General features: G+C 64.7%; 2 protein-coding genes across 2 annotated transcripts; one reads left to right on the top strand and one right to left on the bottom strand.

The window, feature by feature from the left end:
- The first annotated feature begins 7,964 nt into the window (after nucleotides 1-7,964).
- On the top strand, nucleotides 7,965-23,537 carry TOLLIP (toll interacting protein). Its single transcript, XM_055415188.2, has 6 exons — nucleotides 7,965-8,124; nucleotides 15,722-15,871; nucleotides 17,541-17,723; nucleotides 18,458-18,610; nucleotides 19,199-19,289; nucleotides 21,521-23,537. Exons 1-6 carry the CDS (start codon nucleotides 8,092-8,094, stop codon nucleotides 21,730-21,732), a joined length of 822 nt encoding a protein of 273 aa, XP_055271163.1. The 5' UTR covers nucleotides 7,965-8,091; the 3' UTR covers nucleotides 21,733-23,537.
- Nucleotides 23,538-27,983: 4,446 nt separating this feature from the next.
- On the bottom strand, nucleotides 27,984-65,139 carry MUC5B (mucin 5B, oligomeric mucus/gel-forming). The gene is given in 59 exon segments (XM_088832038.1): nucleotides 27,984-28,294; nucleotides 28,428-28,516; nucleotides 28,519-28,543; nucleotides 28,628-28,783; nucleotides 28,830-28,880; nucleotides 29,435-29,526; nucleotides 30,119-30,226; nucleotides 30,342-30,428; nucleotides 30,784-30,900; nucleotides 31,253-31,290; nucleotides 31,370-31,474; nucleotides 31,838-32,018; nucleotides 32,269-32,300; nucleotides 32,578-32,678; nucleotides 32,906-32,975; nucleotides 33,046-33,227; nucleotides 33,316-33,544; nucleotides 33,761-33,947; nucleotides 34,300-34,547; nucleotides 35,303-35,474; nucleotides 35,740-35,921; nucleotides 36,037-41,652; nucleotides 42,199-42,424; nucleotides 42,848-43,086; nucleotides 43,702-43,933; nucleotides 44,132-44,275; nucleotides 44,393-46,066; nucleotides 46,358-46,660; nucleotides 46,736-46,915; nucleotides 46,991-47,287; nucleotides 47,363-47,509; nucleotides 47,585-49,164; nucleotides 49,392-49,589; nucleotides 49,665-49,708; nucleotides 49,964-50,111; nucleotides 50,301-50,429; nucleotides 50,722-50,878; nucleotides 51,756-51,995; nucleotides 52,392-52,571; nucleotides 53,396-53,509; nucleotides 53,587-53,725; nucleotides 54,078-54,229; nucleotides 54,350-54,450; nucleotides 54,558-54,610; nucleotides 55,006-55,261; nucleotides 55,468-55,594; nucleotides 56,398-56,492; nucleotides 56,821-56,985; nucleotides 57,310-57,447; nucleotides 57,769-57,838; nucleotides 57,936-58,046; nucleotides 58,253-58,327; nucleotides 60,089-60,198; nucleotides 60,416-60,506; nucleotides 60,596-60,710; nucleotides 60,799-61,060; nucleotides 61,458-61,508; nucleotides 61,948-62,001; nucleotides 65,070-65,139. Coding segments are annotated over 59 exon segments (16,824 nt in total). The 3' UTR covers nucleotides 27,984-28,005.
- Between the last annotated feature and the right edge of the window lie 2,068 nt (nucleotides 65,140-67,207).

Raw genomic sequence — 67,207 nt, 5'->3', positions numbered from 1 at the left:
TGCCTGCAGCATGCCCTCACGGGGGTTACAGGCAGGTGTGTGAGTGGCTTCTTTTGTGAAACCTCAGCCTGCAGATGCTGCGAGCTGGGTGGCTCGCCCCCTGAGCATCCATTCAGGACACGGCCCTCCAGGCACAGCCAGGGGCCTGAGGGCTTCCCTGAGGATGGCCACGCTGTGTCCTGTTCCTGACACGGCAGGGGTCATCCTTGTCCGTATAGAAGACGCAGGTGCTGGCACACAGCAGGGACACAGAGGCGAGCCTCTGACCATGAAGGAGGCGAGGGGCCCTCTCTGTGCGTCTACACCCTGGGGAGATCCCGACATTGGGAGCAGGACAAGACCCTGAAGAGTGGGGTCGTCCTCTCCACAGACCCCGCCCCGAGCAGCCTCGGCTGGGCTGCTAGACAGAGCTCGTGTGGAATTCCACGGGGCCGGAGCGAGGGGGCGACATGGGTGGTTAAACGGGAAATCCCACTAGAGGACTGTGAATAGAAACAATACGGGAGACCCCTCCAAGGTAATGATCGGCCAAGAAAACAGGTTTGCTTAACCACAAAACCAAACAGGTTTGCTTAACCACAAACCAAACAGGTTTGCTTAGCAAGAAAACCGTGCGACAGAAGCCCCCCAAACAATGGTGGCACGAGACTCACAGCTTGCTCAGCGAGCTCGCTAAGTCAATGATCCTGAGGACGTACTCTTGGCATGTTAAAAAAAACAGGCGTTTGTGGGTCTAGCTGGACCGTATGTTGTTGCTGTTCAGTAGCTCAGTCGTGTCTGACTCTTTGTGACTCCATGAATCGCAGCACGCCAGGCCTCCCTGTCCATCACCATCTCCCGGAGTTCACTCAAACTCATGTCCATCGAGTCGGTGATGCCATCCAGCCATCTCATCCTCTGTCGTCCCCTTCTCCTCCTGCCGTCAATCTTTCCCAGCATCAGGGTCTTCTCCAATGAGTTGGCTCTTCCCATCAGGTGGCCAGAGTGTTGGAGCTTCAGCTTCAGCATCAGTCCCGCCAGTGGCTATTCAGGGCTGATGTCCTTTAGGGCTGACTGGTTTCTCAGGCAGGTGATGCTGCCAGTGGTGCGGAGCCCAGGTCAGAACCCACCCACCTCCCTTTGCAGGGAAACGGCAGCCCTGGTGACCAGGGCCGACACCCACCGCAGAGCTTTGTGTCTCGGTCAGAGAGTACACTTTGCATGATATGAGTCACTCTAGACGAAGAATCGATGCTTTTGAACTGTGGTGCTGGAGAAGACTCTTGAGAGTCCCTTACACTGCAAGGAGATCCAACCAGTCCATTCTAAAGGAGAGCAATCCTGGATGTTCACTGGAGGGACTGATGCTAAAGCTGAAACTGCAATACTTTGGCCACCTCATGCGACGAGTTGACTCACTGGAAAAGACTCTGATGCTGGGAAAGGTTGGGGGCGGGAGGAGAAGAGGACGACGGAGAATGAGATGGCTGGATGGCATCACCGACTCGATGGACATGAGTTTGAGTGAACTCTGGGAGTTGGTGATGGACAGGGAGGCCTGGCGTGCTGTGATTCATGGGGTCGCGGAGAGTCGGACGCGACTGGGCGACTGAACTGAACTGAACTGAGACTGTTTTCTGGCCCAGAATGTGGTCTGTCTCCATAACTGTTCAGTGTGAAAGTGAAAGTGTTAGTCCCTCAGTCATGTCCAACTCTCTGCGACCCCATGGACTGGAGCCCACCAGGCTCCTCTGTCCATGGGATTCTCCAGGCAAGAGTACTGGAGTGGGTTGCCACGCCATCCTCCAGGGGATCTTCCCAACCCAGGGATGGACTCTGCAGGAGCCGCCAGGGAAGCCCCATTCAACGTACACTTATTGATAAAGGTGTGTATTCTGCTGTTCTTGGGTGGAGTTCTCTAGAGATGTCGGTCAGACCCAGCCGTCTGGATGCTGTCTCATCGCGCATCCCCTTCTCATCGCGCAGCCGTCTGGATGCTCTCATCGCAATCCCCTTCTCATCACGCATCCCCTTCTCATCGCGCAGCCCTCTGGACTCTGTCTCACCGCGCATCCCCTTACCAGGCTTCCCTCTGCCCCCTGGCTGTGGAGCGCAGGGTGTTGAAATCCCCTTCGGCGGGTGTGCGTGTCTCTGTCCCCACGGTTCTCTCTGGTTTTGCTTCAGGCATTCTGGAGCTCTACAGCTACGTACATAGTCTTTCAGGACTTTTGTCCTCTTGATAAGTGCGTCCCTTTACCGGCTGAAAACAACCCAGTGTGTCCCTGGCAATCTCAAGGCAGAACCTTTTGCGCACTCAGTGTTCTGCCGGTTATGTGACTTCTTACTCTGCCTTGCGGCAACAGGAACCGCGCCTGGCCCTGCGCGGTGAGCGGTACGATTTCTGTGCCGCTTTCAGGGGATGCGCTTTTCCTCCTTGGCAGTTCACCCCGTGCTTGCTCTGGTCTGAACTCAGCTGAAGGCTCCGGAGGAGCCTCTGTGGACAGCAGTCCCTTCTCTGCAGAAACTCTGCTCTGCAAATGCCAGCCTGCCCCACCTCCTTGGACCCTGGCCAAGTCCCCTCAACCCAGGGAGACCCTGCCCTGCCCCTTGGTCACCCTCGTGGTGTGGCAGCCTGCGTTGTCTCTCTGGGCAGTCAACAGAGCCATCCTAGGGTCCCCATCCCACACGGACCACTGACTAGGTTGCCTGATGTCCTGTGTCTTGAAAACTGCTGCTTAATTACTTCGTGTGGATTTGAAACGTTCCCACGAGCTGCTCTCCAGGCAGCCTGTCGTTTCTCCCCATCGTGCTGCACCCAGAGTGAGCGTGCATCGGATTCCCCCAAGGACGGGCAATTAGGCTGCCAGCTCTGCTGCACAAACAACTGCACAGCAAACAGCCTTGAGCGCGTCCCTTGTGGGTTAGCGTGAGAAGGTTCCAGAACACGAGCTCAGGAGAGCACTCCCGGGCGTGACTAGTTTGCTAAGCCCCAGAGCGCCTCTGCCAGGCTGACTCCTACCTGCTGCCCCAGCCCAGTTTTCACCTGCCCTTGGTCTCCCTCCCCACTAAAGGTCACTCTTCCGATGGATACAAGGTGGCGTCTCATTAGTGGTTTACTTCTCTCACTCACTGCGTGTCTGAGAGCCCTTTCCCACACCTGTCGAGGCTTTGGGCTTCCCCTCTTTGAATCCACAACATCTGTCTGTTTATCTTGTTGGTATTCAGTCGCTCAGTCGTGTCGGCCTCTTTGCGACCCCATGGACTACAGAGTGCCAGGCTTCCCTGTCCTTCACTATCTCCCGGAGCTTGCTCAAACTCACGTTCACTGTGTCAGGGATGTCATCCAACCATCTCGTCCTCTGTCACCCTTCTCCTCCCCTCAATCTTTCTCAGCTTCAGGGTCTTTTCGAATGACCAGCTCTTCGCATCAGGTGACCAAAGTATTGGAGCTTGGGCATCAGCAGCAGCCCTTCTAATGACTATTCTGGGTTGATCTCCTTCAGGATGGACTGGTTGCATCTCCTTGCAGTCCAAGGGACTCTCAAGAGTCTTCTCCAGCACCACAGTTTGCAGGCATCAATTCTTCCGTGCTCAGCTTGCTTTATGGTTCAGCTCTCACATCCATACATGACTACTGGAAAAACCATAGCTTTGACTAGATGGACCTTTGCTGGCAAAGTAATGTCTCTGCTTTGTAAAATGCTGTCTAGGTTGGTCATAACTTTTCTTCCAAGGAGCAAGTGTCTTTTCATTTCACGGCTGCAGTCACCATCCGCAGTGATTCTGGAGCCATCTATTTGCCATGAAGCGGTGGCACCAGTTTCCATACTGTGGATGTTAATTATCCGTTGGTGTTAGACAATGGCAAACATTTTCATCCTTCACTTGCCTGTTGCCCTTTGTCAGGCAGATAACAAACGCCTGTGCCCCGTGGGACTGGACAGTATTGTAGACGGAACAGGTAAAAGACGCTGAGCACTCAGATCAATACCTGGCGCCTATGAAGCAAGGCGTCATTTATCTTCAGTCTTACTCAAGAATCCACCCACAGATGCACAAAACACCACGTGGGGCTCTTGGTACAGCGGGACGCTCCGGGAATACTGGGGCCCGTGGGTGCCATTATGAGTTGGAACCTGGACACAGAAGGCCAAGGAGGGCTTACCTGCCATGGCAACGTGGATGGACTGGGCACAGTGAGGGTTCCACAGGCTGATGTCATCATCCAGGTGACATACAGGGTCTCGGCCCTGGATGTTAAGCATTGGGTCTGTGAGCAAATGTAGGCAGTGAGGTGGAGCAGCCGCTTAGCACTCCCTTCACAGTCGACACTTTCTGCAGAAATGCACTTGGCGGGACTCTGCCCCAGCTCTGCTCCCTCTTCAGTTCCTCTGCCAGAGACGACTTCTCTGCCCGGCTCTGCAGCCCGCAACCTCACTCTAAAGCACCATGATGACACCTTACTATTGATAACAGCCTGCTTTGGTTCTCACGCCCACTCCAGGGTGGAAACCCCATTTTCTGGCCCACCCCTCAGCTTTCCTGCCCATCAGCCCCTCTGCCGCTCTCAGGGGTGTGTGGTCAGCGCCCGGGGCCGGGTGCTGCCGGCCTGACCAACGTCCTTGTGTTTGTCTGACCGAGAGCCTCCTTCCGTCCTCTGTGCTCCTGCCCGACACCTCGGCTCCCGTTCAAACCCTCCCAGACCCGTCAGAGGCAAAGCTGCAGCCCTTCCCGAGTTTATCCTTTACAAACATGGCACAGGTACTGAATTCACCCAACATTCACTGCATCAATTCCATCAGAAATTGCTTTTTTGTTCAGCATAAGGTGGAGTTGAATGTCACGTTTTTCCAAGTACAGCCGACTGTTTTAGTACGTGTACTACAAGAACTGCTCAGCACGGCCAGCACCCTCGTTAATCAAGGTTTTGTGTTTTGTTCCATCGGTGAACTTGTCTACCCCATATCTATGTCATAGGCTCAATTACTATGGTTTTAGAATACATTCGCCATCTCCTGGAACAGTCTCCTCCTGCCTCCAGCTTCTCCTCTCCCTTCTTCTAGAATGTTCTGGCTAACATCCAGCCTTTGTTCTTCTATACAGATTCTAGAATCAGCTTGCTAAATATTCTTAAAACAAAACAACCCTGTAGAGATTTTAATGACAATTTCTTTTGTAGGGCAATCTGGGGGACAATTGACATATTTCTGACATTGAGCCTTGCTATCCACGGATGTGGTATATAGCCTCCCAACTTATTCAGGTCTTAATGTGCTTTGATAAAGTTTTATTGTTTTTCATTAACACTCACATAGTTTCGTCGCATCTGTTGTTGCTCTTTTTTATGATGTTCACAAAACTGTGTCCCCTGGTTATTGAGGATATTTATTTTTAATTGAAGGATAATTACAATACTGTGTTGGCATACCTGTTTTCCCTCCTTGAGCCTCCCTCCCACCTCCCACCCCGCTCGGTGGTCACCGATCCCCAGTTGGAGTTCCTCAATTTGAGTCACACATCAAATTTCCACTGGCTGTCTATTTTGCATATGTTAGTCTATATTTTTCCAAGCTACTCTCTCCATTCCTCCCACTTTATCCTTCTCACCCACTATTGAGGATATTTAGACACACGTGATTTCCCATCACTTCATGGGAAATAGATGGGGAAACAGTGGAAACGGTGTCAGACTTTATTTTTTGGGGCTCCAAAATCACTGCGGATGCTGATTGCAGCCAGGAAATTAAAAGACGCTTACTCCTTGGAAGGAAAGTTATGACCAACCTAGATAGTATATTAAAAAGCAGAGACATTACTTTGCCAACAAAGGTCCGGCTAGTCAAGGCTATGGTTTTTCCCGTGGTCATGTATGGATGTGAGAATTGGACTGTGAAGAAGGCTGAGCACCGAAGAATTGATGCTTTTGAACTGTGGTGCTGGAGAAGACTCTTGAGAGCTCCTTGGACTGCAAGGAGATCCAACCAGTCCATTCTAAAGGAGATCAATCCTGGGTGTTCACTGGAAGGACTGATGCTAAAGCTGAAACTCCAGTACTTTGGCCATCTCACGTGACGAGTTGACTCACTGGAAAAGACTCTGATCCTGGGAAGGATTGGAGGGCGGGAGAGGGGGATGACAGAGAATGAGATGGCTGGGTGGCATCACCGACTCGATGGACATGAGTTTGAGTGAACTCCGGGAGTTGGTGATGGACAGGGAGGCCTGGCGTGCTGTGATTCATGGGGTCGCAAGAGCCGGACACGACTGAGCGACTGAACTGAACTGAACAGAAGTGAACTGAGACACACGTATAGATTAGTCCCTGTCTGGCCTCCCAGATCCTCTCCACCTTTGTCTATCTCTCTTTGCCTCTTTGTCTACAGAATGGATATCCTGGTTAGCTTGATGGCAGACACTGTACAGATCAGAGATGGGAGGACAGAGGTCAGGGGTTCGTGTCCCCAGGCCCCTCCCACAACCCTGTGGCTGGCAGTGACTTCACTGTCTGCTAAGGAAGCCTCTTTCCCTGACCTCTGCTCCCTCCCTCTCTGTCCTTTCCAGGCCAGGAGTAGTGGCAGCCCCCTGAGACTAAAAGTCCCTCATGCTTTGCTTTTTCACTTCACTCTGCCCTTTCTTGGTAAACAGGACATTTTCTGAAATCTCTCCAGTGATCTTCCTGAGAACACTGATTGTTTCTTGCTGGGACCCTGACTGATACTATAATTGCCACCAGAAGCGACCCCAGAAAACAGGCTCTAAATGGGATGCTGGCCTTGAGGTGCACGTCTATTTGATGAGTGTGTGGATAAAATACTTGCTCAGGGAAATCGAGTACCAGGGGCCTGTGTCATCCAGGGACACTCCAATTCCTAAAATTATCACCAGCAGTGGCATGGGACGCCGTGCGAGAGGGCATCTAGTCGCTTGGCAAATGCGGGGTTGCAAAGACCATGCAGTGGGCTGACTACTTCTGAAGGTTCTGGGAGGGTACACAGCAGGGAAAGGACGGTTCAAGTCTCGGGTGTGACAGTGCCCTCCAGGCAGGCCATCGGGAACACCTGCAACTCGACAAGCTGGGATTCTTTCTGGTTTGTAGGCCAGTAAGACCACACACCCTGGGGACGCACAGGTGGACCCCATATAGCGTTGGAGCTTTTGTAGGTGATTCCGGGTAAGGTTTAAGGACGCGGGGTCTCGCTGTGGATTGGGTGCCACCTGGAAGCTTCTTAATACTTCCCATCTGGAAGCAGAGGCGACCGGCGGGCGGCTGAGGCTGTGACGCGGGGGAGCAGCGGCGTTCCAGCTCGGGTGGGAGCGGGTGGCCACTGGCGGGGGGAGTCCACGCGACTGACTGCAGTGGCCGGCGGCTGCTTCATGCTGCTGCCTGGAAACCGCCTGTGTCGACAGCAGAGCAGCAGGCGCGGGGAAGCCGCCTGGGATGGAAAAGCGCAAAGCTGCGTGGAGACTGCAGAGCCTGCCCGCCCAGCAGCGTCGGGCAGACCGTGCCGAGGGCCCGGCGGGCAGCAGGGGCGTCGCGCGCGCTCACCGCCGGCACACGCGGAAGGCCGCGGCCGAACCGGGTCCCGCCGGACCCTGGCGGGGCGCAGCCGGGCCACGAGCCAGCCGCAGGCTCGGCGGCGCCCTTCACACCCCGCCCCCGCCGGCTGCGCCCCGGCGCGCACGCGCACCCCGCCGGCCCGGGAGCCATTTCGCGGGGCCGCGGCGCGGCGGGGTGTAACTGCGCAGGCGCCCGGCGGGAGCGCGCGCGCCCGCGCGAGGACCCGGACGCGGCGGCACGCACTGCGCCTGCGCGAGGAGCCGGACGCTGCGGGTCGCACTGCACCCGCGCGAGGAGCCGGACGCGGCAGGACGCACTGCGCCCGCGCGAGGAGCCGGACGCGGCGGGACGCACTGCGCCTGCGTCCGGGCCGGCGGGGCGGGACGCACTGCGCCTGCGCGAGGAGCCGGACGCGGCGGGACGCACTGCGCCTGCGTCCGGGCCGGCGGGGCGGGGCCGCCGTCAGCTGACTCAGGCGGCTGCGGGCTCGCGGGGCCGCCGTCCGTCGCGTCTCCGTCAGCCGTCGGCGGTCTGGGCGCGGGGCCGGCCGGACCATGGCGACCACCGTCAGCACGCAGCGCGGCCCGGTAGGCTCCGGCGGGGGCGGGCTCCGCGGCCCTTGGGCGCAGGGAGGGCCCGACGCCGGGCTCCGTGCGAGCGGAAGGGAGTCCCGGAGGGAGAGGCCGCGCACCGTGCGGGTCCCGGGAGGAGGCGGCCTCGCGCCCACCGGTCCCTGAGGCGGCGGCTGGTCGGCGCCGCTGGTTCCCCGGGAGGAGGAGGGTCGCCCCCGAGTGGGGGACGCTCGGCCCCCGCAGGGTCCCCGGCAGGAGGCGGCGCTCTGTGCCGAGGGCGTCCGTCTGGAGAGGAGCCCCCGGACTGCGCTGGATGAAGGAGGGTCCAGGCCCGGCGGCGTCCTTCGGTTTCTCCCGTAACACAGGGGTCCTGAGCTGGGAGTCCCCTTCCGCCCCCGGCCCTGGAGCCCCGTCTCCCCTGTGGCTACTGTGTCCTTGTCCAAGAGCAAGGCTCGGGCTCCTGGGAAGTCGCCTCCAGCCCGCGTTCAGACTGGGTTGCGGTGCCTGACTGTGAGCAGTGAGGTTTGTTTGTTTTAATCACAGTCAGGGCCTTGAGTTGGGACAAGGTTCTGGTTGATGCTTTGATGTGGGTTCACCAGGAAAGTCCCCGCAGCCCCGGGCTCCTCACCCTCCCGTCAGGGTGGACGGATCCTGCCTGTGTCTCTCCCAGCCGGAGAAGAATCCACCCACACGACGTCTTTCTGAGTTTGAGGAAGCCAGGTCTTGTTGGAAGCCTTTTGGGCACAGGTGGTGTTCCTGAGCGTTTGAATGGGCATAACAGGACTTCATGACAGACGTGGGACTTCATGACAGACGTGGGTGTGGAAAGGCCCCAGCGTCCGTAGGGTGGTTTCTGGCCCCTGACTTCACGTCTCCATCTTCGCTGCACACGGTGACTTGAAGCAGGCTGAGCGTCGGCACCTCCTCCGTTCTACACAAGTGGCTCACCGGAGAAGCTTGGGGAGCAGATCGTTCGCTCCCCTGGGGCGGGGGCGGGTGTCCGTCCTGTCCTGGGTCAGAACTGCTGGGAGCTCCGTGCCTTTGTCAGGCCGGATCCACAGGCAGACATCCACGGGCCTGCTCGGACCCAGGCGAGGGGAGCACGTGGTGAAGGCGGGCCTTCCTCTCCTCCAGAGGGATGTTGGCCCTGCGCTGAGGTAGGGCTGTGACAGGGCCCAGGCAGCAGAGGGTGTCCGGATGTGAGGTTTGTGCCATTGAGGTCCCAGTGACCCAGACGACTGGCACGTTCTCTTGTCAGGGGGTCATGGGCCCCACATGTGGACTGGCAGGTGTTTGAGGGGTGCTTCTCAGGAGCCAAGCTCATGCAGTGAGGTTCGGTCTGGGCCAGAGCGGCTGGGGGCTCAGGCCCTTGGGTGCGCTGGCCTCGGTACAGGGGCTCTGGTGTCCTGTGCAGCAAGGCTCGCTGATGCCACCATCAGGCTCACAGAGGAGCCAGGCCTGGGCCTGGAGGTCTGAACTGGGATTGTGGTGAGCAGTGGCCTCCCTGGGCCGGGGCGTGGGGTGAGTAAGGGTGTGGAGGAAGCACGCCTGACCAAGACTTGAGGGAGGGGGAGTGAGGAGAGCAGAGCTGGAGAGGGTGGGGAGAGCCACTGCTTCAAGGCCGGAGGGTCCTGATGGGGGGTGCCTGTGCCAGGGGGCAGGGGGTCACTAGAGTGTGCCTTCTGCTTTTGGAGAGCTTTTGCCAGGTACATATCCTCTTGTTCCACGTCTCCCCACCAGCCCACCTGCTGTGGGTGAACTGCACTTGCAGAGGCTTTCTTTCCAGTTATCCGCGTCGGGGAGCCCTTCCTTTTGCGGTTACTAGAATCTGGCAGAGACCTCTTCCCTTGCCAGGATGCATGGACTTGGCGTTGCCTGTGCCCCACCTGCTGTCCTGTGTGTGCCTGGTGCAGTGGAGGCCCGCGGATGGCGCAGCTTGTGGCAGAACTGCGAGACCAGCTGAGGCCTCCAGCAGGGGCTTCCTGTGCCGGGTCCTGGCCAGGTGGCACGCCCAAGGGTCAGCCCTCTGCCAGGAGTCCCAGCCTGGCCCACACAGGACAGGCAGCGTTCAGCTTCAGCCCAGGGTCACTGAACAGGGGACCTGGGCTAACTCTGAAGCCTGACTGTCTTCTCCCGCACGTGGTGAAGGACGGATGGGCAGGCTCCCCAGGCACGTGAAGGCAGAAGTGGGCCCGCCCACTTGGGGAGATTCCCTCTGTCCCTGAGTAGGGAGCCTGAGGGGCTGGGAATTGACTTAACTTCCCAGACGTGGTATTTGTCTTCAGAATAGTTTTCCCTGAGTGGCCACTGAGGGCGGCCCGCCCTGTGCTGTCTGACCACTTCCAGCAGTGCTGGCAGTTCCCTTCTGACTACTCTCTCCACCTTGTGCTTCTGTCTGGTCCACAGAGGACTAAAGAGCATGGATGGGCCCCCACGGGAGCAACTGTGTGGGGGTTGGAGGAGGTTTGTGGCACGTGTCGCTGCAGATCCCCGTGCTGCTGGCCAGCTCGGCAGGCCGTGATCAGGCTTGGTCAGAGGCTGAGCTGTGCTGTGTGCCCACAGACTCCAGGCTGATGGGAGCAATGAGGGCCACTTGTCCAGCTTTTGGAGATGCTGGCTGGTCAGCACAGCCCCTTTCTGTCTTTCCCCTCATGGGGCCTGAGGGAGAGCTGTTGGGTGATGCCATGTGGCCTGTGATGGCCAGGTTCTCGTCAGCCTTGCACGAACTGATCACTGTTGCTGAACCTGTGACCCACCAGAGGTGGCAGAGAGTTGTGTTTGAGTTTTATCGCTTGGTTTTGGGGAGTCTGTTGGTATAGGTGAGTGCGGCCTAGTTGTCCTTAAGTACAGTCTGTACGGAAGGCAAGACACAGGCTCAGGTCTTGCTCTGCCATTTGCAGGATTTAAAGGAAGGAATGGTGGTTCTCTTCGGGCTGGTGTGTGACTTTCTCTCTCTCTCGGTTGGAGTCTGGCCTGAGCTCCCTTTTTGCCCAGATGGCCCGCTCTTGCTGGGTGAATCCGTCCCTCTGGCCCAAGTCCTGGGCGACGGGTGGCTTCTCCATCCAGCTGGCCCGTGGCCTGACTCCCCAGGCCCCGTGAGCTCTGCTCTGGATTCTCTGCAGCTGAGTTAGGAGCGCTTCCGGCCCCGTCTTCCTGTGAGTCAGACCTTGTTGCGTGTGGTGACCCTGCTGGCCGTGTACAGGCCTTTCTTGTTTGGTTTGTTGCGATGAGGGGACGCCGGCTTTCTTTCAGGGAGTGTCTGCCTGATGGGTTTTCGTTCTGGGACTCACTCTTGGGAGTGCGTGTGTCAGGTGGGCCTGCCGCCAGCAGCGCGCCTTGACTGTCAGGTCTGCGCCCTTTGGCGGGAACGTGTCGGGTTTTCATGCAGTGACACACACGCTGTCTGTCCCCAGCGCTGCCTTCTGTTGGTGTCATTGAACCCAGGGAAGGTCCATTTTCGTTCTCTGCTGGTTTGGAAAACACATCGTCCTTCTCTTTTGTTGCAGCCCTCCTGGGAACGGCACCGTGCGGCCCTGGGGGCTCTCAGGTCCATCACTGTGATGGCTCTCCTCCTGGGCAGCAGGCGGCCTCAGTGACCTCTGCTTTCCTCCCAGGAGCAGTGTTATTTTGATGAGCTGGTGCTTGTTCAGATGAACTCGTTCATCCTGCTTTCTCTCATTCCTGAAGGGTCTGTGTGGTGTCTGGGACTCTGAGCTCATGGTCCACTTCTCTCCTGATGTGACGGTGCCCATGTGGCCCCGGCAGCAGAGCCCCCTGCTTGGACGCCTCTGCCCACGTCTGTGCGTCCTTCCTTCCGCCCCCGGCCCGCAGGAGGTGTAGTCACAGCCCTGGAGGCTGCCGGCCCTGCATGCCTGCCTCCAAGTCCACATGTCCCCGGCCCTGCCCCCGCCAATGGTGCTGTCTTAGCCGGACAGGAACCAGGGTGGGGTGGCAGTGGGGCACAGGAGGGGCTGCTGCCTGTTGACAGTGGGAAGGCCCTGGGAGCAGAACCCGCCTGCATTCTGTGGGGCGCGGGAGTGAGCAGGTGGGGAGGGGGACTCAGGTGGTGACTTGTCTGGGGTTTGTGCTGGGGCCTCAGCACAAACAAAATGGCTGCAGCTGTGGACACAGGTGTGACGTCCCTCCCTGCTGGGGGTCTCCATCTTCATGGGGATTTCCTTCCCTGGGACCCTCCCTGGTGTTCCCGTCGCCTCGGGCAGCAGCCCCAGCCCCGTTGGGGCTCCCACCGGAACCTCGCACACACCCACAGGCTCTCATGCAACTCTGCCTTCCCAGCAGACACAGAGTCAGTACCTTCTCAGCCTGGGTACCTCCACACCCACCTCCCCTGCCCAGTGGGTCCCCGCTGTCACCCCTGGGGCCAGGCCCCAGGCAGAGCCCACTGTGCGTGCAGCTCCTCCCCTGCTCCCCTCCGCCCCCTCCTCGTCTCCGAGTCAGAGCCTGGTTCTCCTGGTGCCCTTCCGCCCTCCACGCTCCTGCCCTCCCTGGCTTGCCCAGCTCTGGCCACCTCCCCGCCGCCCTGGAGCTGCCCCCTGGGCTCCCGGCCAGGCCTGTGCCCCGATCCTTCCCAGAGCCTGCGTGCCACCCCTTCCTGCCTTCAGGTCCCTGCGGAGGGGGCGTCTTCTCCCAAGGCTGCCTCAGCCAGCCACGCCGTCTCCCCTCGGGCAGCAGTGGGACCTTGTGCGGTTGCCTGTCTTCTGTTGTGACAGGAGCCCCACGGGCGCTGCGATTGCCCAGCATCTGGCTGTGAAGATGCACACGTGCAGTGGAGCTAAGACCTTGCAGTGCCGCGCCCGTCCGCCCCGGCCCTGCCACCCCACAGCCTGCAGCGGCCGGTGTGCTGCAGTGTGGACGGGGTGCTTCGCGTCAGTTGCGCCAGGTCCTGAGCGGCACGAGAGGCGCTGGGGCTCCTGGCCGAGCCCCGGGAGCCGCTCACCGTCTGTCGGCGGCGAGGCCTGGTTCTCGTTCGGCCGGTGCTGTCGTCTCTCGCTCGCCCTCTGGCCTCCTTGTGCTCAGCTGATGCCGCCTCTCGGCCCCGCTGGGGCTCTGGTGGACTGTCCGCAGGGCCAGGACAACCAGACGCTCGGGCTTCAATGGCCTGCCCGGGTCTGGGCTGTTCAGGAAGTTGGGGCGGCCTGCAGGATAGGAGTGGGAGGAGAGCTGGCATCTGGAAGCACAGAGCTGTTCACAGTGACAGCCGGCAGAGGACAGGGCTGGGGGCTCCATGGAGCCCTTTGGGAGCCGCCCCCTCCTCGGCTGGGTTCGGAGGCGCTGGTGGTACCCGCCTTCCCTCTGCTGGCTTCCAGGTTTTTCCTTCTCTTTCCTTGAGGCAGGAGGAGGGTGGGGTGGGCAGGGAGGGTGAGCAGCGTGGAGACCCACCCCATGGCTGCAGGGATCTGGGTGGTGATGGTGGGAGTCGCAGGCCTCAGCAGGAACATCCTGTGACCTCCTGGGGGTGGGGTGTGTGTGGCTTGCTCCTCCCCACGGGCCACTGAGGCTGCTGTCTGGCTGGTGGGGCCGCCGTCAACCACCCCGGGGCAGGGAGCCCCCAGGACCTGCCCTGGCCTGCCGCTGACTCAGGCCTCTGCCCCCCGCAGCAGCTGGCCGGCGAGCCGAGGGCAGGTGTGCCCCAGCGCCTGCAGGCGGGCAGCTGCCTGGATCGGGAGTTTCTGGGCTCCGCGCTGCTCCACCAGCTCTCAGCTGTGACGACCGCCTGCCTCCCACCCGGGCCTGAGCCTGGCCCGCTGTCCAGTGGCTCCCGTGTGGGCCCTGCTGACCCAGAACCAGCGTGAGGACGGTGAAGGGGGTGCACAGCCCCAGGAGTTGGCTCACGGCAGGACACACAGGGACTGTGCAGGGACTGTGCAGGAGCGGCGCAGCCGTTCCTGGCCGTCATTCTGTCCCCGCGCAGCCTGTTCCCCACGGGGTCCCCAGGGCTGGGTGGGCGGCCGCTCCGAAGGACGGCAGGCGGGGATGGGATGTGCTCGACCCCGGGGCGTGGTCACCGGGAGTCAGGGCTGAAGACAAGGCGCTGGGCAGGCCGGGGTGGGGCTGTGGGCACGTGGCAGCAAGCGGCCCGAGGGCTCTGGGTGGATACGTTGCAGGCACACAGGGTCTGGTCTTGGCGCCGCCACGGAACTGGGGACTGGCATGTCCAGGGTGCCTCAGCCCTTCCCAAGGGGAGCGATCTGCCTCCCGAGGCCCATGCTGGGGCCTGCTCTGCTGCGCCACCACCCAGGAGACGCACCCCACAGCACCTTGGGGAGTGAAGGAAGGTACTGAGCTTCTCCTGGCAACACGGGCTCCGGGGCGCCTGGGCCCGCCCGTGCTGCACTGGGCCTCGAGGCAATGGAGCTGGGGGACGTGAAGTGGAGCCCGGTGTCCCCAGGGAACAGGCCGCGGGGGACAGTGGCGAGAGGGCCCGGCAGAAAGGCCTCTGTCCTTCCACGGTTCCCGTCTGTCCCGCCATTGGCGTCAGACTCCAGGGGCCCCCTCCAGATCGTACTGGTGCTGGTTCTGGGGTGAGAGCCAGCACACTGTGCGAGCGGCAGCGGGGCACCAGGCTGAGGGTGCAGGGCTGGGGGCACCCAGAGCCGGCAGGCACCCTTGGGTGGTTGTGAGCAGCGGCAGGCGCTCTATCAGGGGCGCCGTGAGCGGGGCAGGCGAGTGCCGTCTGGACTGCCACCCCGTGCCATCTGGTCAGCGCCATGGGAGCCTTGGCATCTGGTGGTCCCCGGTGGCCACTGTCCATAAACGCAATTGCCAGGGCTCACTGTGACACGCGGGGTTTTCTCTCCCATGTTCCCTGGAGCCGCCACACCCCTCAGGGCCCTGCACAGGGGCCTGTGAGCCCTGCACTCTGCGCGCTGACGGGGCTGTGGCCTGGGTCCCCCAGCAGCAGGCCTCTGTCACGGGCCCTGGGCTCTGGCTGCACTGTGCCCCCAGCCCCACACCCCCCGTCTGGCAGCGAGCAGAGGCAGGTGGTCCAGGTCCCCGAGCACCGGGGGCGGGGGCCTGCCCTGGGGGGCATCTGTGCGGGCTCGCTGGCCCGAGCTTGCTCTCCTGTGGTCTCCTTGGAGTCGTCGCCGTCAGACTGCGCGCTCTCCACTCTTGGGCGTGTGCCTGGGAGCCGGTGCCTTCCTGTCACTTCCCCTCTCCAGGGCCAGGTCCCGGGGCTTCTGCTGGTCAGTCTGTTGGCTTATTGGTCTCTGGGGTGCTTCTGTGTGTGAGCTGCTCTCCTGAGGCATCTGCACAGAGGCTGTTCTGAGTCTCTGGGCATCCAGGTCTCAGGTTTCACCCTGTGAACAGCTTGTGGTGGAGAGGCCGTGCTTGCCATGGTCCTGGTCTGCGGCTGGGACCGCCAACACGCGGACAAGCGCGTCTGAGGCCTGAGAGCAGCTTGCAGCCCCAGTGAGGGCGTGAGACCTGCTTTCAGGGAGGGATGTGCTCGGGCCTACACGGAGTCCCGTGTGCTGGGCGCCCTGCCCCCGGGAGCACAGGCCCTGGGGCACCTGCAGGCTGGAACCCTGGCCCTGTGTGGTGCGGGCAGGGAGCCGGGTGGGCGCCCCGCACTGACGCCACGCCCCCGCAGGTGTACATCGGGGAGCTGCCCCAGGACTTCCTGCGCATCACGCCCACGCAGCAGCAGCAGCAGATCCAGCTGGACGCACAGGCCGCGCAGCAGCTGCAGTACGGAGGGGCGCTGGGCACCGTGGGCCGCCTCAGCGTCACCGTGGTGCAGGTGGGTGCGGCCCTCAGAGCCCATGGCGCCGAGCGTGGACACTGAGGGCGGGGGGCAGCAGGGCGGCACTGGGGCTACTGTGGAGAGCCTAGCTTGAGCAGGAGTCCCCGCCCCTGGGGTGGCAGCAAGGGTGGGGCTTGGGGGCCATGAGCAGCGTGGAGCAGGTAGTGGGGAGCGGACGGCCTGTCCTGAGCTGCATCGAGGGCTCCCTTGGGCTCTGCGCCAGGAAGATCGTGGGCAAGGCTGGGAGGCCCCGCATTTGGCCTCCTGGGGGGTACCAGCCCAGTTTGAGAGCCCTCGAGTGGAGGCGGGAGGAGGGTGTGTGACCCCATGGCCTGTCGCCAGCACCGGGGGTGGTGGGCAGTGACCAGAATGCGGAGATCGCAGGAGGAGAGCCAGGCTTCAATGTTGGACACATTCAGTCGAGGGCGCTTGAAAGGAGGTGCCTGAGGCTGAGACGAGGGCTCTGGGGGGAGGTCCCGCGGTGACATGAGGCGCGTGTTCTGAGGCGGGCCAGCAGGTCCTGCGCAGAGGGGCGATTCTGGGGCACAATCGCAGGCAGGCGCGCCAGAGCTCCGGGATGTCGGCCGGAGAGGGGTGCAAGGAGGCTCCCAGTGGGCGGGGCTTCTGCAGAGCCTTTGGAGGGAAGAGTTGGCGTCACACAGGCAGCAGGCTCTAGGGGCTTTTTTAAAAAATCAGCTGTTGAGTATGATTTACATGTCAGGATGCACGGGTTTGAATTCATGTGCTTTTGTTCCTGTGACCTGTGACACATGTGTCCACCCCTGTGATAAAAGCGTTTCTCCAGCACCATGGAAAGTTCCCTTCCCTCTGCCTGCTGTGGGCCTGCTCTCCGGCCCCAGGGCGCTTCCTGGAGTCTGTCCATTGCTCAGCAAGAACCAGGGTACCAGCCTTGGCCACCGTGATGAATGGGCTCCAGGGGATCAAGCCCCTCAGAGCGGATTTCTGGCCCCCCTGGGCACTGAGCAGGGTCAGTCACCGCTGAGAGAGGCCTGCCCAGTCCGGGGGCTGGCACAGTCTGTCTGAGGACGCAGGGAAGTCCTTGGCTAGGCCTCGCTTCTCAGGGGCCCCCGCCCCCCTGCTTCTCCAGGGTTCAGACTCTGTCCCAGGATGGCCTGCCCTTTCCACCCTCCTCCCTGGAAGTGGTGGCCAGGACCCAGCCCCGCCCAGCAGAAGGTGTGTCCTGAGACGCTGGACCCAGCCCAGACTGCTGCCTCGTTCCTGGGCCCAAGAGCACAGTTGTCCTTGGAACGGGCTCTGGGACCGCACGGACAGCACAGTCTGAGGACGCTCACGGCCATTATCTAAAACGGTGCACAGATTGCATGCACTCAGAGCCATCCCTGGGTTACTTGTGACACCTAACACACTGTACACGCCACGTGAGCACAGTTGTCATACGGTCCCAGGCTGTAAACACAGCTGCTGGTGTGGCAGATTCAGGTTTTGCTCTTGGAAGTTTCTAGAACGTTCTTTCCTGGTCCAGCGCCTTTCTCTTTCAGTTTGGACCTGTGGTTGTGGAGGGCTGACGCACAGTGGTGGCCGTGTCTAGTGGGCCAGGACCCAGAGCGCCCTGGAAGCCGTGGGTGGTGGGGAGGCCCCCAGGCTGACGGCTGCGGCCCCGTCTCACATGGCGGCTTTGTTTCAGGCCAAGCTGGCGAAGAACTACGGCATGACCCGCATGGACCCCTACTGCCGCCTGCGCCTGGGCCACGCCGTCTACGAAACGCCCACGGCCCACAACGGCGCCAAGAACCCGCGCTGGAACAAGGTCATCCAGTGCACTGTGCCCCCGGGCGTGGACTCCTTCTACTTGGAGATCTTTGATGAGGTGGGCGCCACGCAGGCCACTGCGGTTCAGGCTCCTGGCCGCTCCAGAACGTTGGGCGTGTGTGCATGCGGGGTGCTATGGTGTGACAGGCGCTGTCTGCCTCCAGAGTCTCTGGAACCTACCCTCAGACACGTCACCACTGTGTCTAGAGTGTGGGCGTCGCCTGACCAGGCAGGCCAGGCACCGCTGTCTGCACATGGCTTGGGGCTGATGCAGTCAGGACCTTGGCAGGGTGGGCACTGGCCTCTTTGTGGGTGAACGGCAGGAGCCTCCTGAGTGTCCCTGGGGTGTTGGGTGCCCCAGGCCCTTCTCAGCCTGGCCCTCCACATGCCCCAGCCCTCCTGAGGCCGGCTCGGGGTGGGGTGGGCAGCAGGGCTGGGAGAAGCTGCGGTCTTCGGGGCTCTGGGTGGGGTGGGCGGCAGGGCTGGGAGAGGCTATGGTCCTCGGGGCTTGGGCCACCCTCCCTTGTCCTTCCTCCCGCCCTCCAGCCTCACCTGGGGGCCTGGAGGGGAGGGAGAGGGGAAGGCGGGGTGCAGGGGAGTGCGTGTCTGCAGGAGCCTGGCCCCGCGGTTGGTGTGCAGTTGTTGCAGGCAATGGCGGTGGTTCGCTGGAACCCCGCCCCCCACCATGGACCCTCAGGAGTGGAGCGAGGCGGGTGCTTCGTGCTGTGCATACCCTGCGGGGGGAGGGCCCTGGGGGCTCTGGGGTCATGCACCTTCTCCCATCTCCCCCAGCGAGCCTTCTCCATGGACGACCGCATCGCCTGGACGCACGTGACGATCCCTGAGGCGCTGAAGCAGGGCAAGGTGGTGGATGAGTGGTACAGCCTGAGCGGGCGGCAGGGTGACGACAAAGAGGGCATGATCAACCTGGTGCTGTCCTACTCGGTGAGGCTGCTCCCCGCCCGTGCTTGCGGGGCAGGGGCGGGGCAGGGCGGGCCGGCTGACCCGAGCCTCGGGGCCACCACGCTGGTACCCGCTCGCCCCTTCCTGGCGCTGGGTCAGTTTACTGCGGGTTCCCACGTCAGCACGTTTGACTCCTGGGTACATCATGCCTTTTCCACAAACGCTTCCACGTGGACTGAACGCTGCTACTGTACTTAATTAACTAAGCAGAGAGGCTGTCCTGACGCGTCGGGATTGAGCCTGAAAGCTACGCTTTGGTTACGCTCTCGAGCAGCGTTCTCTGCTGATGGTCTCAGTCTGGCTCCGCAGGTCTGAGACGCCACCCACCCGAGTCCTCCTCTGCCTGCAGGGGAGCTGGTGGGGAGTTGGTGTGGACGGGCGTCTGACCGGCGCGTCCCTGCCTCAGCCCGCAGGGCTCCAGGCCTGGTGCTGACCCCGCGTAGGCCCGTCTGGCACGGCCGGGTCTGCGGCGTGGTGTGGTGACCCCGCGCAGGCGCGTCGGCGCGGCCGGGTCTGCGGCGCGGTGCGGTGCGCCCCGCCGTGACCCCGGCGCTGTCTTCGGTGTTCCAGGCGCTGCCGGCTGCCATGGTGATGCCGCCTCAGCCCGTGGTCCTCGTGCCCACCGTGTACCAGCAGGGCGTGGGCTACGTGCCCGTCACAGGTGCGTCTGCCCTCCTCGCGGCGTCTCCTGGGCGGCCTCAGAGCAGGAGGGAGGTGCGGGGTGTCAGGCTGCAGGCTGGGCCTGGTCAGCAAGCGGCGCCTGGAGAGCCTCCCCAAAGCGGGGTCTGCTGGCACGTGTGGGCTTCTCCGCATGTGTAGGGGATAGGATCATCGTTCTCTGTCGGTGCAAAGAAGGTGAGTTGAAACGTGTGGAGGTGGGGAAGCGTGCTTTCTGAGTATTCTGAGTCGCCGTGGCACAAGGTCGCGCCCTGCCGGGTGGGCGGACAGACCGCGTGCCTGAGCCCTCCTGCGTCCGTCGCGTTCCTTCCCGGCACGCGGCACTAGGCCTCGCAGTGTCTACCTTTATGAGCCGTGCAGCAGCAGAGTCAAGTTGGGTTTGGCTTTTCTCTTGGATTTCTGTGCCTACACGTCAGCCTATGGTCGGTTCCCACCGTGGCTCTGATTGAAAGTGACTCAGTTCCCCTGTTTGTGAATGTCTGTAGGATGGGGCGGGACGCCAGTATGGGAGGCTCAGAGCCCGGGAGACGGGTGAGGATGCCGTGAGCACGGTGGTGTCCCCAAGAAACCTCTAAGCTTCTGAGCAGAGTGCGGGGAGGAGTGAGGGCTGGAGTTACAGCCCTGGACCCCCCGGGGGGAAGGGGCCTCAGGAGAGTCAGGGTGTCTGCTAAAAGTTGAGTGTCCCAGAAGCTTCGGAAATGCAGGCTGTAGGGGGCGGGTGGGGCTGCAGACGGCGGGAGCTGGCGGGTAAAGCCGTCAGCACCCCTGTCTCAGGTCCCCTTCCCGCTCCCCGCTGGTACAGGGTGGGAGGCAGCTGCCTGTTCAGCTCCAGAACACATGGGGCCTTGGGCTCACTAGGCTCAAGGGCCCATGTGGGACCAGGCAGTCTCTCGTCTTTCAGGATGGCCAGGAGTAAAGGCTGGTGGGCGGCGGGCGCAGGCGGCTGGGTGCTCGGTGGGGCCAGGCCAGGAGGGGGCTGGGGAGGAAGGGGCCGGGGGCTGGGGGGAAGGGATGAAAGGGGCCGGGGGCTGGGGGGCAGTGGGAGGAAGGGGCTGGGGGCTGGGGGGAAGGGATGGAAGGGGCCGGAGGCTGGGGGGTAGCGGGAGGAAGGGGCTGGGGGCAGCGGGAGGAAGGGGCCGGGCTCCACTCCTGCCTCGGGTGTGCGTCCAGCCCCACAGGTGGGTGTGTGTCCAGCACAGGCTTGGTGCCACCCCTGCGGCTGGCACCCCTTTACCTCAGCGCTTGTCAGCCCTTCTGCTGGTTTTGGTTTGGATGGTTTTGAGCTGCCTTTAAGGTCTTCTGAGCTCAGAAGAAGGGAAAGGAAACCACGTGAGCTGTCAGGCTTGGTTGGGTGATTGTGCTTTTGAGTTTCTAAAGACAGATGGTTTTAAATTTCCTACTTTTCAGAGCGATGTTTGACCAGGGTTCTGTTTCTGTTAGCCGTAGGGTCTCAGTAGCACTGTCTTCCCTTTTGCTGCTCTGTTTTTCGCACGAGACGGTTGAAGCTTTGACTTGGGGTCTGGTGGCTCTAGGTCTGAATCTTTTAGCAGCTGAGATGCCTTAAGGTTTTCAGCGTCCACACGGGAGTGAGTGGGTGCAGCTAGTGTGACGAGCTGACACCAGAGCCCCACGTGTTGCCCATGTGGAGCTGTGGGGTCTGCCGTCCTGAGGACGCTGGGCCCTGGGGGGTCTCCTTCCTCGTCGGGGTCTGACTGGGCCTGGGAGCCCAGCTGGGAAGGCCTGTCCTGGAGCGCCGGCAGAGGGGGCTGCGGGGGAGTCTTGGTCCTTGGGGAGGGGGGTGTGGCAGCTGGGGGTGGTCGTGGTGGGAGGGGTTGACCTCCATGGTGTAAATGCCCGAGATCTGCTCACTCTTGTTTCTCCTGAGCGTCTGGCCTATCTGAGAGGTAATGTTGGGGGCCGAGATCTCTGGGGTCATGTCGGGGTGAGGGGGAGACCTCTGGGGTTGTGTTGGGGTGAGGGGGAGACCCCTGGGGTCATGCGGCAGGGGGAGACTTCTGGGGTCATCTTGGGAAGGGGAGACCCCTGGGGTCATATCGAAGGCGGGGAGACCTCTGGGGTCATGTTGGGAGGGGGAAATCTCTGGGGTCACGTCAGGAGGAGCAGGTCTCTGGGGTCATGTTAGGGGCGAGACCTCAGGTGAGACCTGGGCCCTGCGGCGGAAGTGCTGCCCGCTGAGCCTGCCTCTCCTTGCAGGGATGCCCACCGTGTGCAGCCCGGGCATGGTGCCTGTGGCGCTGCCCCCAGCCGTGAGCGCCCAGCCCCGCTGCAGTGAGGAGGACCTGAAGGCCATCCAGGACATGTTCCCCAACATGGACCGGGAGGTGATCCGCTCCGTGCTAGAGGCCCAGCGGGGCAGCAGGGACGCAGCCATCAACTCCCTGCTCCAGATGGGCGAGGAGTCCTAGACACGCCCACCGTCTCTCCACCTGCCCGCCTGCCCTCCCGCCCAGCTCCCCCAGCACCGTCCCCAGCAGATCCCTGTGAGCGCCCTGCCTAGCCCCTCCTCGGGCGTCCCTGTCGTCCAGTCCACACCCTCATTCGCGATGCATGTGGTTGTGGTTCTTGCAGCCGTTCTCCACGTGGTCGGGGCGGGTGGGGTGGCTCTCCTCCCGCTTCCTGTTGGAGGGTGGAGGCGGCAGTCCCGTGCACACACCCACTTCCTGCTGGTCGTCCTCCCGGGAGGCTCTCCGGGGAGCAGCTCCGCCGCAGGGCTTCGGTGCCGAGCCTGCTCTGGGTTGACAGGTGGTCTCTGGCGATGCCGCCTGACCGGGTAGACACACTGACATTAGGACAGAGAGTCCACTGTCGGCTGCTGTGGGTCATGTCAGGACTTTGAGACGGGAAGCTCCTCTCCTCCCCGTGGTGGTCTTCGTGGGCCTCTCGCTGGGGCCGGGCGGACCTCTCCTCGGGGCCCAGCCTGGCGTCTGCAGCCACGCCCTGAGCCCGCGGCCCCGCAGTCCTGCCTACTGCCTTGCCTGTGTGCCATGTTGTCTCGCGGGGTCGCTGCCTCCCAGACGCGCTCTGGCGCCGAGTTCAGTGAGGCGGGGTGTTGGGAGCAGAGCCAGTCCTTATCCTTGTCTGTCGCAGGGCCTCTAGGAACTCTCGGCTCACTGCCGACCTTGTGTAGGAAGCCCCGGTCCCCAGACTGGGTCAGCGTGGTGACCGCCTGCACCGGGAGGTCTTCCTGAGAGGCAGGAGGGGCCCCGTGGTGTGGGCGGCACCCTGCTGCCTCCGGCTGCGGACCCCGAGGATGGAGACGGGCTGGGTGGCGCCCTGTGGAAATGAGAACACTGAGTGTGCCCCGACCTGGTCGCTGCTGTTGGTGGTCAGCCGCGGTCGCCGCTCTGTCTGGAGGCCTTGCCCAGCCTCTGGACGTGGAGACAGACCCCACCCCGTGACGTCGGGTGGTTGCCCGAGGCGGCGAGGACTCCGACCCCAGTCCTGTCCTCCACGTAGGCTTAGTGTAACGCCGGCCAGTGATGCTGCAGTCTGCCTGCCGGGCAAGCTGACCAGGCTCCTCCCATGGTGGCCTGGGGCAGGGAGGCCTGCGAGGGGGTTCAGATCACGGTGCCTTTGCCGCAGGCTCTCTGTGGATGTGTAAGACCAATGACTGCACAGCCGCAGACTGGCTGCAGCGCGGTGACCATGCTCCGTGCAGCTCCGACAGGCCCACCCCAGCCCGGGTGCCCCGCCCAGTGGTCCCCAGCCCAGGTGGCTACACGCCGCCTCCCTACCACTGCCTCCCCCTGCCTGGGCCTCCGAGGACAGGAGTCTTGGCTTCAGGGCGGCTGCAGACCTGCCAGCTCGGAGTCCTTTCTCGTGGACACCTGCTGCTTCACTGGGTCAGAGGAGGGCGTGTCTGTGGGGCCTCAAGACGTCCAACGGCCCTGCTGTCCCCGCTGCTCTGCTCAGGTCCGTGCGCGTGTTCAGGCTGCCCCACAGAGGGCACTCGGCGCAGCGCCCGTGGCTGCCAGGCCCAGGACTGGAGCGCCTTGCAGGTCGTTGTTGCTTGGTGTTGGAGAGGAGAGGCGTGTACAGCAGGCTCCCCCCCACCTCCCTTTGAGGAGCCCTGCCGGTGTTCGCAGAGACAGTCATTGGAGCTTTGCATTTCAGATCATTCTGTTGGGGTCCAGGGTCCAGATTCCTCTTCGATTGTAAGATATGTTTGTACCTTTCAGCCTTCTAACTTAATAAATGATCTACGTAAAAACAGAGAAGTCCAGTCCTTTTAAAGAGAGTTTACTGTTTTTGTTCCACTTTAATTTGGCTTGTAATAAGCCAGTTGATGAGACGGTCACCAGCAGACTAGAGTGAAGGCACAGGGCAGATGCTGGACTCTGCCTGGCAGCCTAGAGTGTATCCCTGGAGCTCAGTGTATGCATGGAGCCTGGAGTGTGTACACAGAGCTCAGAGTGTGAGCACGGAGCTCGGAGTGTGCATGGAGCCTAGGGTGTGTCCATGGAGTTCAGAGTGTGTGCACGGAGCCTGGAGTGTGAGCACGGAGTCTGGAGTGTGAGCACGGAGCTCGAGTGTGAGCACGGAGCCTAGAGTGTGAGCAAGGAGCTCAAGAGTGTGTGCACGGAGCCTGGAGTGTGTCCATGGAGTTCAGAGTGTGAGCACGGAGCCTGGAGTGTGAGCACGGAGCTCGAGTGTGAGCACGGAGCCTAGAGTGTGAGCAAGGAGCTCAAGACTGTGTGCATGGAGCCTGGAGTGTGAGCACGGAGCTCGAGTGTGAGCACGGAGCCTAGAGTGTGAGCAAGGAGCTCAAGAGTGTGTGCACGGAGCCTGGAGTGTGTCCATGGAGTTCAGAGTGTGAGCACGGAGCCTGGAGTGTGAGCACGGAGCTCGAGTGTGAGCACGGAGCCTAGAGTGTGAGCAAGGAGCTCAAGACTGTGTGCATGGAGCCTGGAGTGTGAGCACGGAGCCTGGAGTGTGAGCATGGAGCTCGAGTGTGAGCACGGAGCTCGAGTGTGTGCACAGAGCCTGGAGTGTGAGCACGGAGCTCGAGTGTGAGCACGGAGCTCGAGTGTGCACGGAGCTCAAGTGTGCACGGAGCTCGAGTGTGAGCACAAACATCAGGTCTGTTGTCTGCCCGGGCTTCCAGAGGACAGAGCCCAGGCACTGGCCCCAGCCCACAAAGCACTGGCTGCTCAGTTCTGTTGTCCCATGTGTGGTTCTCCAGGACGCTTCGACCCGGGAGTAGGCCGCAGAACGTCCCCTCAGCTGGGCAAGTCCCACTGGTCTTGGGTGCGCACCCCCTGCCCCGGGAGCCACCTGCCTGTCCGCTGCTCTGCGTCTCCGTGGGCTGGCGCCCTGCAGTGTCTGCACACTCCTGGGCCCCGCCACGGAAAGCCAAGCCTCACAGATCTCCTCCATGCCCCGAGGGCCCTTCTGGGCTCGTCACTCAAGCGGCCCGGGATGGGCTCCTAAATTCCACAAGCTGGGTCTGCTCCGGGTCACGGCCTGTCACCCACCCCGCAGCCAGTCCCCCAACCAGGTTCAGGGTTTGTCAGGCCCCCGAGCTGCCTCCCCAGCCCTCCGTCACCCACGCCTCAGCCGCTGCAGCCTGCACGCTGAACCCCCTCGGTCACGGGCAGAGGGGCGGGCTGGCCCCGCTGCTGTGGCGGCTGCAACGGTGCCCGTTGTGGTGCCTGGCTGCCCTGCAGGGCTCCCTGGGCAGCAACACTGCCGCCCTCACATCAAGGCTCAGACCCCTTCCGGGGTCTCCTCCCTTCTCACCAAGAACTCTGGAGACTCATGGGCGGGCCGGGTGCCCCAGCAGTGGCTCTGGTCCTCCATCTAGGCTTCCCTGCATCCCACCTGACGCTGCAGGGAAGACCCCAGGACACAGGAGCAGGGTCTCTGGGGCTTGGGAAGCCGGCTGCTGGGTCTGCCACCCACTGTGGGCTCCTGGTCCCCACAGCTGACCGGCCCACCCCAGGGCCCCATGCAGCTTCCCAGCCCCCTCCCGACGCCCGCCCTCCCCACACCCAGCCCCTCTCTCATGGGTTATCTGGACGCACCCCTTCTCCTTCCTCTGCTTCCAGCTGGGTTGCTGGACACGCCGGGAGGAGGCGCAAGCTTCTGCCTGCATGGCAGGACTCGGTCAGCACTTGCAGGACGAATGACGGCAGGAGGGGTTTGGAGCTCGGCCGGGCCCCTGCCCACCTTGGGCCCGAGGATGGGGCGCCTGCCCGAGACGGGCCCCTGGTGCGGGGGCTCCCAGAGCACAGAGCTGGGCCTTCAGGGCTGTCTCCCCTGTGCTGACGAGAGATTTATCCTCATTGGCGCTTCCATTTTTATTTTCAGACGTAATCTTCAGGGACTTCCTGGTGGGCCAGTGGTTAAGACTCTGCACTTCCACTGCAGAGGGCGTGGGTTTGATCCCTGGTCGAGGATCTAAAATTCCATATGCCACACAGAAGACCTAAAATAAAATTCTCATGAAAGAATAAGGTCTATCACGGATCACATGGGAGCCTCCCAAATCTCTCCAGGCTCCTGGCCCTGCCTCGGTGAGCCTGGAGGCAGAGCTGGGTCCACCCCGAGCTGCCGAAGTTCATGGTGGTCCAGGTGGGCCCTGGACCAGGCAGATGATGAGGGCACCCGGAACCCAGCTGATGGGTCAGAAAGACACAGGGCCCGGGGCGGGGGGGGGCGCCCAACGGGGTCCCAGTCGGGGCCCTGAGTCAGGCCTGGACCTGACCGGCCAGCTGTAGGATTTGCCTGGAGCAAGTGTGCAGAGTGGCCGCGAGCTGAGGGGCAGCACCTGGTGGTCCCAGGGCCCCGTGGGCAGGGACCCAGCAGCGGACGCTCCATCTCAGCATGGCCTCATTGACTCTGGGCTTACAGTCTCTGGACAGAGATGGGGCCAGCTTGCCCAGCGTAATAACAACATAGCCGGTTATTTCACCAGCAAAAGTGAGTTTATTCAGCGATTGCAGCTCAGGATGTGTGAGCACTGGTGGACCACAGGCAAATCCAGAGATCAAGGAAGGGGACTTGCTACTCTAGGGAGGGGGAGCTGGGCGGGACTGTGATAACCAGAGTTCATTGGAGGAGCTGGGGTTCCAAAGTAAGGAGGCTTCCAGGGGCTGGGCCTCTGCGGTCTCTGATTGGCTGGGCTGTGGGAAGCGGAGAGAAGCTTCCTTCCTCCTGCCGGATGGGAAGGAACGATGCCTTCCTGTTGGGGGTTGAGGGGGATGTGTGTTCCCATTTGGGGTGACCAACACTGCTCTGAGGGTGGGAGAGCTGAGCCTGCAGGCCTGTCCCAACTCCAGCGTGAGCTCAGTTTCCTTCACTCTATCCAGGCAGGGAGCAAGCCTGCAGAGGACGTCAGCGCCCTTGTCTCCAAGGTGAGCTCCGACATGCGGAGTGCAAAGACAGTTCACACGCATGATCTCCAGTCTCTGGAGTGTGAAGACACTTCACACGCGTGAGCTCTGGTCTGCGATGAGTGAAAATAATTCACACACGTGAGCTCCGGTCTGTGATGTTAAAAACAATTCACGCGCATGAGCTCTGGTCTGTGGTAAATGACACTCCTCAGGTGCCTTGAAAACATGCTGAGTTCTGGAAGAGGCCCATGGGTGTAAGGAAGCCGCTTGCCTTGAGAATGACTGAAGTATACGGAATGCTGCTGTTTCACACGTGAATTGGGAGACTAAGGCCAGGGCAGGACCTGGCCACAGTCGCCCAGGAAATCTGAGATGGGGGAGCGCACAGACCCCAGTGGCGGCCGGGAGAGGGGCCGCCAGCCCCACCCGCAGTCTTTCCGTAAGCTTGTCAGCCCTGCTGGACTGTTTGCAGCCCAGTCCCAGGGCAGGGGGGTCCTGCCCTGACTAGACTTTGGTGATCTGAGTAGGAAAGGCCATGAAGAGACCCCAGCCCCCACCTTCCCTGGGAGCTGAGGACCGCAGCCCCTGGGGGACAGCATGAGTCACCGGTTCCCGGGTGGGCACCCTGGCTGGACCCCAGTGCTCAGAGAGCGGAGGTGGGCCCTGTGGTGTGCGGGGCCTGGAAGACCCTCCTCTCACCCATCGGCCTTGCTTGGCTGCAGCCAGTGCTGCCTTGCCCTCCGCGGGGCAGCCTCCCCTGTTTCACAGGGAGGTGCCTGTGCCACGCGGGTGGGTCAGGCCAGGCCTGCCACCCGCCCCTTGCGCCCAGCTCGTCCTGCCCCGCCTGGTGTGTAAGACCGCGTTCTCCACTCGGGATGGAGCAGCGGAAAAGAAAGGCAGCAGCCCCTGCCCTCAGTGGAGAGGAAACATGAGGGTCAGAGACGGGGCAGGCTGGCCCGTGACAATGCCTGCAGGAGGTGTGGACAGCGTGGGGAGGCTTTCCTGCGTGGATGCACTGTGAACCCCCCACCCCCCGAAGGCTCGTCCAGACTTTGTGCCTGGGAACAACTTCCTTCTAAACCCTTCCTGTTTGCAATCATGATGACAGAGTTTCCAAGCCCTCGGGCCACCCCGACTCCGCCCAATACTCCCAAAGCCTGAGACAGACCCTGGGGGCCTCCTTGCCACCTGTTCTGCCCGCCCCTCCTGGAGGGTTCCAGTGAGAGACTGAGGGGCGGGCGGAGTTCGGAGACAGCCTGGCCACCAGTCGGTGGGGACAGTCGGCGGGAAGACACACCAGGAACAGGAAGTGTATGTGATGCTCAGCATTTATTTGCAAGACTAGGGCTGCGTGGGCACAGGGGGTGCCATGGGGGTCACCCCCTCCCTGGCCCGCCCCTTGGCCCTCATAGCCTCAGACCAGGGTCCAGACGCGGGCAGGCAGCCAGCCTGCCTGATGCAGCTCCCGGAGGCAGCCGGCCTTGCCTGGCCCGGCCTGTCTGTGGTTCGCTGCAGGAGGTAGCCAGTGGGGGTCTGTGCCCCAGGGGCTTCGAGGGGCACAGAGGCCGCGGTGGGACCCGAGCACAGCGGGGGGTGTGCGGTTTTCTCCACAGCCTCCTTCTGATGCCAGCTGGGGTTGAGCCTGGGTGTGCTTGTGTTTCCGATGAGTCATCTGACCCTGATGGCCAGGGAGGTGGCCAAACAGGCGCGAGGGGCTCTAAGAGCAGGCCCCCACCTTGGGTCCTCCTCAAGCCGACCCCCACTGCGCTGTCACCCTGCAGTGCCCGGGTTTCATTGGACCACGTGCAAAGAGGGCAGGGGCAGTGGCGCCCATGGAAGGCGTGCGGGGCGCCCATGGTGTTCATGGTGGTGGGGGTGCCTGGGGGGCGCAGAATGTCAGACAGTGGTGGACCCCAAGAGCGGGAAGGTGGATGCGCTATCCTCAAGAGCCTGGGGTGGGGACGTGCAGGCCGGGACGCAGCTGCACTCGTCCACGTGGGTGTAGGTGTGCTGGAAGGCCGTCCCATCGGGGCACTGCATGGTCACCACCTCCTGGTGGGTCCTGGTCTCCTGGCAGCAGGTGCAGCGGCACTGCCTGGCCTGCGCCTCCATGGAGTACCTGCAGACACACGGCCCTCAGGACCTCTCCCGCCTGCCCAGACTGCCCGGCTCCTGGTCTCTCGGCGGTCCGGAGACAGTGGCTGGCTCCCTGAGCACTCAGGGCTGCTCGTACTGGCCCGGACAGCGCTCTGGGTCACTGAGAACCCCAGCCTTCCCCAGCCAGGCCCTTCTCTTTCCCAAACCAGCTTCTCAAACTTGCCGAGCGTGGCAGACCCCTCCTCTGGGAATCTGCCCTGGGCCATCCAGCCAGGTCTGGACCCTTCCTCCTACCTGTTCTGCCTGGGCTCACAGCTGGCCGTGGCCTGGGTTTCTGGGGGGTGGACTCTGCCCTGACAGTCTGGCTCAGGGAAGGCGCTGACTCTGCCCGGCCCCAACACGGGCAGACCTTCCGGTGGTAGCCCTGTGCTCTGACCCCCGTGGCCCTGCCCAGCTGTCCCAGAACTGGCTCCAGGGGTCGGGGGTCGGGGGAGGCTCAGGGTTTGTGCAGCCCTGCTGGGCGGCTCTTCCCTCTTCCCTGTCGCAAGCTGGGCCCTCCAGCCTCAGCCCCAGCGCAGGGTGTCCCTCCAAAGACAGGGTCACGTGGGGCACTGGGTAGTGAGTGCATATGTGTCTGGGGCGGGGGTGGAGGGCACGGGCGGCTCACCGGGACACTTCCGGGCAAGAGCCTTCGCAGAAAGAGACCTTGACGGCGGCCTGGGTGACGCAGCCCCGGTGTCGCAGGACCGTCATGTTGGCATGGACCTGGCAGGTGTCTGCGCAGAGGAAAGGTAGTGGGGACAGGTCTCCCAGGACCCCCGTAACCTCCCGCTCGGGGGTTCTGGCGGGGGCAGGCACCGTCGGGAGGAGTCAGTGGACGGAGCTGACAAAGCTAGGAGGCAGGAAGGCGAGCCTTGACTTACCCGTTTGCACACAAGAGTAGCAGCAGCCGATTTTCTTGAGGATGCCCTGCGGGGGAGGGGGAAGTGGCGGGGCTGGAGTGGGCGGAGCTCCTTGGAGGGTGGGCGGGGCTCATTGGTGGGTGGGCGGGGCCTCTGGTGATGGACTCTGGGAATGGGTGGGTGTGGGCTGTGGTGTGGGCGGGCTCCTTGGAGGGTGGGCGGGGCCTCTGGTGATGGACTCTGGGAATGGGTGGGTGTGGGCTGTGGTGTGGGCGGGGCTCCTTGGATGGGGCGGGGCTCATTGGTGGGTGGGCGGGGCCCCTTAGTGGGTGGGCGGGGCCTCCGGTGATGGACTTGGAATGGATGGATGTGGGCTGTGATGTGGGCGGGGCTTCTGTGCCAGGAGGCCAGCCTGGCTATCCTGAGTCCCAGACAAACACCTTGCAGGTGGACACGTCAGGACAGATCACAGGCGTTGGGGTCAGCATAGGGGGTCCGTCCCTGGCCTGGCAGTGGTACTCCGTGCAGTTGTCCACAAGGCTGTTGACCCAGGTCTCGTTGAGCTGGAATGAAAGGGGGAGAATTGGTGGGGGCCGGGCTGGGGATTACCTGGTGGGCAGAGAGGAGCTGGTCAGGAGGGTCTCTGCAGGGCAAGGGCTGAGACTGAGTGCCCCTTACCTGGACCAGCTGACCATCCGGTGCGAGGCAGGCGGTCTGCACGCACTTCCCACAGCACTGCCCGGCCACCGTGGAGTACTCAAAGCCCTGGGGCAGAGGGATGGTCACGTCCCACACCCAACCCTCCTGCTCTCCCGCCCACCCTGGGGCCCAGGGCTAGCCTCCTTGGCATCCCCTTTCCTCTGTGAGGCGTGCCCATGCCCAGCCCCAGGGTCCTCTCTTAGCTTCACCCCTGCTCCCAGCACCTTCTCCACTTTGTCCCTCCGGAACCCGATCCCAGCAGCCTACAGGTCCGCCTCCAACCCAAGGCCCCATACCCCACCCTCCTGCTTCACTCTCTCCTTTTGGGAAGAAAAAAGCCTCTGCGAAGGCTAAGCTGGAGGCCCTCCCGGGGGCCCAGGGTCTGGTGACAGGGCTCCCCAGGGGCTCAGCCCGGCCTCACCTGGAGGCAGGTGGTGTTGCAGGCCTCCTCCTCACACCACACAGTTGGGTCCTCGCTGTCCATGGACAGACAGGTGCACGAGTGGCACGGGGTGGCCCCTGGGATGGTCGCACCAACCTGCAGTGGACAGGGTGAAGGGAGCTGACCTGAGGGGGCACCGGGGCCAGGCCACCTCCCTGTGCCCGTGAGACCCACAGAGCGGCCTCCTTCCTCTTCACACAGGGTCAGAGCACAGACCGGGGCAGCGGGGACCCTGGGCGGGTGGCAGGGCAGTCCTGCCCTGAAGCTCTTGCTGGGAGAGCCTGAAGCTAAGCTCCCAGCGGCTTTCGACAGCAGCCGCCTCCGAAGGGCCCGGAGCCTCGACCCACCTGCTGTCATGGCGAGAGGGGCACAGGGGTCCTCAGAGGACATGCCGAGCCCGGAGCCCACCCTCCGCCCTGCCCCGACCGCCTGGCCATGGCGCCCTTACCCCGTAGAACGTGCCGTTGAAGGTGCACAGCAGGGGCTCTGGAAGGAAAGGCGGTGCTGAGTGCCTGCCGGGCAGCCCCCAGCCCCAGCCCCACCGCCCCCCAGCCCGGAAACTCACGACAGCTGAAGGTAGGGCAGCAGTCACCCTCCACCTGGGTGCGGACCAGCTTCTCTCCCGGCCCACAGGCAGGTGGGCTCTGGGGGCACGTGCTCGCATTGCAGACTGCGGGGGAGTCAGGGGGCTGCCTGGGGTGCCCCTGCCCCTCCTCCCACTACTGTGGTTCCCAGGGGAACAGCGCCCCATGCTGGACCAGAGAGGTCCTCTCCGCAGGAGTTGATGGCTGTCTGTGGCCCTTCTGGGCCACACTTTGTCACCTCCCCGGTCTTCCCCAAGACCCTGCCTGGTACCAGGGACACCAGAGGCCACCAGCTTCATTTCAGGTGAAAAGTGAAGGACCGAGAGGCCCCACACCTCGGGGTCCAGCCTCAGCCTGGCCACAGGACCCCAAGCACTCCTGCCCTGCCGGCCAGGTGGCGGAAGCCAGACCCCGTGCCACCCACCCGCCCACTGGGGTGAGGGCCTCACCACACAGAGCCTCCATGCAGCACGGGTTGTCTGCCAGAGGCCTGCTCACGGCCACGAAGCCGGCCCGGCTGCATTCCTGAGGCTGGTCTGGGGCCGGGCACTCCATGGGCGTGCACTGCACTGACACGGCGCCCTTGTCACACACGCAGTCCTGGCAGTTGCTGACCCACCGCTCTCCAGGCTGCAACAGACCAGGTCAGGGTCCCCCAGGGCTCCCAGGTGGTGCCCTGGCCTCTGGGGTCGTGTTCAGCAGCAGGTCGGGCCCGGGCCTCCCTGTCCCGGGAGCAGGCGTGAGGCTACACGGCTCACACCTGGGTGTGCCACACCTGCCCCCGCCCCGCCGCCCACCCCCAGACAGAGCAGGGCCCTGGGGGGGACGCCCGCCCTCCTCCCACTCGACTGAGGCAGGCCGCTGGGGGCGGGGCACTCACGAATTTGGGAAGGCCATCCGGTCCCACACAGGCTGTGAGGCAAGACCGGGGAGAAGGGGGTTAGTGGGAGCACTGGGGTAGGGGCCCAGCTGGCGTGGCCACCCCTCCAAGAACGGAGGCCTCTTCTCCCTGCTTGGGGCAGAAGCCCCTGGAGAGCTCAAGGGGAATAACTTAGGAGGGGCTCAGGAAGGCTCCAGACTACACTGCGCCACTGGCAGGACTGGGTGGGACTGGTCCCAGCCAGGGTCTGCCTGCCCCGGGGCCCCTCCCACTCTCCAGGGCTGGGCGGACCCGGCGCGGGGTGCTTACGGCACTGGGCCACACAGATGTCCCTGTGGGAGTTGAAGAGGATGTGGCCGTCGGGACAGAAGCAGCCCTCTGCCAGCCCCACGCTCAGTGGGCTCTGGCTCCTGCAAGGCGACAAAAGCAGACTTAGGGGGAGGGCAGTGGGCCCAGTGCAGGCCTGGGGTCAACCTCGGGTCCGGGGTCGGAGGTCAGGTGGGGGAAGGGCACCCCCGAGATCTGGGGCCGGGGTCCTGGCGCCTCGTGGGTCTCCTCCTGGCTCCCCACCAGGTCCTCCAGGCCGGCCTGGGAGGCCCGCTGTCCCCGCCGCCCTCTCCCTGTTGTCTGGGCTCACCTGGAGTCGCAAGACTCCGGTTGCACGGGGCCACATGACTTGTACACCTTGGCGGGCGGGCAGGCAAGGTCTGGGGGCACACAGACAGGTGTCAGGCAGGCCGAGGAGGCCAGGGCCCCTGGCGGCCACGCATGACTCACCGCACAGCCCGTGGGTGGCGTTGCGCCAGTCGGGGCAGACACCCCGGGAGCGGCAGAGCTCTGCGTAGGCCTCCAGGCTCTGGCAGAGCACCTCGCGGCCGTGGCCAGACCAGCAGCTGTCACTGACACAGGCGTTGAAGTACGGGCCAGGCGGGATGAGGCTGTGGCACCCGGCGAAGACCCTGCAGGCCGGGCCCGTCAGAGGCTGGAGCGGGAGCCCCACGGGGCGGTGCGCCCACCACCACAGCCCGGCCCAGGGGGAGGACTCACGGGCTCAGCATCAGCTCGCAGAGGGGCTCCGGGGGGCACGACGGGTGGATGGCAGGTGTGCTGGTTCCCGGCAAGAGGGGGCTGGTGGTTAGGGGCAGGCCGGTGGGCACACCGCAGCCCTCCCCGCTGCTGTCGGAGACCAGCCAGGACCGGGCCATGTCCTGGCACGTGCGGGCCATGGTGCCGTCCGGCCGGCGACACTCATCCCTGCGGTTGTTGGTGCAGGTGCCTGGGGAGGGCGGGGTTCAAGGGGGGACACACACTGGACCGTGCTCGCCTTCCCCCTTCATCCCCCAACCTCCCCAGCAACCGCTCAGCTATCAGTCAGGCCTTCCCGCCTGGGGCAGGTGCGGGGGCCGGGTGTGCGTCTGGGGTCCCCCGGGGGTGGGGTGCACCGCAGCCGGCCCCTCGTCACCCCCGCAGGCGTCCGGCAGTCCCTGCTCACCGCACTGGCCCTCCGTGTTGTGATTGAAGCGGCTGTACGAGAGCCGGGCCTGGAAGACTCGTCCGTTGAAGGTGATGCTGACGCCGATGTCTGGAATATCGACGCGCATCCCAGTGGCCCCGGTCAGGGTCACGGCCACGCCATTCTTGCTGAAGCTCTGCCTCACCCGCGTTTGGTCCAACAGGATCTGGGGGCGTGACCCGGGGGCTCGTGACGGGGGCCGCAGGCCTGCCTTCGGGGCTTACCTCGAAGTGCTGGCCCACCTTCTTGGCACCCACACCCCGAAGAGCAGATGCCCGCCTCGGGCAGGGGTCAGGGTTGGTGTGTTTGGGTCCTGGGTGCTCTCGGGCTCAGGCACCCCCACGCTCCTTCCCTGCCCTCTCTGGAGTCACCAGGCTTGGGACCCCAGGTCCTGGTGTGCCCTCTGCCTTCCCTGAGGCCCCCGAGGCTCTCTGGCGGGGGGCGATGTGATCTCTGTGCGCCAAGGCCCCCTAAATCAGGTCGGGACCGGCCACCGCCGCTCCGCCGCCCGCGCTCACCAGGCTTTCCTCCTGCCCGCTGGTGCCGGTGGCAGTGGAGAGGACAATGTCCGTGGCCTGGTAGTGGACACTCAGGGCACGGGGGCAGCGGGCGGCGGCCTTGCAGAAGCGGTTGTGCAGCAGGATGCGGAGGTTGCCGTGGCGCGGCTGGATCTCGCGCACGAGGACGTGGGTGCAATTGTCCCAGAAGGAGTAGGAGGTGCCGTCAAAGGTCTCGTAGTGGGTGCCCCCCCAGCCGCTGCAGACACCTGCAGGTGTGGACGGGCGTGACCCAGTGCCACCCGGAGCCACCACCTTGGGGGTCGCTCAGCCCCGGGGGCCTCTGTCCCTCCTTCGGGACACAAGTGGACCCAGTTGGATGGCAAGGCCTCCCAGACGTGTCCTCCCAGAGCCTGTGGACATGACTCCTTTGGGGGAAGGAGGGTCTCTGCAGCTGTGATTAAGTGAAGGCTCGTGGGGGGAGGTCTTCCTGGATGACCAGGGGAGCCCTCGATCCAATGACAAGGGTCCTTCTAAGAGACAGGGAAGAAGCTACATCATGCCTGGGTAGAGGTGCGGCCACAGCCCGTGTGCCCGGGCCCTGAATCTGGAGGGCCAGGCCGGACCCCCCACCTTTAAAGCTTTGGGACGGCTCGGTCCCTCTGACTCCTTGATCTCTGACTTCTGGCCTCCACACCCAGAGAGAATCAACTCCTGCTGTTTTAAGCTGCCCGGCTGGGGCATCGTTTGTTTCGGCCGCTCCAAGAGCCCGAGGACTATGAGACCACCTGCCTCCTCCCGCACGCCATTCTGCCGTGAAAACTGCTCAGGACCCTCAGGACGCGACCCCCTCAGAGCTCGTCACCTTCAGCCCTACCCGCCCTGCTCTCAGAAAGCCCCGGGTGCCCATCAAACCATCGCGCCTGATGGGGACGGGCCCAGCGACCCCAGGCCTAGGGCGTGGGGGGCGTGTGCATGCCTCAGACTACACCGACCCCCACCCAGGACGGGGGCGGGCGCTCACACTCGCACTCGTAGCGGTAGTCACAGGGATGGCTCTGGTTCTGCACCTTCACGGGCAGGTGCCCATTCACACAGGTGATGCTGCTCATCGGCCGTGGCCCCAGCAGGATGATACGGTTGTCACCTTCACAACGGGCCACCGTGCAGTCCTCCAGGAACCAGGACTCATTCACCTGTGAGAGACAGGGCAGCATTCATGGCGTGGGCTGGCAGGACCCCTTCTCGCTGCCCCCACCTCAGCCGCAGGAATCCCCCCTGCCTGGGGCAGGGCAGCCACTGCCTCCTGGCTGGGCTTGGACCCTGCGTGCCTTCCTCCAGCCAGAGCGACCCGTGGAGTGGCCACTGAGGGCTGGGGGTGTGCCATCAAACTTGATGGGTGCCCAGGGCCCCATGCACACAGAAGGGCCTGGCAGGTCATGGTAGAGACGGGAGGCACACCATTCGAGGAGGGATTGTGCGATCACAGCCGAGAACTGGGGTGGTTGGGGGCACAGAGGCTGAGGTCCCTGGGGGTGAGGAGGTGGTGCAGGCGCCCTGGAAGCGGTCAAGTTCACAGCGCTGGTTGCAGATGGCTAAGAAGGGGCAGCCCGCCCCATCTGTCTTGTTGTAGACAATGTCCCCTACAAGGTCAGAAACAACAGGTCAGCCAGGGTGGGGCAAAAGGGTATGAGGACACAATCAAGGTAACCAAATACCAGGGAGGCGGTCAGCAGGAGGGAGTGCCACTTCACGTACCTGGTTGGAAGAACTTCCCAAAGGCGTGGCAAAGGCAGGGTGTGGTGGGGCTGGGCAAGGTTGGGGGAACAGCGGAGGGCGTCAGGCTGCCAGAGGTCTCTGAGGACCAGGAGTGGGGAGTGGGTGGAGACCCAGGAGTAGTCGATACGGGGGAGGTCAACAGGCTACCTGAGGGCGAGACACTGGACAAGCCCGGCTGGGTTGTCATGGGTGAGGACCCCGGGAAGGTAGAGGGATGAGAGAGGGACACCCTCTTGGTGGGCACCATGGAGAAGGGAGCTGTCACCCTGGTGGCAGTGGAGACCCTCTCCGTGGTCGCCATGGAGGAGGGTCCTGTCACACTTATGGGGGTGGAGACCCTCTCCGTGGTCGCCATGGAGGAGGGTCCTGGCACACTCGTGGGGGTGGAGACCCTCTCTGAGGTCACCATGGAGGAGGGTCCTGGCACACTCGTGGGGGTGGAGACGCCCTCCATGGTCGCTGTGGAGGAGGGTCCTGGCACATTGGTGGGGGTGGAGGTCCTCTCCGTGGTCACCATGGAGGAGGGTCCTGTCACACTTATGGGGGTGGAGACCCTTTCTGAAGTCACCATGGAGGAAGGTCCTGGCACACTCGTGGGGGTGGAGACCCTCTCTGAGGTTGCTGTGGAGGAGGGTCCTGGCACACTCGTGGGGATGGAGGTGGTGATGACCGTACTGGGGCAGTGGCTCTTGTCACAGCAGAGCAAGCGGATCTGGTAGTTGAAGCACATCTGGCCACTCTGGTCCTGGTTCCGGCACACCAGGCCCACCTCTAGCTGGCACTGTACCACCTGGCCCAGGTCCTGCAGGGGGATGTCAGGCAGCTCCTCAGCCCGACACTCCAGCTTCAGAGGCTGCTCGCAGATAGTCCCACCGGCTGCCCGGATGTTAGCATAGGTCTCAAAGTCCCCCCCATAAGCCCCTGGCATTGGGTAGCTCTGGTCCATCCAGTCTGTCCAGGCACACCGACGCTCACAGGCTGTGGACTCAGTCCCTGGGGTCGTGGGGACCATGGTGGTCCCAGAGGTGTGGGTCTTTGGGGAGGATGAAGTGGCCACAGAGGTGGTGGTGGTGGTGGTGGGGCCCAGAGTAGTGCCCAGTGAGGAGGTGCTGGGCTTAGGCCCCGGAGGGGATAGGGAGGTTCGGGTGCCCACCGCTGTGCTGGAGGCAGCCTGGCCTGTGCTGAGTGTGGTGACTGGGGGTCTGGTCGTGGCCTCAGAGGGCCTGGTGGGGAGCTCTGTGACTTGTGTAGTGCCCTTGGAGGTTGTGGGTGGCAGGAAGTGAGTGTGGGTGGTGGCCCTAGTGGTGGGCATCACTGAGCTGGGGGCCAGGTTGGTCACAGAGGTGGACTCAAGAATGTGGGAAGTCACCAGAGTGACTGTGGAGGGCGCACCAGTCAAAGTTGGCTTGGGGCTCATGGGCAGGACCTTGGAGGAGGAGAGTGGGGGCCAGGTCGTGGTGGCAGTCGGGGTCCATGGCCCCGTTGCTGTGGAGCTGCTAGGGGGTGGGGAAGTGGCCCTGAGGCCTGGGGTGGCTGTGGAGGGGCAGTGTCGGACGTCATCACAGCAGTAAACACGGATGTTGTAGTTGAAGCACATGGTGAATGGCCCACTCTGGTCCTCGTTCCTGCACACCAACCCTGTCTCCAGGCTGCAGCTGAGCACCTGCCCGATCTGGTCGATGCTGACCTCAGGGTAGCTCTCCGCCCGGCATTCAATCTTCTCTGGCTCCTGGCACATTTTGCCTCCCGCAGCCCGGATATTGTCATAGGTCTCAATGTCTCCCCCCATGACCCCTGAGGTGGGGAAGTCCACGTCAAACCACTCTGTCCACTTGCACTTGGGTTGACAGCTGGTCGTGCCCTGGCTGGTGGTGGCCGTAGATGGGACTGGGGTGCTGGTCTTGGGGTGCTGGGTGGGCAGCATGCTGGTTGGAGGGGTGCGTGTTGTTTTCAGTGATGTTTCTGTTGGTGGCTGAGCTGTGGAGGTTTGAGTCGTTGCCAACACCGAGGTGGGCCCCTGTGAGGTTTTCTGAGTTGGGAGGACCGCCGTGGCTGTCCCCCGGGAGGTGGATGCTGTGGATCCCAGAGGAGTTGTCAGGAGTGTGCCTGTGTGGCCTGGACTTGAGGATGTCACTCGGGTCGTGAGTTCCGTGGAAAGGGCAGGCACTGGTGTGCCACTGCTGGCAGAGGACCCAGTAACCACTGTGCTCCCTGTCTGTGTTCTGGTCTGTGTGGCTGTTGGCACAGCAGTGGTGGTGGTACGGGAGGCAGGAGAGGCAGTGGGGGCTGTGCCAGTGGAGACGGTGGCCTTGGGCACTGTCGCAGTGGTGGCCGTGGTGGCCCTGGTGGCCATGGTCACTGTCGCAGTGGTGGCTGTGGCAGCAGTGGCTGTGGGCACTGTCTCGGAGGTGGCCGTGACTGTGGTGGCTGTGGGCACTGTCGCAGTGGTGGCTGTGGCAGCAGTGGCTGTAGAGCGGGTGGCTGTGGCCGTGGTGGCCGTGGGCACTGTTGCAATGGTGGCTGTGGCGGCTGTGGCTGTGGAGTGGGTGGCCATGGCCATGGTGGCTGTGGGCACTGTCGCAGTGGTGGCTGTGGCAACAGTGGCTGTGGAGTGGGTGGCCATGGCCATGGTGGCTGTGGGCACTGTCGCAGTGGTGGCTGTGGCAGCAGTGGCCGTGGGCACTGTCTCGGAGGTGGCCGTGGCTGTGGTGGCCGTGGGCACTGTCTCAGTGGTGGCTGTGGTGGCTGTGGCCGTGGAGCGGGTGGCTGTGGCTGTGGTGGCCATGGGCACTGTAGCAGTGGTGGCTGTGGTGGCTGTGGGCACTGTCGCAATGGTGGCTGTGGAGCGGTTGGCCGTGGGCTCGGTCACAGTGGTGGCCGTGGTGGCCATGGTGGCCGTGGTGGCCGTGGGCACTGTCGCAGTGACAGCAGAGGCAGTGGGGGCTGTGGCATTGGAGGTAGCAGCTGTAGAGATGGTGGCTTTGGAGGTAATGGCCATGGGCACTGTTGCAGTGGTGGCTGTGAGCACTGTCACAGTGGTGGCCGTGGCCGTGGTGGCCGTGGGCACTGTCACAGTGGTGGCTGTGTCAGCCGTGGCTGTGGAGCGGGTGGCCATGGCCGTGGTGGCCATGGGGGTCGTGTGTGTCCTGCAGTAGCTGTACCTACAGCACAGCACCCGCATTCTGTAGTTATAGCACATCTTGAACAGGCCCAGTTGCTCGTCGTTCCTGCAGACCAGGCCGAAGCGGACATCGCAGTGCACTTGCTGGCCCACCTCCTCCGGTTTCTGGCCAGGGTAGTTCTCAGCCTCACACTCTATCTCCTGGGGCTGCTCGCACACAGCCCCTCCCGCACCCCGGATCTTCTCATAGGTCTCAAAGTCCCCGCCACCCTCTTCGTACCTGGGGTAGTCCACGTCGAACCACTCTGTCCACTTGCACTTGGGTTGACAGCTGGTCGTGCCCTGGCTGGTGGTGGCCCCAGTGGTGGCCGTAGATGGGACTGGGGTGCTGGTCTTGGGGTGCTGGGTGGGCAGCATGCTGGTTGGAGGGGTGCGTGTTGTTTCTGTTGGTGGCTGAGCTGTGGAGGTTTGAGTCGTTGCCAACACCGAGGTGGGCCCCTGTGAGGTTTTCTGAGTTGGGAGGACCGCCGTGGCTGTCCCCCAGGAGGTGGATGCTGTGGATCCCAGAGGAGTTGTCAGGAGTGTGCCTGTGTGGCCTGGACTTGAGGATGTCACTCGGGTCGTGAGTTCCGTGGAAAGGGCAGGCACTGGTGTGCCACTGCTGGCAGGGGACCCGGTAACCACTGTGCTCCCTGTCTGTGTTCTGGTCTGTGTGGCTGTTGGCACAGCAGTGGTGGTGGTACGGGAGGCAGGAGAGGCAGTGGGGGCTGTGCCAGTGGAGACGGTGGCCTTGGGCACTGTTGCAGTGGTGGCCATGGTGGCCCTGGTGGCCATGGTCACTGTCACAGTGGTGGCTGTGGCAGCAGTGGCCGTGGGCACTGTCTCGGAGGTGGCCGTGGCTGTGGTGGCCGTGGGCACTGTCTCAGTGGTGGCTGTGGTGGCTGTGGCCATGGAGCGGGTGGCTGTGGCTGTGGTGGCCATGGGCACTGTTGCAGTGGTGGCTGTGGAGCGGTTGGCCATGGGCTCGGTCACAGTGGTGGCCGTGGTGGCCGTGGGCACTGTCGCAGTGACAGCAGAGGCAGTGGGGGCTGTGGCATTGGAGGTAGCAGCTGTAGAGATGGTGGCTTTGGAGGTAATGGCCATGGGCACTGTTGCAGTGGTGGCCGTGAGCACTGTCACAGTGGTGGCTGTGGAGCGGTTGGCCGTGGGCACTGTCACAGTGGTGGCTGTGGCAGCAGTGGCCGTGGGCATTGTCTCAGTGGTGGCTGTGGCGGCCATGGCTGTGGAGCGGGTGGCCGTGGGCTCGGTCACAGTGGTGGCCGTGGCAGCGGTGGCCGTGGGCACTGTTGCAGTGGTGGCTGTGGCAGCGGTGGCCGTGGGCACTGTCTCAGTGGTGGCCGTGGGCACTGTCACAGTGGTGGTCGTGGCCGTGGTGGCCGTGGGCACTGTCACAGTGGTGGCCGTGGCCATGGTGGCAGTGGGCACTGTCGCAGTGGTGGCTGTGGCAGCAGTGGCCGTGGGCACTGTCTCAGTGGTGGCTGTGGAGGCCGTGGCTGTGGAGCGGGTGGCCGTGGCCGTGGTGGCCGTGGGGGTCATGTGTGTCCTGCAGTAGCTGTACCTGCAGCACAGCACCCGCATTCTGTAGTTATAGCACATCTTGAACAGGCCCAGTTGCTCGTCGTTCCTGCAGACCAGGCCGAAGCGGACGTCGCAGTGCACTCGCTGGCCCACCTCCTCCGGTTTCTGGCCAGGGTAGTTCTCAGCCTCACACTCTATCTCCTGGGGCTGCTTACACACAGCCCCTCCCGCACCCCGGATCTTCTCATAGGTCTCAAAGTCCCCCCCACCCTCTTCGTACCTGGGGTAGTCCACGTCGAACCACTCTGTCCACTTGCACTTGGGTTGACAGCTGGTCGTGCCCTGGCTGGTGGTGGCCCCAGTGGTGGCCGTAACTGGGACTGGGATGCTGGTCTTTGGGTACTGGGTGGATGGGATGCGTGTTGTACTCAGTGATGTTTCTGTTGGCGGCTGAGCTGTGGAGGTTTCAGTCATTGCCAACACCGAGGTGGGCCCCTGTGAGGTTTTCTGAGTTAGGAGGACCGCCGTGGCTGTCCCCTGGGAGGTGGATGCTGTGGATCCCAGAGGAGTTGTCAGGAGTGTGCCTGTGTGGCCTGGACTTGAGGATGTCACTCGGGTCGTGAGTTCCGTGGAAAGGGCAGGCACTGGTGTGCCACTGCTGGCAGGGGACCCGGTAACCACTGTGCTCCCTGTCTGTGTTCTGGTCTGTGTGGCTGTTGGCACAGCAGTGGTGGTGGTGCGGGAGGCAGGAGAGGCAGTGGGGGCTGTGCCAGTGGTGACGGTGGCCATGGGCACTGTCGCAGTGACAGCAGTGGCAGTGGGGGCTGTGGCATTGGAGGTGGCAGCTGTAGAGATGGTGGCTGTGGAGGTAATGGCCATGGGCACTATCGCAGTGGTGGCCGTCATGGGCACTTCTGCAGTGGTGGCTGTGGAGGCAGTGGCCGTGGAGCGAGTGTTGGTGGCCGTGGGGGTGGTGGTGGCCATGGACACTGTCGCAGTGCTGGCTGTGGCGGCAGTGGCTGTGGAGGGGGTGGCCATGGGCACCGTCACAATGGTGGCTATGGTGGCAGTGGCTGTGGAGTGGGTGGCCATGGCTGTGGTGGCCGTGGACACTGTCGCAGTGGTGGCTGTGGCAGTGGTGGCCATGGGAACTGTCACAGTGGTGGTTGTGGAGGCAGTAGCCATGGAGTGGGTGGCCGTGGCCGTGGTGGCTGTGGTGGCTGTTGTGGCCGTGGGCACTGTCGCAGTGGTGGCTGTGGACGTGGGCACTGTCGCAGTGGTGGCTGTGGCAGCAGTGGCCATGGGCACTGTCTCAGTGGTTGCTGTGGTGGCTGTGGACGTGGATTGGGTGGTCGTGGCTGTGGGCACTGTCTCAGTGGTGGCTGTGGCGGCTGTGGACGTGGAGTGGGTGGTCGTGGGTGTGGTGGTCGTGGACACTGTTGCAGTGGACACTGTTGCAGTGGTGGCTGTGGCAGCAGTTGCTGTGGAGTGGGTGGCCGTGGCCATGGTGGCAGTGGGCACTGTCACAGTGGTGACTGTGGAGCGGGTGGCCGTGGGCACTGTCACAGTGGTGGCTGTGGTGGCCATGGGCACTGTCGCAGTGGTGGCCGTGGTGGCTGTGGGCACTGTCGCAGTGGTGGCTGTGGCAGCAGTGGCCGTGGGCACTGTCTTGGAGGTGACTGTGGCCGTGGTGGCCGTGGGCACTGTCGCAGTGGTGACTGTGGAGCGGGTGGCTGTGGGCACTGTCACAGTGGTGGCTGTGGTGGCTGTGGCCATGGAGCGGGTGGCCGTGGCTGTGGTGGCCATGGGCACTGTCACAGTGGTGGCTGTGGTGGCCATGGGCACTGTCGCAGTGGTGGCCGTGGTGGCTGTGGGCACTGTTGAAGTGGTGGCTGTGGCAGCAGTGGCCGTGGGCACTGTCTCGGAGGTGGCCGTGGCTGTGGTGGCCATGGGCACTGTCTCAGTGGTGGCCAAGGGCACTGTCGCAGTGGTGACTGTGGAGCGGGTGGCCGTGGGCACTGTCACAGTGGTGGCTGTGATGGCTGTGGCCGTGGAGTGGGTGGCTGTGGCCATGGTGGCCGTGGTGGCAGCGGGCACTGTCGCAGTGGTGGCTGTGGCAGCAGTGGCTGTGGAAGTGGTGGCCGTGGGCACTGTCACAGTGGTGGCTGTGGAGGCAGTGGCCATGGAGTGGGTGGCTGTCGCCATGGTGGCAGTGGTGGCAGCGGGCACTGTCGCAGTGGTGGCTGTGGCAGCAGTGGCCGTGGGCACTGTCACAGTGGTGGCTGTGGGCACTTTCGCAGTGGTGGCTGTGGCAGTGATGGCCATGGGAACTGTCACAGTGGTGGTTGTGGAGGCGGTAGCCATGGAGTGGGTGGCCGTGGCCGTGGTGGCCGTGGTGGCTGTTGTGGCCGTGGGCACTGTCTCAGTGGTGGCTGTGGCGGCTGTGGACGTGGAGTGGGTGGTCGTGGCTGTGGGCACTGTCTCAGTGGTGGCTGTGGCGGCTGTGGACATGGAGCGGGTGGTCGTGGCTGTGGGCACTGTCTCAGTGGTGGCTGTGGCAGCTGTGGACGTGGAGTGGGTGGTCGTGGCTGTGGGCACTGTCTCAGTGGTGGCTGTGGCGGCTGTGGACATGGAGAGGGTGGTCGTGGGCGTGGTGGCCATGGACACTGTTGCAGTGGTGGCTGTGGCAGCAGTTGCTGTGGAGTGGGTGGCCGTGGCCATGGTGGCAGTGGGCACTGTCGCAGTGGTGGCTGTGGCAGCAGTGGCCGTGGGCACTGTCACAGTGGTGGCTGTGGCGGCTGTGGCCGTGGAGCGGGTGGCCGTAGCCATGGTGGCAGTGGGCACTGTCGCAGTGGTGGCTGTGGCAGCAGTGGCCGTGGGCACTGTCTCGGAGGTGGCCGTGGCTGTGGTGGCTGTGGGCACTGTCACAGTGGTGACTGTGGAGCGGGTGGCCGTGGGCGCTGTCACAGTGGTGGCTGTGGTGGCTGTGGCCATGGAGCGGGTGGCCGTGGCTGTGGTGGCCATGGGCACTGTCGCAGTTGTGGCTGTGGTGGCCATGGGCACTGTCGCAGTGGTGGCCGTGGTGGCTGTGGGCACTGTCGCAGTGGCGGCTGTGGCAGCAGTGGCCGTGGGCACTGTCTCGGAGGTGGCCGTGGCTGTGGTGGCCGTGGGCATTGTCTCAGTGGTGGCCGTGGGCACTGTCACAGTGGTGACTGTGGAGCGGGTGGCCGTGGGCACTGTCACAGTGGTGCCTGTGGTGGCCATGGGCACTGTCGCAGTGGTGGCTGTGGTGGCCATGGGCACTGTCGCAGTGGTGGCCGTGGTGGCTGTGGGCACTGTTGCAGTGGTGGCTGTGGCAGCAGTGGCCGTGGGCACTGTCTCAGAGGTGGCCGTGGCTGTGGTGGCCGTGGGCACTGTCTCAGTGGTGGCCGTGGGCACTGTCACAGTGGTGGTCGTGGCCGTGGTGGCCGTGGGCACTGTCACAGTGGTGGCCGTGGCCATGGTGGCAGTGGGCAGTGTCGCAGTGGTGGCTGTGGCAGCAGTGGCCGTGGGCACTGTCTCAGTGGTGGCTGTGGAGGCCGTGGCTGTGGAGCGGGTGGCCGTGGCCGTGGTGGCCGTGGGGGTCATGTGTGTCCTGCAGTAGCTGTACCTACAGCACAGCACCCGCATTCTGTAGTTATAGCACATCTTGAACAGGCCCAGTTGCTCGTCGTTCCTGCAGACCAGGCCGAAGCGGATGTCGCAGTGCACTCGCTGGCCCACCTCCTCCGGTTTCTGGCCAGGGTAGTTCTCAGCCTCACACTCTATCTCCTGGGGCTGCTTACACACAGCCCCTCCCGCACCCCGGATCTTCTCATAGGTCTCAAAGTCCCCCCCACCCTCTTCGTACCTGGGGTAGTCCACGTCGAACCACTCTGTCCACTTGCACTTGGGTTGACAGCTGGTCGTGCCCTGGCTGGTGGTGGCCCCAGTGGTGGCCGTAACTGGGACTGGGATGCTGGTCTTTGGGTACTGGGTGGATGGGATGCGTGTTGTGCTCAGTGATGTTTCTGTTGGCGGCTGAGCTGTGGAGGTTTCAGTCATTGCCAACACCGAGGTGGGCCCCTGTGAGGTTTTCTGAGTTGGGAGGACCGCCGTGGCTGTCCCCTGGGAGGTGGATGCTGTGGATCCCAGAGGAGTTGTCAGGAGTGTGCCTGTGTGGCCTGGACTTGAGGATGTCACTCGGGTCGTGAGTTCCGTGGTAAGGGTAGGCACTGGTGTGCCACTGCTGGCAGGGGACCCGGTAACCACTGTGCTCCCTGTCTGTGTTCTGGTCTGTGTGGCTGTTGGCACAGCAGTGGTGGTTTTGCGGGAGGCAGGAGAGGCAGTGGGGGCTGTGCCAGTGGAGACAGTGGCCGTGGGCACTGTCGCAGTGACAGCAGTGGCAGTGGGGGCTGTGGCATTGGAGGTGGCAGCTGTAGAGATGGTGGCTGTGGAGGTGATGGCTGTGGGCACTGTCACAGTGGTGGCTGTCGTGGGCACTGTTGCAGTGGTGGCCGTCAGGGGCACTGCCACAGTGGTGGCTGTGGAGGTGGTGGCCGTGGGCACTGTTGCAGTGGTGGTTCTGGCAGCAGTGGCCGTGGGCACTGTCTCAGTGGTGGCCGTGGCAGCTGTGGTGGCAGTGGCTATGGGCACTGTCGCAGTGGTGGCCGTGGTGGCCATGGGCACTGTCGCAGTGGTGGCTGTGGTAGCCATGGTGGCTGTGGGCACTGTCTCAGTAGTGGCCGTGGCAGCACTGGCCGTGGAGCGGGTGGCCGTGGCCATGGGGGCCGTGGGCACTGTCTCAGTGGTGGCTGTGGCAGCAGTGGCCGTGGGCACTGTCTCAGTGGTGGCTGTGGAGCGGGTGGTCGTGGGCACTGTCGCAGTGGTGGCCGTGGTGGCCGTGGGCACTGTCTCAGTGGTGGCTGTGGAGCGGGTGCCCGTGGGCACTGTCGCAGTGGTGGCTGTGGTGGCCGTGTGCACTGTCTCAGTGGTGGCTGTGAAGCGGGTGGCCGTGGGCACTGTCTCAGTGGTGGCTGTGGCAGCAGTGGCCGTGGGCACTGTCTCAGTGGTGGCCGTGGCAGCAGTGGCCGTGGGCACTGTCTCAGTGGTGGCTGTGGCAGCAGTGGCCGTGGGCACTGTCTCAGTGGTGGCTGTGGCAGCAGTGGCCGTGGGCACTGTCTCAGTGGTGGCTGTGGAGCTGGTGGCCGTGGGCACTGTCGCAGTGGTGGCCGTGGTGGCCGTGGGCACTGTCTCAGTGGTGGCTGTGGCAGCAGTGGCCGTGGGCACTGTCTCAGTGGTGGCTGTGGAGCGGGTGGTCGTGGGCACTGTCGCAGTGGTGGCCGTGGTGGCCGTGTGCACTGTCTCAGTGGTGGCTGTGGAGCGGGTGGCCGTGGGCACTGTCGCAGTGGTGGCCGTGGTGGCCGTGTGCACTGTCTCAGTGGTGGCTGTGGAGCGGGTGGCCGTGGGCACTGTCGCAGTGGTGGCTGTGGTGGCCGTGTGCACTGTCTCAGTGGTGGCTGTGGCAGCAGTGGCCGTGGCCACTGTCTCAGTGGTGGCTGTGGAGCTGATGGCCGTGGGCACTGTCTCAGTGGTGGCTGTGGAGCGGGTGGCTATGGGCACTGTCTCAGTGGTGGCCGTGGTGGCCGTGGGCACTGTCTCAGTGGTGGCTGTGGCAGCAGTGGCCGTGGGCACTGTCTCAGTGGTGGCCGTGGCAGCAGTGGCCGTGGGCACTGTCTCAGTGGTGGCTGTGGCAGCAGTGGCCGTGGGCACTGTCTCAGTGGTGGCTGTGGCAGCAGTGGCCGTGGGCACTGTCTCAGTGGTGGCTGTGGAGCTGGTGGCCGTGGGCACTGTCGCAGTGGTGGCCGTGGTGGCCGTGGGCACTGTCTCAGTGGTGGCTGTGGCAGCAGTGGCCGTGGGCACTGTCTCAGTGGTGGCTGTGGAGCGGGTGGTCGTGGGCACTGTCGCAGTGGTGGCCGTGGTGGCCGTGTGCACTGTCTCAGTGGTGGCTGTGGAGCGGGTGGCCGTGGGCACTGTCGCAGTGGTGGCCGTGGTGGCCGTGTGCACTGTCTCAGTGGTGGCTGTGGAGCGGGTGGCCGTGGGCACTGTCGCAGTGGTGGCTGTGGTGGCCGTGTGCACTGTCTCAGTGGTGGCTGTGGCAGCAGTGGCCGTGGCCACTGTCTCAGTGGTGGCTGTGGAGCTGATGGCCGTGGGCACTGTCTCAGTGGTGGCTGTGGAGCTGGTGGCTGTGGGCACTGTCTCAGTGGTGGCTGTGGAGCGGGTGGCTATGGGCACTGTCTCAGTGGTGGCCGTGGTGGCCGTGGGCACTGTCTCAGTGGTGGCTGTGGAGCGGGTGGCCGTGGGCACTGTCGCAGTGGTGGCCGTGGTGGCCGTGGGCACTCTCTCAGTGGTGGCTGTGGCAGCAGTTGCCGTGGGCACTGTCTCAGTCGTGGCTGTGGAGCGGGTGGCCGTGGGCACTGTCGCAGTGGTGGCCGTGGTGGCCGTGGGCACTGTCTCAGTGGTGGCTGTGGCAGCAGTGGCCGTGGGCACTGTCTCAGTGGTGGCTGTGGAGCTGGTGGCCGTGGGCACTGTCGCAGTGGTGGCCGTGGTGGCCGTGGGCACTGTCTCAGTGGTGGCTGTGGAGCGGGTGGCCGTGGGCACTGTCGCAGTGGTGGCTGTGGTGGCCGTGTGCACTGTCTCAGTGGTGGCTGTGGCAGCAGTGGCCGTGGCCACTGTCTCAGTGGTGGCTGTGGAGCTGATGGCCGTGGGCACTGTCTCAGTGGTGGCTGTGGAGCTGGTGGCTGTGGGCACTGTCTCAGTGGTGGCCGTGGTGGCCGTGGGCACTGTCTCAGTGGTGGCTGTGGAGCGGGTGGCCGTGGGCACTGTCGCAGTGGTGGCCGTGGTGGCCGTGGGCACTCTCTCAGTGGTGGCTGTGGCAGCAGTTGCCGTGGGCACTGTCTCAGTCGTGGATGTGGAGCGGGTGGCCGTGGGCACTGTCGCAGTGGTGGCCGTGGTGGCCGTGGGCACTGTCTCAGTGGTGGCTGTGGCAGCAGTGGCCGTGGGCACTGTCTCAGTGGTGGCTGTGGAGCTGGTGGCCGTGGGCACTGTCGCAGTGGTGGCCGTGGTGGCCGTGGGCACTGTCTCAGTGGTGGCTGTGGAGCTGGTGGCCGTGGGCACTGTCTCAGTGGTGGCTGTGGAGCTGGTGGCCGTGGGCACTGTCGCAGTGGTGGCCGTGGTGGCCATGGGCACTGTCTCAGTGGTGGCTGTGGAGCGGGTGGCCATGGGCACTGTCTCAGTGGTGGCTGTGGAGCGGGTGGCCGTGGGCACTGTCACAGTGGTGGCTGTGGCAGCAGTGGCCGTGGGCACTGTCTCAGTGGTGGCTGTAGAGCGGGTGGCCATGGGCACTGTCGCAGTGGTGGCTGTGGCAGCAGTGGCAGTGGGCACTGTCTCAGTGGTAGCTGTGGAGCGGGTGGTCGTGGGCACTGTCTCAGTGGTGGCCGTGGGCACTGTCACAGTGGTGGCTGTGGCAGCCATGGCTGTGGAGTGGGTGGCCGTGGCCGTGGTGGCCGTGGGGGCCGTGTGTGTCCTGCAGTGGCTGTACCTACAGCACAGCACACGCATTCTGTAGTTATAGCACATCTTGAATAGGCCCAGTTGCTCGTCGTTCCTGCAGACCAGGCCGAAGCGGACGTCGCAGTGCACTCGCTGGCCCACCTCCTCCGGTTTCTGGCCAGGGTAGTTCTCAGCTTCACACTCTATCTCCTGGGGCTGCTCACACACAGACCCTCCTGCACCCCTGATCTTTTCATAGGTCTCAAAGTCCCCGCCGGCCTCCTCGTACTTGGGGTAGTCCATGTCGAACCACTCTGTCCAGCGACAGTGAGGCTCACAGGAGGTGGTGGCCGGGAACGCAGAGCTGCTGCTCTCTGGGGGCGTGGTTGTGGTCAGCTTGGTGGATGGGGTCTGCGAGGTGGGCACCAACGTGGTTGGGTGGATGGTTCCTGCAGTGGGCGTGGTCTGGGTGGAGGTGGTTAGGGTCTGGGAGGATGGAGGCTGGCTGGTGCCACAGGGCACATAATTACAGCAGAGGACCCTCAGCTCGTAGTTGAGACAGAGTGGGGGGCTCTGCTCACTATTGAGGCAAGTCAACCCCTTGCCCCGGCTACACTCCACCTTCTGGCCCAGCTTCTCCAGGGGCATGCCTGGAAAGAGCTGTGCCTGACACTCAACGTCCACAGGGGCCAGGCAGACCTGGTAGCCCTTCTGCCTCAGGTTCTCGAATGTTTCAAAGTCTCCCCCACTCATGCCCGGCTCTGGATGGCCTCCGTCATACCAGTCAGACCAGTGGCAGACCTTCCGCACACACACAGTGGAGGGGGTGGGGGCCGAGCCTGTGGGCAGAGTGCAGGGGTCCCCATCAGCCCCCTCTCCATCCTTGCCAGCCACACCCAGAGGAGGGGTGACTCACATCCCCTGCCTCAGGGTTGTCCCGGACCATCCTTCGCACCCAGGACCCCTCACCAGGCACTTCCTGGGCCCTCCCTCAGCACCCAGACCACTGTCAGCGTCCAGGGCCCTGGCGGTAAGGCAGGACCAGGGGTGTGCCTACCAGGCTTACCCGTGGTGGAGGGTGGAGCTGCGGTGCTGGTGAAGGTAAAGGGCGTTGTAGACAGGGTTCCAGGACACTCCATGGCCCTCCGGACGATGGTCCCATTGTCTCTGCAGACGGCGATCAGGCAGGCGCCCAGCCCGTCGGTCGTGTTGTAGATGACGTCCCCGTAGGCGTAGGTCCTGCCCGCGTAGGTGCACGTACAGGCTGAAGACGGACAAGTACAGGCCTCAGTCTGAGCCCCTAGCTCCTAGGCCCCAGACCAACCGGGTCCCCCCTTACCCTCGAGACTGTGAGTGCACTGGAGGCCGCTGGAGGTGCAGTCACTGGGGCAGGGAGAGAGAAGAGCTAAGAGCCAGTAGGGCACAAGCCTCGTGTGCCCACCTGGCCCCGCCCCACCCCGCCCCACCCCGCCCCGCCCCACCCCACGCCCGGCCCCGCCCAGGCCCCACCCCACGCCCGGCCCCGCCCAGGCCCCGCCCCACGCCCGGCCCCGCCAGGCCCTGCCCCAGGCCCCGCCCCACGCCCGGCCCCGCCCAGGCCCCGCCCCCAGGCCCCGCCCCGCGCCCGGCCCAGCTCACCAGCTCTGACAGTTCTCCGTGGTGGGAACCCTCATGCCGACATCGTAGTAGTTCCCGTCTCCGTCGTAGCAGCCGCTGCACTGGGCCACGCACTTCATCTGGTCCTCGTTGAAGAACGGCTTGCTGGACGGGCACTTCGGGTAGCAGCCTAGGGCGGGCGCAGGGCGGGGAGAAGACTCACGTCTCGGGCCGGGCGGTGTGCGCGCTGTTGCTGCACCGCCGTCTCTGCCTCCCTGTCCCAGGGGTGGACATGGGGCGGCAGGAGCCCCGGGCCCCCTCGCCCGTGCGCTGTCCTGGGGTGACGAGGTGTAGCCTCCCCATAGAGGCCTGTCCTCACCTTCCAGGCCTGGCAGGTCCATCAGGCAAAGCCCACTGGGATTCCGGCAGGTCTTCAGACAGGGGGCCCCGCAGGGCTGGTAGTGCCACTCGCACTCCCCGTGTGGGTTGTAGTAGTCGCAGAACAGAGCTGAGTGAGGGGGACAGAGGCTGTGGGTGCCTGCCGGGCTCAACCCTCCCGGAGTGGAGGGGTCTCAGGCTGCACCCCCTGAGTTCCAGCCTTATTTCTCAGCCCTTCCCTCAGAACTGTCCCCCAGGGAGCCTTCCCCTTTTGGGGTGATGTGTGTGTGTCTGGTTTTTACACACAAGAGCACGCACACAGGCATTTAGTACGTGCATGTCCTTGTGTGTGCACATGCCCGCCAGGCCCCTGAGTGGCTGCAGCTGAGCCTCCTCCCACCACCAGGGACAGCCCAACTCACGGCAGACGTCCGGGGTCCGCCAGGACACGCACACGCCCGCGTCGTGGCAGGCCTGGGCGTAGGCGGCCACGGCCGTGCAGAAGCACTCGCAGTCACCCCCCGAGTCGCAGGCGCAGGCATCGCTCACGCAGGCCGCGTAGTACCTGGTGGAGTCGACCTGGGGCGGGGTGGGGGCTGCTCAGCGAGAAGCACCAACCCCCAGCCCCTGGTCGGCTGACTGCCCGTGTGCAAGCCCCACCTGCTGTCCGAGTGCCCTCCTTGGGTCTCCTGTCACCTCTCTGGCCTCACCCCGCCACCCTTCCCTTGCCTCTGCTTGGCTCCTCACTTAGCTGCAGGCCAGCCCTCCCCGTGACCCTGCTGTGACCTGTCCTGTCTCCTCAGGGCCAGGGGGTGCCCCACCCCGGTCTTCCCTCCCAGGCAGCAGAGCCCAGGGAGCCCAAGTCTTGCTTTTGCCACCACGGGCAGTGCCATCTGAGGCAGAGCCCACTGTGTCAGTTCACAAAGGATTTTCTGATCAAATGGGCAGGGCCCCATCTGGGGGTGGAGGTGGCGGTGCTGCGACCCAGGAGGACCTCAGGGCCTCACACAGGCCGGCCAGCCTCAGAGCAGACCCGTCGCACCGGCCACCTGCTCATCACCGTGCACAGCCTGAGTCTCGAGATCTGCACCAGCGACTGCACCTTGCGGTCCCTAAGCGGCAGGAAGGGCTGTGGGGAAGGGCCTAAGGCCCTTCTCTCTGCTCCCAAGGGGCCGGGCCAGGCTGGAGGCGCCCTGAGGTTTGTCCCTGCGGGGGGGCTGGCAGCTCAGGGAATGTGCAGGAGGACAGGAGGTGACCCTCAGGGCCCAGGAAGCCTACAGCCCCGCTTCCAGTGGGTGAGGCTGAGTGTGGTCAGGGAACGCGGGGCGGGACTGGGGATGCCAGCACCTGCCCAGGGGAAGGGCCAGACAGCATGCCCTGTGCAACTGTCAGGGTCAAGGCCGTCCTCAGAGGGTCAGCTCAGGCCAGACACGGGTCCCACTCTGACCCTGCCCACCTGAGAGCGGCAGGCGCTGAAGGTGGCGCTGTTGATGATGCTGCACTGCTTCTGGGCCCAGGACTTGCGGTACGGGTTGGCGGTGCAGGGGTCCCTGGGGGCCAGAGCGTCCGGGCAGGACGGGGAGAATTTCCAGCTGTTGCCAAACTCCAGCACGTCGCCCACCACGGACTGGCTCCGCGTGGTGAAGTCATTGAGGGCGTTGTCGTCAAAGTTCCCGCACAGCCCGCAGACCTTCCCCTGCAGGGGCAGCACAGGGCACGTGGGGTGGCGCCGGGGGAGACACAGAGCCTGGCCTGAAGACACGGTTGCAGGGCACCCCCCTCCCTCAGGCAGCACCCAGTAAGCTTTCAGGAAGGCGGGGGCCCTCGGGGTCCTGCAGTGAGCAGGATGCCAGGTGGGCAGGTGCCTGCCTTGCCCACAGAGCCTGATCCCAGTGGGCATGGAGCAGCTGGGCTCAGGGACCAGGGAGCCAAGAGCGCCTTCCCACCAGGACTGACACGGCCCCTTGGGAACTGGGCGTGTGCCTGGCCCCCAGCCCTCAGCAGTCCGTCAGCTGCCAGACCGCACTGCTGGGCCTGGTCTAGGAGTGTGAGCTCTGCGCCCGCCCAGGGGTCGCTCAGCCAGCTGCCCCACCTGGTATTCACGGCGCAGCCGGATGATCACGCTGGTCTTCCGGTCCCAGGACACGACCACGCCGCCGTGGGTCTCCACGGTCAGGTAGATGCCCATGTACCGGACCCTGTAGGGCAGGTCTTCGCCCGGCCCCCTCTGCACCACCTTGTGGGTGCCCTCGTGCAGGATCAGCTCGTAGCTCTGCAGAGGGGCACGGGGAGGCGCCGACTGCAGGGAGCTGAGGGGCCGGCTCTAGGCCAGAGCCCCCTCCCCAGCGCAGCCCAGGCAGGGGCACCAGGGTGCTTGGGGGCACGAGGCACAGGGCTGGCATAAGGAGTGAGCCGGCCTCCCGGCATTATCCTGGAGCTTGAGGTGAGAGGCTGGGAGGCAGCAGAGGCCCAGGGGGAGCTTGGGGGCCGTCGGTGGTGGGGGGTAGCACAGAGCACAGGGGGCGGCAGGAGAGCATGCAGCCCCTCTCAGCCCCCTCGGAACCCTGCTTCCTCACACCCTGCCCCACCTCGGAGCAGGTGGGAACCGCCCCCAGCCAGCAGCTGCACTTTGTGCTGTGAACCCCGAGCTCCCTCTGCTAAAAGGGGTCATCCCCAGCTGTGGTGGGCTGAATGGAGGCCCCCCAAAAGACGTGTCTAGTTCTAAGCCCCAGAATCCACAAGTGCACCCTGGTTTAGGCAAAGGGTCTTCATGTGATGAAGTGAAGGGTCTGGAGATGAGACCACCCTGGATTTAGGGAGGGCCCAGATCCAGGGACAGGACGGGCGAAGGACGCAGAGGAGGGGCCGCGTGAGGATGGGGCAGAGACTGGGGGAACGCAGCCACAAGCCAGGAGCCCCAGAACCTGGACGAGGCAGGAAGGACCCTCCCCTGGAGCCTCTGGAGGGAGGCCCAGACCCAGGAGAGAATGACTCTCTTGGGTGTCAGGACCCTGGGCTGTGGTCTGGAGGCCCGAGGGCCCCGCAGGGGCTCCGACAGGACTGCAAAGGGAGGGGATGGCTCCCAGGCTCCCTCACCCCCAGGAAGATCTTGATGGCCTTGGAGCAGGTGACGCCCGTGGTCCCGCAGGGCACGTTCTCGGTGACGATGCGGAAGGTCCCATTGGCGGCGTCGCTGCCCACACAGTAGTCCTGGGGCGGGGAGGAGAGGGTCGTGGTCACGGCCCCAGTGCCAGCGTCACAGCCGTGGGCGGGGAGGGGCTGCGTACCTGGGCCAGCGTGTACTCGCAGCTCCCCTCGAAGCTGTAGCGCTCGCCGTCGAAGGTGAGGAAGTGGCCGTCCCCGTAGGCCACACAGGTGCCCAGGCAGGGCCGGTCGCTGCACTCCCACCTGCGGCCCCTGCAGGTGCTGCAGGCAAGGGGAGGTGGTGCCGTGACGAGGACGTGGATCCAGCCCCTCTTCCATGAAGTGGGAGGCGGTGCTGCCCCAAGGGCTCCAGGGGTTCACAAAGCAGGGAGCATGGGGCCCGGGGGTCCCGCACCCCACACCCTGGGTTGTGCTCTTGTCTCCTGGCCCACCCCCAATGCTCAGTGCCCGGGATGCAGGCTGGCAGTCATGGGGGCAGCTTTAACCAGTCCTGCCATCTGCTGGGCAGAGGAGGCCAGGCCCTGGGCACTGTCCAGTGGAAGAGCAGACGGCCCAGGGCCAGCTCTCCCAGTGCTGTCGGCCCACACCGCCCCTCCGTGGCCCCTCCACACACCAGGTATTACAGTCGACCTTGATGACCTCCCCGGGCTTGTAGGAGGCCTCATTGTGCAGACAAGGGCAGTCCTCCTTGGCCACGCAGCCTCCGCTCCCGTCGGACAGCAGCCCCACAGGGCAGACGCAGCCCGACACGCAATGAGTGCTGAACTGTGGACAAGCGGGTGCCCATCAGCGGTCCCTCTGGCCACGGCTCAGGGACGCCGAGAGGCGGGGACACTGCCCACCCGGCCCCCGGGCAGCACAGCCACGCCCTTCTGGCCGACTCACACAGTCCACGTCCAGGGTGTGGCAGCTTCGCACGCACTCGGCCCCCGGCGCGTCTGCGGAGGCGTTGCTGCAGTCCAGGAACACCATGGGGGCCACGCACCCTGCGGAGATGGCCATGCTGGGAGGGCCTCCCGGCCAGCCACGGCCCTCCCCTCGGTCGTGGGGGAAGCGCGGGGCCCCGAGGGCAGAGGTCCAGGGGAGGCCGTACCTGTGCTGTGCTCCGTGGCCCCCAGACAGCTCAGCCTCCCGCTCACACACGAGCTGTGAGAGACAAGGGCGGGGCAGTCTGGGCCGCTGCCCCACCGCCCCCGCCCAGACCCCGGCCAGGCCCCGGGCCTCGTCATGAGGGGAGGGGTGGGCACCTTCTGCGGGGCTGCAATGAGGACCCCCAGCCCCCGCCCCTGGACTCGGGCGAGGGTAGGGTTGGGGCGCGGGAGGGAGTGGGGGCGGCCGGGGCAGGGGTGCACCCAGGCTGGCCCTCCCGGGCACACACGGTGCCCTCCGTGGGCTCCAGACGCGCAGAACACCTTCCCAGGCCGGAGGAGGGGTCCCTCTCAGAAGGGCGGAGGGGCGGGCAGGGTGAAGCCCTCCACAGGGAGCCCCTGTGTTTCTTTGTGAAGCAGGTGGGAAGGGCGGCAGTGGGGGAGGACCCTCACCACACCACGCCGTTGTCGTGAATGGCCTCCCCCGGAGCCACCACCGTGCCGCGCGAGTAGCAGGGACAGGCCTCGGCAGGGACACAGTCACCCGTGTCATCCAGGAAGGTGCCCGGGGGGCAGACGCAGCCGTCCACGGGCACGAAGTCCACGTCGCAGGAGACGTCAGGCTGGCTCAGGGAGCGGCAGGTGGGCTGGCAGCTGTCCACCACGTAGGCGTAGCTCTGGGTCTTCGGGCAGCTGCTCGCATACTTGGCTGGGGGTGGGCAGGCAACATGCAGGTCAGCGGCCAGGTGGCCTGTCCCCGCTCACCTTGGGCACGTCCAAACTGGGGCTGGAGTGGCCCAAGGCTCTCCGGGGGGGTGGGGAGGAGGCCGAGCTCTCACTAAGTACACACGGCAGGAGGTGCCCCGGGGTGCCCAGTCCCCCCTGTGCCCATATAGCCAGCTGGCGGACACTCACCGCACACGCCGTCCCGCCAGCCGCGGAGCAGCACGCCCCGGGCGGCGCAGGCCCAGACGTAGGAGGACAGGGCCGCACACATGCAGGCCTCGCTCTTCTCACAGTTGCAGGTGTCAAACATGCAGTTCTGCGGGGCACCAGGACGTCAGGGACCCCAGCCCACCGCAGACCCTGCTATCCTTGTCCATCCTTCCTGGGACCCCCGTCTGGGCCACGGGGTTCGGGGGGAGTGGACGCATGGCCCTGAGGGACGGGAGAGGCCGGGCTACACAGGGACAGTGTTGGCGGACGGCTCTGCGTGGGGCCAGGACAGTGTCCAGCTGGGATTCTGGATCCGTCACAGGCTGGGTTGCCTATGATGGGCATGGGTGGGGGGCAGAAACGAGGTAGGGCAGCAGGGAGGGTGCTGGCAGGGCCACAGCACCCCCAAAGCGGGCCTGGGTTTTCCAGCCGTGGACACACACGCCCGGGGGCCAGAGCCATGTGCAGGTGAAGGTTTTGGCTTCCAAAAAGGTGGCCTGTGAGCCAACTGTCATGGGTGGATTTGCGTCCCTGAGAAAAATGTGTCCCCATCAGGCTCCTGGGCCTGTGAACGTGGCCCTGTTGGAAACAGGGTCCTTGCAAGTGTGTGGACCTCGTGGAGACGAGCAGAAGGTGGTGCTGCTTCATGGCCCCCAGGGGTTAGAGAGGCAGGAAGGCCCTGGGCACCCGCCAGCTCCGTGACCCAGGACTGGGGTGCGCGGTAGAGGCCTCCAGCTATCGCCCTCCACTCTGCACCCAGTCTGCGGGCCTTTGTCACGGCCACCCCAGGCAACAAACACACCAGCCGTGGCCGTGGCCCTCGAGTGGGCCTGACATGTGGCCACGGAGGTGTGGACCGTCCTGCTCCCAGCACCCCGCCCCACCCCGGGTGCTGGCCGGGGGTCTCACCGAGTGGAAAGGCCCAGGGCTGACGACGGAGTGGCAGGATGAGAAGGGCCCGGCAGGGCTAGTCAGCAGGGAGCACCAGTGTCGGGCGTAGTTCTCTGCAGGGCGTGGGCACGCGGTGGACAGTCGTGGGCGCGGCTCAGCGCTCACCGGCCTTCCTCCCACACCACCTCCCCTCACCTGCCCCCCGCCCAGCCCCGCTCGGTGTCCTCAGGCCCTGTGGCCAGTGACCCCCCCAGGGACACTGATTACAGGCTCACTGGCTACGCGAAGTGGGCACTGCTTACAGGGCAGCAGGCGCCTTCCCGGGGATGAGCCCCCAGCCTGCTGAGGATCCTGCATCCCCCCACCTGGTCACCCCAGCCCCAACCTCACAGCTCCCAGGCCCAGACCCAGGGTAATCCGAGGGACCGGGGCTAGAGGTACCGTTCTCCACGCTGAGGGAGCAGGGGTCCTCGAAGCTGTTCTTGACGTTGGGGCAGGCGGCCTGGGTCTTCCAGGTGTTGGCGAAGGCCGCGGCCGTTGCCTCCACCACGCCGCTGACGGTCCGGAAGTCGTCAGCCTGGTTTTGGTTGAAGTTCCCGCACAGGCCTGGGGACAGGGGTGGGGGGCGTGTGGGCATCAGGGGGCCGCCCAGTCTGGCCCAGGCTCCCCACACCTGCAGGGACCACCGCAAGGTGATCCCTGCAACCAGAGTCCTGGGAGGTAGGTTCCAGAACCATCTGCAGATGACCTGTGGTGGAGGGGGGAGGTCAGCCCCCACACGAAGCCCGCCGTGAGGGCAGTGTGCCCTGTGCTCCACCCTCCCAGCCGCTGTCCCGGGCCAGGGTCCCCGCTGTCCTGGGAACAGCTGCCTCGCAGGCCGCGTCCCCGCCCTGGCTGCCCGTCCGCTCGCGGCGCCCCCACCAGCCTCACCGCACATCTGGCCGTGGTAGGCGGGGTCCAGCCGGAGGAACAGCTGCATGGTGGGCACCAGCTGCACCTGCAGCTGCAGCCAGCGGCCCGTCTGCGCCAGGATGGAGAAGGACGATGGCCTGAAGACCGTGATGCCCGCTGCGGGGGGCGGAGGCGCTCAGAGGCCGGTGGTGCCGACCAGCCTGAGTCCTGGGTCCTAGGACCGCCTGGCCAGAGCCCCGGCCGCCCCTCCAGGGCCCAGGAGCCGGGCAGGAGCTCATGCGTGCATGTGACCATGACCGCTGACCCTCCCGCAGGGCCGGGCACTGAGAGGGCGCCATGCGGGTCCCCACAGAGCCGCCGTAAGGCACCCCCCCCATGCGGGCCAGAACTGCATAGACCTGGGAGGGGCCGGGCTGGCTCTGTGCCGCCACCTGGAGGCCCCGCCTGGCCTCACAGGGCTCCCCGGGGGCCACGTACCCACAGACACAGGCAGCTGGGTGTAGATGGAGTTCACAAACACCCCGCCGTTGGCCTGGATCTGGACGGTCTGGCGAGAGGAGGCGGGGCTTCAGTCAGCGAAGGGAGGAGGTCCCCAGAGGGAACCGCCTGCCCCAACACCTCCCAGTCCCCAGCCGGGGCCTCACCGTGTCCCCTCCGTTCAAGCTCAGTGTCACCGTTTTGAGGCAGTTCTCGTTGTCCGTCAGGCCACACTTCCGCAGCTCGGCCAGCACGGTGAGTGCACTGCCTGTGCATACCTGATGGGGCAGGACACCGCAGGTGCTGGTGGTCAACCCCCCACTGGGCAGGTCACCTCGGGACCGCTTGTCTCCGGGCCCCCTGAGTGTGAGCTTCTTCTGGGGATGGAACCCCTGGGACTTCACCACTCTGATGGCCATCAGGGGACCATCCCCAGGGCAGCGGGGGGCCGAGGGCCCCGGGAGGCCCAGCAGGCGGGGCTCACCTTGGTGAGGACGTAACTGCAGTCCCCATGTACATCGTAGAGTTTCTCGTCGTAGGTGGAGATGTGGGACCCGCCCTGGACGGAGCAGGTGCCTGGGCACGGGAGGTCCTGGCACTGCCAAAGTCCCCCGGAGCAGGTGCTGGGGGGTGGGGGAGCAAAGGGGATGTGGGGGGGGCGGTGAGCCCCATCCCGGCTGGGCAGGGTGGGGCTGGGGCCTGGGCGCGACCTGGGGCGGGGCCGGGGCGGGGCGGGACCTACCAGGAGCTGCAGCTGGTGTTGAAGGAGGCCCCGGGGGCGTAGGTGTGGCCGCCGTGGGTGCAGGGGCACTGCCGCAGGGGCAGGCAGCCCGTGTGGGTGATGTCGTCCAGCACCGTGTCTGCGGGGCAGCAGGGGTGGGGCACGAGCTCTCAGCGGGGGCTGGGGCAGGTGTGGGAGACACTGACGGGAGGCAGACACGGGGAGGGGGCAGAGGCCGTCGGGGGCCATCCCCAAGGGCCCGGAGCACCTGCCTGGGGGGCAGAAGCAGCCGTCCACGCAGTGGTCCTCGCACAGCTGGGAGCGCTCGGGGTTGGAGCAGGTGTCCACGCAGGGTGAGCCGCACTCCTGGTACTGAGTGTTCAGGGGGCATGTCTGGGCTGCGGGGGAGGCAGTGCTTGGCCCAGGAAGCCACCCCTGCCCCCGCCCGCCATGTGCCACCAAGGGTCCGGGAAACTAGGGCCTCCTGCCCCGTCTAGCTGTCTTTTGGGTGAGGCAGGAGGGGAGGGGGGCGTGGGACCCATGCCCCTGGGGACAGCCTCCAGCCCCCACCTGGGTTCAGGGGGAGCCCTGCTCAATGTGCCAGGACCTCCTCTGGGCCCTCAGATGCCCAGGCCTTGCACCACCCCCTGCTCTCCTGCCATCCTCTTGCTGTGGGCCCCAAGGGGCTCTGCCTGCTCGGAGTCCCCAGCCAGGGGCCAGGCGTCGTGCTCGGGGTCACCTCCCCGCCACCCTCCCAGGGCACTCACGGCAGAGGTCGGGGCCCCTCCAGTTCTGCGGCTGCCCCCCCGCATGGGCGCACTGGCGGGAGTACTCGGCGAAGGTGGCACAGGGGCAGGTGGGGCAGCGGCACAGGTCCTGGGTGCAGGCAGCCACGTACACCTCAGCGTCCACCAGCCCGTGGCACGGAGCGAAGGCGGGGCCCAGCAGGGTGCGGCGGCAGATGCCCTCCTGGGAGACAGGACGGAGGCTGTGTCCTCCCTGGGGCTCGTGCGGGGACCCCAGCCCTGCAGCCTCTCCCAGGCCAGGGAGCCCCCTCCCCCGAGGCCCCTTCCAGTCAGCCAGCCTCCTGTCTTCCCTCACTGTCCATCCTCTCATCCGTCCCTCCACCCACCTCTCCTTCCACTCCTCTGTCTGTCTGTCCATCCAGCCGGCCAGCTGTGCACCTACTGCCCATCCTTCTCAACCCCTGACACATGCTCGGTGTGGAGTTGGTTTGGCGACCCACGACCCTGGACCTCCCAGTCCCACCGGGCTGCAGGACACACCTGCCCAGGAGGGGTGCAGACCACACCCTGCAGAGAAGGGGCGGCAGAAGGGCCCGCCCCCCCTCCCCCTTGGTAGCCCCAGCGGGGTCAGCGCCGACCTACTGATGACTGCCTTCCTTCTTCAGCCCCCACCCCTGACCGGTTCCAAGGCCTCATTTACGGCTGCTGGGTTCTGCTGACTTTGGGGATCCTGGAGCCTCTAGGCCACTTCCGGAGGTGGACTCTGCCCAGCTCATCAGAAGGGCTTCTCCTGGCCCCCCGAGTGCCCCTTTCAGTGGGTCTGTGTCTGGGGGCGCCACGGGCAGGCTCTTACCTCATCTGTGCAGTTGTCAGCAGCGGGGGAGGGCTGGGGGTCCTGGCACTGCTCCGTGGGCCCGTCCAGCTTCTGCAGGTTCCCAAACTGTAGTGGGCTCAGCCTGGCGTCTGCAGAGAGCAGACCATCCTTGCAGACCCTGGGGGTCTGGACCCCCGCCCGTGCTCAGAACCCCCCGAAACATCCCCTCTGGGGGACCACTGGAACTGTTGACAGCCCTGACTTGACCCCTGCCCAGTACCCCAGTGAGACCCACCCCTGCACCTCCAGCGTCCCAGGGACCACGCTGGGGTCGGCCACCCGCCGCGCTGGACCCGGGGCACTCACTGTGGGCGTAGAACTCGCTGACGGCTCGGAGCCCGTTGAAGTCGCCGCACAGGCCGCAGGTCTGGTTGGCGTACTTGGGGTCCAGCTCCAGCTGGGGGCAGGGGACGGGCAGCTCCAGTCTCCGCCGGCCCCCCACCCAGCCCTGGGGGCCCCCTGGAGGGAGGGCATGGGGCACCTCACCAGGGCACTGTCCTCTCCGTTCCACGTGAATGTCAGCATCAGCCGGACGTTGATCTTGATGTAGGCGCTGCTCCGCTCCACCAGAAGGCCCGCGCGGCTGTAGGGGAGCTCCTCCCTGGACAAGAGTCTGGTGCTCCCACGTGTCCAGCCCCCTCTCCGCCAGCTCCAACCCCCAGGCCCCTCCGTGCCCCGGCCACGCTCACCGCTGCCCGTTGATGAGGACCGAGCCATTGGAGACCTCCAGCACGAGCCCCTGCGATCTGAGGGTGACGTGGGTGATGGTGGGCCTGGAGCCCAGCAGGCTGCGGCGGAGCTGCAGGTTGAAGTCCTCGTAGGCGGCGCCGCAGTGAGCGGAGAAAACGTAGTTGCAGAGCCCGGGGAAGCGGAAGACGGCGCCGTCAAAGGTCTTGTAGTGGAAGTCGCCCCACGTGCTGCACACACGCCCGCCGTGGGCCGCGCTCAGGGCTGCGGGCAAACAGCGCGGGGCGTTTCCGAGGGACACGCGGCGATGAGGCCCGGACCTCCCAAGAGCCGCGCCCTTATCCCCGCGGGGAACCGCGCTCAGCGCTGCGGGGAGCACGGGGCTGGGGGGCGGCCTTCCCTCTGGCCAGGCCCCCGTGCAGGGTGGGGACCCGCCACCTCCTTCCTCCCTCCCCTGCCCAGGATTCTCGCCCCTGCCCAACCCTGAAGGCCTCACCCCAGCACCTGGGCCGGCCCCCAGGAGAACCAGCCGCAAGCCAGGCACCCAAGCCATCTAGCTGCTCAGCTGCCCACATGGTCCCAGCTTTATCCCCAGGTCTGTGACCACCCCAGGGGCTGCAAACACCCCCACCCCTGTGGGCTACGGGCAGCATCCACTTACGGCTCATGGTGGGGAAGACAGTGATGGGTGGGATGAAGGTCAGGTGCCGGGCTGTGGAGGGAGCCAGGTCACACCCCGAACGTGGCCGGGCGGGGACCAGCAACCATCCCCGCCCCCAGGGCCCTCCTCCTCCTCACTGGCCACCCTGGGGCAGCAGGGAGCTGCAGGCCAGCCTGATCCAGCCCAGGGAGCCCAGGACGAACGCTGTCCTGTAGGACGCTCCCCGTCTGCCCACAACACGCTCCTGCCCAGGTCTGCGTGTGCCCCCGCTTGTGTGTGTGTGTGTGTGAGCGCAGGTGGGCAAACGTGCACACACGCGTGTGTGTGAGCGTGTCTGAGCTGCTCTGCTCTGTGTCTGTTTTCTAGGGCCCTCTGCCACCCCCCGCCGTGGGCAAATGGGTCCAGGGGGTCTCTGGCACGAAGCGGATGTGGAAAGGGGACCCTCTGCCGGCTCTGTGCCGGGCCCCCCCCGCCACGCCCACCCTCTGACCAGTCATCTCAGGCTGCTGACTCGTCCAGCTCTGCTGCGCGCCGTCCTGGGTCTCTGCAGGGAAGGGGAGTGGGAGTCCGTGAGAAGATGGCCGTCAGGACCCTGCCCCGGGGCAGCGGGGTCTCTGAGGCTGCAGGCTGGCGGCCACGGGAACCGCGCCCCATGCCCGGAGCTGACCGCCCCCCATCTGCCCTCTCTGTGGCTGGGGTAGAAGGAATCAGGAAAGCGTGTTGACTTGCTGACCCCAGGCCACCCCCAGGGAGAGCATCTGGCCCCCTCCACACACCCCCCGGAGGAGGACAAAGCCTGGCTTTGTGGGGAGAAGGACACACAGGTTGGAGAGGCTCCCAGGCATGACTTGGCAGAAACCCAAGACCACAGCCAGCTCTGCCTTCGAGCCCCCAGCCCTGGGCAGGCAGGAGGCCTGGGGGCCCAGGGCCACCCTGTGTCCCCCACCACCAGGGGCGCCCTCCAGGTCCAGGTGCCCCTGCCACCTTGGGGGTCAAGACTGAGACCCTCCAGGCCCCTCTCTGTCAGGCTTGGCCAGGGGACCCCGCACACACGGCCCCAGAATTCCTCCCTCATGTCGGTAGGGCTCTCCCCTCTCCACCCAGCCTGCGCCACATGGGGAGACAGAGAGAGGTGAGGTCCCCGTGTCCCTGGAGGGGTGCTGCCTGGCGAGGGGCACTGGGCCAGCTCCGCAGCCGCTGCACCAGGCTCGGCTCCCCACACAACCTTCTGGCCGAGACGCTGACCCGGAGGTTGTGGGCACTGGCCTGGGGTTTCTCTCTCCTCCTCAGGGCCCTGTTGACCACGCTTCTCCTTGCCCACCCTCCCCCCTGGCCCCGACCCCAGGCCTGCAGGCTCTCCCGCATGTGCCCGTTGTTTTACTCCCCCCTGGCCGAGAAACCAGGGGGTTCACACGGACAGGCTCACACGGCACCCCTTCCAGGGCCAGGTGACCACCCACAAACCTGGCTGGTCCAGAGCTTGGCCAAGGAGATGCTCACCGCCAACCACCCCATCCACTGCCATCTGGGCACACCCCCCCAGCGGGAAGCCCCTCCACTGAGGGCCAACCTCACCCCCACCCCACGGGGGCTCAGCCCAGGGGACAGCAGTGCGAGTTGGTGGATACACGGGATCCAGGCTGACAGTTCTGTCGGCCTCCCGTCTGCACTCGGAGATGGATTAACAACAGGAACAGCTTTGTGTCCTGAGGACACTACAGCATTGCAGGGACAGAGGGGCCGAGCCCGTCTGAGTGGAGCTCGGGGGTCACATATTCCCCACCCTTGGGGCAAGGGAGACAATTGCACATGTGCGGAAAGGCTCCTTGAGGGTGATAGGGGAGGGGCAGCCCCACCGCAGGGGCACCCCCGTCAGAGGGCACCCCCGCCAGGGGTGATGCCATGCTCTCCCTAGGCCTTGGCTGGAATCCGTCTTGCAGGACAGTTGTGCACGCCTGTCGGGGAGCGTCCTGGGGTAGTTAGGGGTGTGGAGAAAGAGGTCAGATAATCGGCCAAAGGTGAACAAAGGCCTGAGAGAGCGGCCCTCTGTGAATGACACAACTGCCTCTCTCCCTGGTGGCGCAGACGGTAAAGAACCTGCCTGCAATGCAGGAGACCTGGGTCAGGAAGATCCCCTGCAGAAGGGAGTGACAACCCACTCCAGCCTCCTTGCCTGGAGAATCCTACGGACAGAGAGGAGCCTGGCGGGCTACAGTCCATGGAGCCGCAAAGAGCTGGACACAGGACTGACACACACGCCTCATTGTGGGGACGCCCTCACCCTTTCTGGGGAGGGGGTGGGTAGTATGGAGCCTCTGCCTGGCCTCTGTCTTGACTAAACCAACCGTTTCTCTGCGTGCTTTCCCACTTGTGCTGTGTCTCTCATAATAAACTCTGTACCTTCATTTACAGCTTTCGCCTCCTTGAGAAATGCATTTTTCACTGGAGGCAGGGGCCAAAGAGATTCAGCGTCCAGCCTCGAGGTGGACACGTGGGCAGGATTCCTGCTTCTCATCAAGGCTTCCTGGATCCAGGTCCTCAGGGAACTGAGATCTCTCTGCAGCCTCTCCCACATCACACCCTCCACGGTGAGCATCTCCTTCTGGCAGGAAGGAGACCCATTAGAGGGACTTGCCCTCAATAAGAGAAGGGGAGTGGGCTCACCGCAGGCCTGCTGCTCCGGGGCTGAGCAGGGCCACGGCGGGCCAGACAGGCTGGCCGGGCACCCAAACCACACAGCAGATGCCAGGTGGCATCTGGTACCCTCACCAGGAGTCGCCATGGTTCAGCCCCCACCGCAAGCTTGCCCACCCTCCAAGAAAGGCGGCCTAGGGCAGAGGCTCTGCAAGACCCCACCCCTTCGCCACCTCCTTTCCAGTGGAGAGGGCCGAGGGCAGTGCCCAGCTGCCAAGACCCCTGAGTGTGGGGCGAGGCGCTGCGGAGGCCTGCAGGAGTGACTGTGAGGCCGGGGCCCCAGGCCAGCCCCGCTGGGCATTGCCACCGCCCAGGCAGCAGCCCTCGCATGGACTGTGAGCAGTGGAGCTCTTGGCGCTTCCCCGGCTCCGGGGCCAGATGGGCGGCTGCAGGCGAGGAGGACGAGAAAGGCCACAGGGCAGGTGTGGCTCCAGGAACAGCTGAGGGGCTGCCTGGAGGCTACTTCCTGGGCCAGCCCCGAGGGCAGAGTGGGAAATGCAGCCCCCCATGGGCACCTGTGCCGACTCTGCCCACTCGCCTCTGCGGCAGTGGTGGAGGGCCTCACAGGGACCAGAGGGACCCCCGGCCCGGGCCCCTCACCCAGCGCCAGTCCCTCCCATCCCCGAAGTTGAGACCCTCGGTTTCCCCTGAGGTCCTAACTTCTCCCAGCTCAGGCTGCCCAGGAGTCCGGGACACGCAGGGCCCCGCGGAGGACACGCTGAGTGAGAGGCATCTGGGCGTTTTTGGCCAACCTCACCCCGCCACCCCCATCTTGGCCGAGGGCCCCGCAGGCCCTGCTTCTCCTTTAGGCTCCTGGTGTCTCTGGAGTGTCCCTGGCACCAGCTGGAGTTGCGGGTGGGGGGCCCTCCTGCCGACCTGAGCCCTGGGTGTCAGCAGAGTGAGGGGCTGCACCCTTACCTGCCGTGCGTGCTGAGAGCAGGGCCACGAGGGCCCACAGCAGCGCTGGGCACCCGCTCGGGGCACCCATCCTGGGGCTGGTGCGGCGATGGACAGGCCGCCAGAGGGAGTGGGGCGCGATGCTCACTCCTCTGGGGGCCCTGGGGCTTATGTAGCAGGAGGCCTTGGCCCCGAGCCCGGCTCCTGGGCCACGCAGGGCACTGTCCTCCCCCATGACAGCCGCGTGTGTTTGCTCTTGGGGAGGGCCGTGGCACGCAGGAGCCTGGAGGAGGAAGGATTTGTGGTTCTGGGCCCCAGAGACGCGGGACCCCCCCACTTTTCCCCGCCCCGCACCCCAGCAGCGTCTGAGAGTCAGAAGGGAGGGGGTGGGGCGGGGGGCGGGGCTGGCAGAGCTCCCCCAGAGCAGGGCCACTGTGACCACCAGGCCCGCTGCTGCCGCACCTGCTCCCAATAGGGCGGCGGCGGGAAGGGTGAGAGCAGACCCTGGGCCCCGGGCAGCACCCCTGTGGAGAGGAGGAGGCCGTGGGGGCGCCGCCTTCAAAAGGGTTGCTGTGAGGCCGTTGCTTGGCCCGGGGAGGGCCGGACATCTGCTCCCTGCAGGAGTTGGGAGGCTGTGGTGGGGGTGCCGGCCCCAGGCTTGCAGGGGTCCCAGAGGCCCCAGCCGTGCCAGCAGGAACCGTTCAGGTCTCTGGGCTCCTCTCCGTCACCAAGTTCAGATTCAAGGGGAAACGCCTTGGGAGTGAGGTGAGGGTCAAACAGAGCACAGGCCAGGAGCCAGCCCCCGTGTGTGGGCTGGGGTGTCCATCCTCAGGGCCTTGCCGCCCTCTGCCCACTGGGGCAGGGCACCAACAACAGGCTGAGCAGGGACCCAAGTACACAGGGACGTACTCCTGGCCCCCAGCGGGGCTGACGGGGCACACTGGGGCTGGGGGTCTCCAGACTCCAGTGCCTGCCCCAGACGAGAACCATGGAAGCCCAGCTCCCCAGGCTGGCGTGGCTGGTATTGGTGGGGTTCGATGGTGACCCACCCCAGGCACCAACTCGCCCGCAGAGCCCTTCTTCCAGCCCAGCCACGCCCCTCTCCCTGGGTCTCCTTCTCTGACTCTTCCCGCCGCTGGGCTCCTCACCCCAATCCTGAGGTGTCTGAGTGCAGAAGGCCTGGGGGTGCCTGACCCGCCCACTGGCGGGGGGCGGTTTCCAGGTTTGCGCCGTGAACACTCAGCACCTGGACCCACTCCCCTCAGCCACCCTGCCTTCGTCTCCCCAGTGAGTCCATAGACGTGGAGTTTCTGGGGCAAGGGGAAAACCCACCTGAAAGCTCTGGGCGTCTTTGGCCAACCTCACCCCGCCATCCCCATCTTGGCCTAGGGCCCTGCAGGCCCTGCTTCTCCTTTAGGCTCCTGGTGTTTCTGGAGTGTCTCTGGCACCAGCAGGAGTTGCGGGTGGTGGGCCCTCCTGCCGACCTGAGCCCTGGGTGTCAGCGGGAGCTCAGGCTGCCCTCACGCCCCATGCTCACTGTCACTCCCCGGGCTGGGGCTGCGTGGTCTCCAAAGTTCTCTCTCAGGGACCCAGGGGTCCCGGTGGCAGAGAGCACCGCTGGAGGGGCCTCTGGGAGAGGGGCCTCTGGGGGAGGGCTGGGTGGGGGACCCGCAGGACCGGCCTGGGGTTGCGCTGGGGCCCCCGCCACCCCTGTGGCCTCAGGCTGAGGCTGTGCCAGGCCTCCCTGCAAACACGGGGTTCTGAACCTGGTCCCTCGTGTGTGTGTTGGGGGCACACCGCGGACCCCTGAAGGAAGGAAGGAAGCGGGAATCTGGCTCCCGGCCTGCGCCCCCATGCCCCTGCACTTCCCCGAAGGCCCGGCTCTCAGTCTGTGCCCCCCAGCCTGAGCCCAGCTGGGCACCGTCAGAGCTAGCACACCCCTCTGGCCGTCCTGCATGGCCAGAATCCTGCAGCCACTCGTGCCGGCCCGTGGCCCCCGACCCCGACCACGTGGGAGGAGCTGAGTGCCTGGGTGCTCAAGGGCATTCTCGTCAAGCTTCGAGGTTATCCTCTGCACCCCCCATCCCTCCCCACCCCAGAAGCAGTGCTCCACGTAGCCGGGCCCTGGCCCATCTGCTCACAGCTGGCACACAATAGGC

The sequence above is a fragment of the Moschus berezovskii genome, chromosome 25 (assembly GCF_049115385.1).
Source record: "Moschus berezovskii isolate FMDL1 chromosome 25, NW_MosBer_1.0, whole genome shotgun sequence".
Taxonomy (NCBI): Eukaryota; Metazoa; Chordata; class Mammalia; order Artiodactyla; family Moschidae; genus Moschus; species Moschus berezovskii.
This window is presented reverse-complemented; position numbering and strand designations above follow the sequence as displayed.

What these genes read in the sequence shown, in the direction of transcription:
- TOLLIP (XM_055415188.2), top strand. Translation starts at nt 8,092, where the DNA reads ATGGCGACCACCGTCAGCACGCAGCGCGGCCCG. An exon ending in TCAGCGTCACCGTGGTGCAG is followed by an intron (nt 15,872 to 17,540) that starts GTGGGTGCGGCC and finishes GCTTTGTTTCAG; the next exon opens with GCCAAGCTGGCGAAGAACTA. An exon ending in ACTTGGAGATCTTTGATGAG is followed by an intron (nt 17,724 to 18,457) that starts GTGGGCGCCACG and finishes CATCTCCCCCAG; the next exon opens with CGAGCCTTCTCCATGGACGA.